General features: G+C 41.6%; 1 long non-coding RNA gene across 3 annotated transcripts; it reads right to left on the reverse strand.

The window, feature by feature from the left end:
• Positions 1–32648: 32648 nt before the first annotated feature.
• On the reverse strand, positions 32649–54175 carry LOC135312306 (uncharacterized). 3 transcript variants are annotated; one of them, XR_010371876.1, is made up of 4 exons: positions 54020–54175; positions 46369–46468; positions 43489–43627; positions 32649–33222 (listed from the first exon to the last, which is right to left on the reverse strand). It is a non-coding gene; the product is annotated as an uncharacterized LOC135312306 (long non-coding RNA). The 3 variants fall into 3 exon arrangements; XR_010371875.1 differs by lacking the exon at positions 54020–54175 and adding an exon at positions 39474–39628 and having other exon boundaries at positions 46369–46707; XR_010371874.1 differs by lacking the exon at positions 54020–54175 and having other exon boundaries at positions 46369–46707.
• Between the last annotated feature and the right edge of the window lie 6773 nt (positions 54176–60948).

Below are 60948 nucleotides of genomic sequence, written 5' to 3' on the forward strand. Positions count from 1 at the left end.
TTTTAAATTGTTGATTGTCTGGAAAATGGCACTAGCGCAAGGTTCCAGGGCATTCCCTCTGCGTAGCAGTGGTGTTTCACTCCCATGTGGGTACTGTCAGACACCAGCTATCATTTAGGGCCATCAGGGGCAACTCGGGGAGCAAGATACTGGGCCAGTGTAAATGAGCACAGCACAATGTGACCTTAGGAGCATCGGGCAGATTCGCACACGGCTGAGGATCTGGCCATGTGACTGTTTCCAGCTAAAATCACATTCTTCCCCCACCACACGCTGGAAAATTAGAGACTGCGGATCTTTCTAAACATGCTTATGGATGTAGAAAACCCTTTCATAAGGCGGAGGGTGGGGAGGGGAAGGGCAGTGGGGGAGACAGGTTTCTTCTGAAAGGCAGTATAGGAGGAGATTGGAAGTGCCAGCACTTTTGCCCCCTCATTGTCACATTCCTTTCCCAGGCCCAACCGATGAGGCGGTTTGTGAGCTGCTCTCGCTGGGAAGGATTGCATTGCTGAACAGGGACAGGAAAGGGAATGTGGTTTCCTGAAAGGTTTCCAGCAAGTACATGGGAATGGAGCTCTTGAAAGAGACATGGAGCTGGAAGCACTTCCCTTCTGAGAAACACTTCCAATCCGCTCCCCGGGCCAAATGTAATAACAGCTCTGACATTATTATTACAAAGGGGGAAACAGTCATTCTTCCAGCTCGCTCCTGTGATTTCTCCATTTTGAAGCCACACCTTCTTTGAAACCTGGAAGTCATGTGGTTTAACATGCAAGCCTGCTCACAAGGGATGCTTCTTGGGCACCTCTCTAGCAGCATTTAGCACCAAGCCTTTCTGGCGGTGCCAGGAATGCTTCTGGCAACAAAAAAAAAATAAAGATGTGTTTTTCTACTTGGGTCCCTCATTATATATTGCCACAAATTGTCTGCAATATGACAAGCTTTTTCCTACTGTCAGTCATGAGCCAATATCTAGATATGAGGGAAAATTGTGTGTGAAAACCAGCTATTTTCCCATTTGATGTGGCAAATTTTAAGTTTGGTAGGATCCTTCTACAGCTGTAACTTCTCTCCCCCTCCCCACTTAATACACTACACTGCACAACAAATTAAGAGAATATATTTGAAACCTCTGTCTAAACAAGCCTATCAGAGGATATGCTAACTGCTCCTTGTGAGTGAATACTAACAGAGTCGTGCTAAATATTCAGACTATCAGTAGGAGGGTTAGGAAATAACGTATGAAGGAAGAAATGAAGAAGCAAAAGCAGCAAGGGACCCAATTTCTGGTTTACCGTCCAGGAATATGCTGGAATATGCACAGAAGAGTTACAAAACAAGTGCTGTTGACAGTACAAAGGAGAAAATAAAGCCATTAGAAACACTATAAATTGTACTGGCATGAATAATGTTTCTCCCCAGACTTTGTTCTAGAAAAAAAAAGGGGCGGCATTAATTCAGCAACCTCCGTTTCTAAATAGGTTCATTTAAATTGGTACAATTTTTGTTTAGATAAGGCCTCAGACTCACTGACTCTCTGGATCCCCCTCTTAGTCTTACCTCTAACCGCTTTTTCCAGCCCATGGCAGGGAAAAATGTACCACAGGAGGCAGAGCCAGACACCAGTAGTATCATAAGAGCCTCAACCAAGAGTGTCTCAGCAAACACAGGGCCAGAATCCACCCTTGCTCACAGTGAGCAATTCATTTGATTGAGGCTACTTAAAGAGGCAACTTTTAAGCTGCCAGTTTACCGACACCTGACAGCCATCAGCCTCCAGTGCCTAAGCTGCTATAAAACATGAGTCAGTCAGTGAATTACATGATTTTTGGAAAATAAGAGTAATTTAGAACATTCTATTCACATTTCTGTGTACAGATCATTTAAACTCGTGGGTGGTTTTTTTCTTTAATTATTATTTTAACTAAGCATATAAAAGGAATAAGAACACAAACGTTCTTACCAGTATCAGGAAAAAGTAAAAGACCATTTTTTACAGGGTTATGTCCATATTCTAAGTAAGGGCAGGAAGTTCTTTGGACCTTTGGGAAAATGTAGCCTTAACTATACAACCCAAAACTGACAGCATGCTTTTCTTAAAATTCAAAATACAGGATTTTAAACAGCTGATGGTTAATTTTAGCTGATATTAGAAGTTCAGGTAACAATTGAGAGAGTATATCTGGGTCTGTAGCTAACTCAAACATCCACACACTTCACAGCCTCATTTCTATGGAAAAGTTTTTTAGGCAATAAATACACCACACTTCAGACGAGTGTTTATTCTTTCAGTTTGATTCTTCCAGTCAAATAGAAACAGCCAAGAAATCAAAGATTTCTAATGGGATATAGAAAATACCACTAAAAATATCAAGTAGCCACAAAACTCTCAGAGGCCAAAGAACTACTAAACTGCAGTCAGTTTATGCAGAAGGCTGTACAAACATGCCTGAGGACTCAGGTTCCTGCAGTCAGAGGTAGGTGGATATGAAGCATCTAAATCCAAAACGGTGACAAAAGCCCCTTCCTAAACTTGAGGATGCCTAAAGTCACTGGAACCCTTCTTACTTGACATGAAGTACACCAGGTTGCAGGAGACCACTTCTACAAAAGTGCAAGATTGCCAGTATCTGGGTTGATAAACACCATTACTCCTGAATACAGCCAGGATTTAGAAACAAGGTGTTTCTCAGTTTACATCTTTCAAGGAAACAAATTCAACAGGTGCCTTTAGAACAAGCTCGGCACACAATGATAAACTAAGGTCTCCACAAAAAGCCAGTTGTGGACACCATGTTTAAATGGAGCAGGAAGAGGAATTTGTGTCATTGACATCTTTGTGCTCCTCATTCAACACCAGGTTAATAATATACAGACATGGGCCTGGAAGCCGGATTCCTTCATCCCAACAGAGCGCCCGAAGCACTAAGCAACAGTCACACTGCTCATTCCTCACTCTGGTTCAAACAGTCTCACGGTCCTCATAAGCAGCTGACAGTGGCACAAACAAGAAACTACTCCAGGTCATCCTGTCTCGCACCTGGTTAGAAAGACCCATTTTTAGGGGGAGACCCTAAGAAAAGGATTTGATTCCTCTGTCCCTCTCCATACAGACTAAATAGAAGACAGACCCCACATCTTCCCCATCCAGACAAGCACCCTGACCTGCAAGCCTTCCCTCTAGTCACACTGTGGAAGAGCAGTTGACTGCTTGCTTTTGCACACTTCAAAGAGGATGCTGGGCTCTGGATCATGGCTAGATAGAGGAATTTTCCCACAAGCCCTGCTGAGGCTTGGCAATGGCTATAACTTCAGGCACATCCTAGCTAAACTTCAGTGCTTCCTCCTGGCTCACTCTAGACAGCTGGCTATTCAGTGTGAGGGTTTTCCAACTCATCCTTATGAATCACCACTTTTTGATGTACAGTCTAGTGCACTCAGACTGATGGTTTCCCATCTGGTGAGAAGATTGCTGAGCTCATCGGACACAGCATTAATTAACAATGAGACAGTTACAGGCAAACTGTTCTGGAGCAGTAAGCACCCCTTCACATTTGCCTTGCTTTCTGACTTACTCTTTTCCTGATGAAAAGGCACTAGGACAGCACATTATTAGCATTCTCTATTTTATTAGTATGACGGTCCTCATGTACGTCACAAGAGACTTACATGGCAGGCCAGCATGACACTGACGTTCTAAATCTCCAGCAACCCCATCTGGTTTCTGCAGGGTCTCATAAAACCAGCATGTGTGCTCATAAACTCAGAAATGCCATCAGCGCCATGGAGGAAGTTGTCACTCAGGCAGAGTTACCTTCATGTGATCGTCAGGGTTGGAGAGCTGAATGTAATTTTCATCAGACCAGGCTCAAAAATTCTGACCATGCAACCTGTGAACAAACCAGAGGAAGGGAACCTAGAGGAGGAGCCATCAATAATCATAAAATGCAAGATTAAGTGACCAAGCAGCAACTAATTTAACCAAGTTTAGGAAATTAAAGTCACCCACTTTGATCTTGCATTCAAATATCTCCTAACATTCTCTATAGTTCTGTTTAAGCTCCCATGATGCTTTTCAGCAAATAGTCCACAGGTGCCTCACTGTTCTCCATCCCTGAGCTTGACACTGTGCTCCATGGTGAATTAAGGTGGCATCCCTGCTGGGCATGCTAGGCCTTCGACTCCAATTAGGAAACAAGGAGATGAGATAATGGAGCCATCAAACCTAGCAGAAATCTGGCTGAAATGATTCTGAAATGCTCCTACCATCTACACTGCTCCCTGCCAAGTCTCCCCACCCTCCGCTGTTATTTTCTCCTCTCTTTTATAAGAGGAAATGGATGCTAAATAAGCAAGTTGGGTTAGCTCCTTAACATAACAATTACTAACAATACACCTTTTCCCCTGTGTTATAAATGACTTTAGGGTGTAATTCGGCCAAATGAGAAGACAGGCACCACTTACACGCACTGTCTCCATCCCTTTGTGCAAGCCCAGAACTAGCTTCATTCACCAGCTTAGAGAGCTGCAAAAGAACAACTTTTTTCCTTCTACTCTGGCAGCATGCTTAGCTCTCCTTCTGCTACTACCTCTCTTTATCCCCAGAAAACCAGGACCGCAGGAAATGAACTGTTGCAGGCAGAGGAAGGATGAGACTTCAGTCATTCAAGATACTGAAGACTAGATCTTAAGCTCCAGTTATTCCACAGACTTTTTTTTTCTCTGAGGTTGGCCAAAAAAACACATTTAGCACTATTTCCTACTTATACCCCAAACTGAAATAGAGTTAATACCTTTGTAGACAGTCCTTAGTTTCTTCAGCCATATAAAACATGCCCTGTGAGGTCACTCCAACAATGGTAGAGTGTGCCATTGCACATCACCTACAGCACCTTTAGGCATAATATCAGTCCCACAAAACCCAGTGACATCCCCAATAAGCCCTTTCTAGTGCTTTGCACTATACCCATACCCATCCCATCTGCACCTTCACAACCATAACACATGGCACTACCTGACTCACATCACTATTTGCTAGCCCTGTAGCACAGGGGGACCCAGGGACCATGAAGGGAAAATGTGAGCCAAGGGAAAGTGTGGGGCAGTTACCTCCCAGACTCCCACCCAGCCTAATGATATTCCCACCAGGCAGCTCACATAGGAGAGAGGAGGCAATACCTGCCTCCATAGGCTTCATGTGCCTTAATGTCTGCATGGAAAAGGGCTGTCCTTTCACAAAGACCCTATACTGGGTTCCACAAGCAGGACCTGTAGGTATTTACCTTGTTTCCTTAATGTATTCTCAAAGGCCCAGATACCCTCTCTCTGTAGTGAGCCTACAAAGCTAAGTGGGAACAGGAGGACTTACCAACACCCATGCACGTGGCAAAGCCCAGATGGGGAGGGAGAGCAATGGAGAACTTCCTCAAAGTATTATATGTGCATACACACAGGGGATTGGGAGTGAAGACCTTGTCTCTGGAAGTCACACAAAGCACTGGACAAGGAGACAGCCTTCCAGCCCACCCTGACCTGCTTTGCAGCCAGGCAGCTCACAGGGAGTCTAGCGTACACTACCAAAGTCCTGACATGTCGATTTTTCATAAAATATGAAACATTAAGAGAAGACTCTTTAGCCATGGCTCTGCACAGATGTCTTGTCAAATGTCTGTGCCAACAGCATTTGGCTCTAAGTCTTGCACAATCCACTCAAGAAGGACACGTGCTCCCCGTTCTTCCTGGGCAACCTCGAAAAGCAAGGAGTGACTGTCCAAGCTTTTGGGCAGACGACCCGGAGGGATCTTCAGCTCCTGCCAGTCCTCACAGCTGTTTCACTCCAAATCTGATTGCTTCAAACTTGTCAGCAGGCTCAAGAGGAGAATTTCACACAGCCTAGGGATACCAAGTGATGTGGATGTGCCAGTGTGCACATAGTTTGGGACCTAACTGACACCATGATAATTACCTATAAGATCTGAATAACTATCCATACAAATTAGGAACATTTGGGGAATAATTTCCCACTTGGAACAGATCATGAGAGCATGCTTTTCTGAGGACCCAACTCTCAAGTGAATACAGATGCTGTGGACACTGGTGTGTCCCTCAGTTGTTCAGATTTCAGGTCCTATGCTTCCAATTAATTTCAGAATTTGGTCAAATGAAAAGGCCACGGTTATTTCCAGTTCATTTGGGAGCACAAGTCTGAGGTTCACAGCTGACCACATTTTCTTTACACACATACTGTGTAATTTTAACTCCCTCTTGACTTCCTCTGTCGTAGATTCTATTACAAAAAATGAATGTTCATTAAGTGATTAATTACAATCTTAAACATTAAAGGCCAATTCCCAAATTGATGTGATCAGTGTAGCTGCGCTGAAGTCCTTGAATGATCGCTAATTTACACCAGTGAGTAGCCTTGTACTTATAGTACCAAGATTTTTATTTATGCTGGCTGAACAGATGCAGGGAGAGAGCAGTGTCATTGCTCTTCGGCACGACTCTCTCAGCTTTGTATCTGTTCTCATGAAGCTTCCAGTCAAGTTTTTGCAAACTCAGACATTTACACACCTCAGCCTGTAGATGCTCAGCTGAAGAAACCACCAATTCCAGTCCTCTGGTAGCTCACCTATCATCATTAATGTAAACCAACCAGTCTTTCCTCCACCATCAGCCTAAATTCCCTGAAGTGCTGCTTGCAGATGGAGAAACTGCCTTCACAGACACCTGTTACATCTCATAATATCAGATAGCACAACGTCTGTACTTCTGCCTCAGACTCTTTCTACAACTTTGTGAGTCATCCTACATGTTTCATGTACCTAGTGAACTAAAGCAAACAAACAGGAACTATTTGTATTCTTATTTATGCCAGGGCTTATAATAAACCCCTTTGGAGACACTTCCGAACAGGTAGCAGCCGGCACATAAGCTTTGCCAAGGATTTAAACTAGTCTTTACCTGCTGCAGCTGTTGGGAAATTTTTAGCTGTTGCTAGAAGTGCACTTGTACCTGCATGCTGGGATTGGGAGTGTGAGCAGGTGTTTGCAAACCACAGTTATACTGCTAACCATGCTTACTGTCTCAGACTCAATACTAATCACACTAGCAACATCTGGTACCTGCAATATCTTGCTGCAAAGATTCTCATTCAATTTGTCTTACAATAGTGATCAGAACCGCTCTAAGCTATAAAAGCCTCTCCAGCTAATTTCTGTGTGCAGCGTGATGCTCCTTACCCTGAAGGCCCTTTAAGATTTGACCCCTTTCACTGTTTTTCCTGCTGTCAGCCAGGACAGCAAAAGAAGAGGTGGCATGTGAGCTGAAAAGCCTAGCAGTCCTCAATCAGCCCTTTGTCTTTCATGACCAGCTTTTTATCCAGGGGCAACAGTCTTTTTCCATTACCAGTAAAAATGAACCCCCCAGTAGGGGTGATGAAGAAACAATAAAACTAATCATTAAGCAGGCCTGCTGAGAAGTGAATTCCAGTCCCAGGTCAGATCTAATTGCATTCTGACACTGAAGCAATGGCCTGGTCATTTATATTAGCAATGTCATGTTTCTTTTTATTTATTTGTCTCCATTCTGCCCTCCATCCCCATAAAGAAAGAAATATAAACGTGAAAAGACATATGCAGAGATCAAAATACACATACTGTCCTGTGGTGTACTTTGAAAGTTTTTAAAATACTCTTTTTTTAGCCAAGATCAATTGTGGAAAAACTAGAAACAAATATAGCATTTTGGAAAATGATGAGCAACTGTAAAAGGGAGATTTATTAAAAATTATGGTAGTGTTATGGCTTATTACCAAGGAAAACCACGTACACAGGGGAGGAAAGACAAATTTCATCATGCGTATAAGCACACAAGATATATATGTGTAGCTGTGATTTTTGAAACTAAGGAGACCTACATATCCAGCTTTGAGTAACTACAACAGAAATACGCTACTTTTGAGTTCAAGTACAGCACAGGCATGCACATGGCATACACACACACCCATTAATATACTCCTGAAACTATAACTATCTTTAGGTCCTTTTCCCCCCTTGCCACCTTCCTTTTACTGCTTTCACCATTAATGATGTTTTGCCCCGGTCTGCATCCTCAGCCTCCTCCCCCACTGTTTCTTGCCCAGACTCCCAGTCAGCCTCCCAGCCTGAGACTCTTCCTTCAAGAGTCTAAACAAGATGCCTTTGCATCTGACTGAACACAATGGGCCTCTCTTCAAAGCCAAGCAACATTTTTCCTATCATTGTTTGCAGGGGAAGAGTCACTCTGCACTCTGCTCAGATATTACGGTCCCACAAGCCTTATTAGCTTATGGGTAGATTTGCTGTCATAAGAGGGTTTGTAAAGCTAACAAGATTGCTTAATCCCTTCCTAGGTCCCTCAGCATTTGTAACAAGTTTTGTAATTGTTTTTTAAATAAAATGCCTTGACTTTGGAAACTCACTTTCAAGCCAGCTCAATCCTCTGGCTTTTTTCCCTTCATATAGCTTTTATGACCTCTCCTATCTGGATATCAAGCCCTTTCTCAGAAATATCTTAGTCCAATTGTCTTGATTCTATCCAGAGCTAAAAGCCCTCAGCATGTGCTTTGGATCGGATCCCTACCTGGCTGCTGCGCTCAGAGGGGCGTTGATCAAATCTGGTAACAACAAATCAGGGCCCAGGAAATGTATTTGTAGAACCTGGAGTTGTTCCATCTAATTGCAAGCAGGCTTTCACAACTCATTTACTGAAAAAAAACTTCCTTATCAGGTGAGGATGTGACTTCATGTTGTGGTTCTTATCAAAAACACTTGAAAAGTTTTTTACTTAATCCATGGAATCAGCTTTCAAAACTTGCTTTATTGAAAGCCACATGGCACCATGACAATTTTGGCTAGTATTTGCCATGCGCTTCATGTTCTAGGGTTAGCTGAGCTATGCCCGCCCTGGTGGCACAGGAGAGAAGCAGGCTAGCATAGGTATGCCACAGTTAGCTTTTTGTATTAAGCTCCACACCACAATGAATACAGTGCTACCAGTATCCAAGGTAGCTAGTTTAACTACTCATTTATTCCAAATAGTTTCCAACCTTATGAACATTAATCATTGTCAGGGCAGGCACACATTCCCTGTTACATTTGTGTGCCCATGCTGGCTTTTTTTAGTTACCTGTGGTGAATCTTTTAAAAGTCACCCATGGATGCCAGGCCCAAAACCTCTGTGATGCTCTGGGACACTCCAGCCCTCTCTGTGCAGACACGCCATAAGAGCCAGGCTGTAACGCCTGGGTTCTGCTTCCACCTCTGCCACTGAACTGCTTGACAAATCTGTTCAAATCAAATAACTTGTGCCTACATTTCACCCTTTCATCTAATGTATATAGGGGAGTTCTCTACTTCTCTAGGGTAATAAACACTTAGAGGGTGGGCTGGATCAATGTGTAACAAGGTGGAAAGGACTGGGACTTGCATCTAGATCTATTAACCTTCTGAGGATCTAAATCACATTAAAAGCTACAGGGATTTCATTCCCAAGGTGAGCGTCTAAAACATACCCAAAACATTATATACATTACTGAAATGTAATTAGATAGTAAATATTATTATAGTAATAACTTAGCACTTTCTTTTCCAAGACTGAAAAAAACATTTTGGGAAACTCTAATTAAGACTCAACTCATGAAACATAACCTCTTTGCAGTGGATAGCAATATATGTGTAATGGTGCACAGCAACATGACCCAACAGATTAGAGCAGGAAAGCAAGGAAAATACCACATCCAACCTGCAAGTTCAGAGGGAATTAAGTAAACAGAAGGATCCCAGGTGGAACTGGGATTAGGGCAACTTGAAATAAATTAACTCTACTGCCAGAGAAACGATTACAGAACACTTAAGACCAGTAATTGTGAAGCTTTTTAATAACCTTTCCAAAAAATACTACGTGCATCAGCAGTGTTCCCTATGTCCTACTGAGGCACAAGTACTGACTCGGGTAAGGATGTGCCATCTACAGAGGAGCTACTGCTGACTGCAGCGCTTGAGGGCTGCAAGAACTACTGCAGCCCTGCCGAGACATCAGAATGGTGCTAGGCAGAGAGAGCCTCTTGCACAAGACACTTCACAGGGTCCTCTCTCTTCTCAATATCAAGCTGCCCAGGACATTTTTCTCCCATAGTCCCACATATCCCAAAACATGAGCAGAGGAATATAACTGCAAACAGGCTCCATTCCTCTTACATCAATAACTATAAAGCTGCTATTATATTTTATACGTTGCATAAGTAAACTACATTCATTTTCACCAATTCTTTTCCCTCTATCTCTATGCCCTTACCTAATTTTGATAAAAATATTTGAAACTTTAAATCCATTAGGTTTCCCAGTAAAATTGCAAACTATATCTTAAAATGCTTTTCCTTTATACTTTTTGGTTTTATTTTTCTAAATTATAGTTGTGCATCAGAAATTACTTGTTTTTATACAAAACACACCAGTTAAAACTACAACATATTATTTATCAGAAATAAATTAAAAATTGCCATTTCATTATTTTTATCAAGCATATAACACATCACAAGAATATATCTTCACAGATGTGCCCTTGTACTAAAATATCAAACACCCCCAACTCAAGACTACTTAGATACTCCAAGCTAAGTCTGTCAGGTCTTGATTCAAAGCTCTTTGAACCCAGAGAGAGTAAATTCATTGACTTTTATTGCTTTTGTTCCATGCTCTTAAAGGTAGCATCAGAGTATTTGGAGATAGAGCTGAATTTTTACAAACAGCTAACCTCCAAAGTCTGGGATAAGCCTGAACTTGGGACTGAGAACCCAAAAATTATCGACAGAAATGGTCCAATGTAGCCAGAAAAAGTTGGCAACTTCTTACACTCTCTTTCTCCAGGTCATCTTACCCCAAAGAAAGAAAAGACTATTGGGAAGAGTTTCCATGTGCCATATAAAATCTGTTTCATTTTGTGGACATCTCACCAGCATCTCCTTTATAGAAATGCAGGACAGGGTCACAGTGCTAAGTTTCAGGTGGACACCAAGCAGTGCAACAAGCCTGGTACAATGTCAAAGCACTCACCGCATTTCACTTGCAGGCTACTCAGTGGTAGCTCAGTGGAGTCATCTGAACTTCAAGATACATCACGTAATGGATTATCATCGCTCACACAAGTCACTGAAAACCTCTCCTATGACACCTGTGCTTTTAAATAAAATCACTGGACAAATGGAGGTTGGTAGACCATATCTATGCCTCTTTAGTCATACCCTCTTCTCTGCTGCTGAAGTTAGAAATGTCACCACTAAGATTAATCTCATCACACAGTAGTATTACACGTTGTCTCCTAAGCTCCCCTGAAGCCCTTGAAAATTCGTATGAACATTACTGAGGGAAAAAAAACAAAAAAACAACTAACATGTGAGAGCATTGTCCAACACCTATCAGCCCTGAATTTAGGAAAAATGCCATTAAATGTACCAGCAGACGATCAGGAACTTTCTAAGAGCTCTGAGAACAAACCTTTACTTACAAAAGCTTGATTACAACCTTCACAATACTCAAAAAATCTGTTTTGTAGGACAGCAACTCTGATGTTTTCCTGCCATTTATGATTTTTATTAACATCCATATCAGTTTCATCTCCCTGTCATGGACTGAATTTCCAGAAGCTCCACTTCATAAGGCTTGTTGAAGCCTATTGTACACAAGAAATGACTTGGATAAAAATTCTGGAGTCAAAACAGAAGGAAAAAAACTCCTTTCCTCTTCCATCCTCCAGAAGATTTACAGAGACTCAGTATAAGACCATACTTTACCAGTAATTTTCTTACTCAGGAGGAAAACTAATTTAGTGATCCTATTGAACAAATGAGAAGTCTGATTGTCTCTGGGAAAGAAGTGAGGGAACAAAGAAACCTTGTCACACCATGTTTTTTAGGATGATGTTATTCAAGCCCCACAACCTTACCAGCAATTCCTCATGACTCATTCTCCTCTGAAAATGCTGTTATCGATCTTATATTGAGACAATGACATTTTACTTATTTGGTGTCTGTTTCTGTTCAGTTGGCCTTTCACAGAAGCCAGAAAACAGTATCTAGATGCATTCATAAAAACTGGAATGTAGTAAGAAGATTCGGGGAGGACCTATTATGGATAAGTATAATGAATAAACAGAGGACAAAATTTACTGAGGAACTGAGGTTTCTTCCAATTCTATCTCTTCTGAGGAATTCTACCTCTTCAGAGAAAATGCCGGTTTCAGTCTCAGTTATCTGTTAGGATCCACAAGCCCAAGTTCACTATACCAAATACTCTGTCCCCAGCAGCTATGTATTATGCCACTGGAGATATCAACACGGAAAAGACAAAGCCTTTTTCACTCTCCTTACACCAGCTAAGTACTCCTGACCACTTGAATCTGCTATTGCAGGTTTACAGTAATACCAGAATGGGCAATTTTAGAACATGATCGTGCTTGTACTGAAGGCAACAGTAACCAGATTTTGGTGTGAAGACCCTTTGGGGACCGCATTTGCTCAAAGAAAAGCCAGAAGGTAAATGTAACTGGAAGCATACTCCAAAATTGACTTCAACGGGGGTGATGAATAGTGAAAAGATGAGGTCTTCAAGCCTAGGTGCTCTACCAAAATTTACTGGGAAGCAGACAATCTGCCGAGCATTCTTGTACTCTTTGCCCAGCTCCAAGTCTTCAGCCCCACTCCAAAAAAGCCAGGTTCCCTCAAGTCCTTTCCGCTGCCAGAGAGAGCTCTTGAAACCTCATTGGAGCTTGCTCCCTCTTCTGCAGCACCAGCTTATTAAAGGGCCTGTATTCCTCTGCCTGCTGCCACAAACATAAATCCTCATTTTACATTGCCTTTCCTTTAACACTAAACATAAAAGAATGGACTTTTTATTGGAGTTTTATCTTTGCCTGGGCTTCTAACAACCCATACCGAACACTCTGTTATTAAGGCCCCTTCTGGATTTAGAGGCATATAAACTGTTTGTGCTTGGCTACATACATTGGTATTTTTATGTTCTTACGTATCTTTATCTGTACAGTATCTCTGAATACACTTATAACTGTTTCAAAAAACCACCCTAAGACTTCATTCAAATAAAACTGTAGAAAAGTGACCTGCTACATGCATATTTCCTCATCACTTCAATTTTCATGTTCAGCAAGGGCCAGAATGTTTAATTTTGACTGTTTTAATTTGGCCACTACAGTTAAAAGGCCATGCCCCAGATTTGGCCCTGTGAAGAGGTAGTTTTCTCCAGTTTAAATGGGTATGAGGCACAGCATTTTCACATCCTAGAAACAGTTCTCTCGTCTTCTTTTTTTTTCCTAATGTAAATTTTGCAATGCTAATTCCTTTCATAAGAGACGTAGGGATAACTGGTGGTTTACAGTTCAACCTTCCCCTGGTACCCATAAATATTTATTGTTTCTTGCCCCATTTCAAGGCGCAGATGAAATTCATCTTCGGGGGGGGGGGGGGGGGGAGTTGAGAAGGAAGGGATGTGGAGGGGCGACCGTCATCTTTAAAATATAAACGTGAAGAAAACTAAAACAGATGCGTGGAGAGGAAAAGAGAAGCTGGTGGGAACACGGTGGGGCTGGAGCACATTTTCCCTGGGAGACGGCTGCGCTTCGAGCTTCCCCGGGACACCCCGCGGGCGGACGGCTCCCTGTGGAGAGCTTCCCGGGAGGAGGTGGGAGGCTGCTGTGGGCCAGAGAGGCAAGAGGTGGGCTGGGAACGGCCCCGCTCCCCAGCCAGGCCCCCAGTGCCGTGTGTACACTGTCCCCTTTTTAGTTAAACCTCAGTCCCTTCCAACCAGGGAGGAAAATGTCTCCCGGTCAGAAAGCAGGATAGCCTAGCGCTGCTCCCTCACCCAGGGCCTTGGTGGGGCTCTGAGGCGGGGCGATGGCAGCCCACGCCAGCAGGCACCGCTGCGCAAGGACAGGGCTTTGCAGGCCGAGCGGCGGGCGGCAGTGGGGAGGAAGGGAGGGAGGAGGTGCCGGGAGGGAGACCGGGAAACTGTAACTCATTGTGGATGGGATGGAGTGGCCGGGGTGGCGAACGCTCGCAGCCCAGCACATCCATCAACCTGCCGAGCGGCCCGACAGGCTGGAGCCGTGGCTGCTCCCTCTCTCCCCGTGTCAGGCATGATCCAGCCCAACTGCGCCGAGGCGGCGCAGCCCGGCCAGGCAAGCTCCGGTCAGCACAAGCCATCGCAGCCTGCCAGCCGCCTGGCAAGCTCTGCCGCAGCCGGCTGTGCACCCTGGGCTGCCTGCAGGGCTCAGCCCCCAGCATCCCAGCTCTCACATGGCCTACGCCATCCAGAGCCTAATCCCCTTTCAATCCCTGCAGTTGCACCCGAGGTTAATTTAACCTAGTCATGTCCACTCACATTAAAAGCCCTGTTTGGTCTCACATCACGTTTAAATTGGCCTAACATCACCATCTCCAACAGCCCCTGAGTGTGTGAGGGAAGAGCCAGGCCCTCGGTCTTCCTCCAGTACTTCAAACGGGGCAAATCAAGTGCTCTGTTTTCTTCCATTTTATGAGGTAATTTGGGTTAAGCCCTGGTATTTATTTTTTCAACCCTGCTGTAACGATGTTGCTCTCTAGCACAGGGCTATTAAATGCTCTCAGTTCTCTATCAATGACTTGCTTGGCAGGAGTGCCGCAGCCCGCCCCAGGAGCCACCGCCGTGGTATGGTGCAGGGGGGCTTCTGCTGCAGTGCTCCCACGGCCGCTGCCTGCTCCTCCACTCTGGGGCACTGCCCTGTCAGCTCACTGGCGAGGCTGTGAGCTGCATAAAAGCTGCAGAAAGCCAGAACGCCCAGGCAGGAGGCAAATCATCATTTGCAGCTTGCCCTCCCAACCTCTACCCAGCTAATGAAATGCTGGCGCAGGACATGAAGGCACTGGCCTTGCTGCGGTGCCTGATATGGATCAGCTGCAACACCTCACCATGTCACAGGGCCTTAGCTCACAGCTTGTGCTCTAAACTTCCTGCACTTTGTCTGCTTAAAGCAGAGCCAGAACACTGCTTTATTGATAGGGGTGGCAAGAACGATTTGTCCAATTTTGAGGCTTTTGCTTGAAGGATTTCAGGACTTTTTAAAATTATTTTTTTTCTTTTGTAGCAGCTGATTTAAATAAACATTTTGAAAATATATATAATAGCACTTCCTAAATGTATGCAGTTTTCCCAGCATGGTAGGCCAGCTATATATGATAGAAACCAATCTCTGATATATTTTCCACTTAATTTTCAAATTTTCATTCATCTTTTTGTTTTGTTGGAGCTCATATGTTCTAACATGCCCAAATAAATTAATGGATTTCTATATTATTATTACTCATTATTCCATAGTGTGGCTTTTATCTTAAAGGAGAAGACACAATGAAACATGAACAACATGTCTTTCATCTCTAAGAATCCCACTGCAATTTATAAGCTTAGGTCCTGCACTAGGAACACATCAATACTCAGGAGAACAGTTAACATATTTTAGCCTCAGATATGTGCCCACATCCTCCTGAAGTCAAAGGTACTTAAGCACATGATCAAAACAGGGGAGGGGAGCTTTTATAAGAATAAACCTCAAAATACCCAAAGTGCTTTCCTGCAAGTATCTCTTAAAGGTCATTTCCGTCTTAGAATTATTCCACCATCACCAAAATGCAAAGAAGGAACAAAGGAGGTAGTGTATTGGGAAGAAAGTGAAATGGGATCCTTTTTTCAAATGAAATCATAGAATCACAGAATCATAGAATTGTTAAGGCTGGAAAAGACCCTTAAGACCATTGAGTCCAACTGCTAACCTATCACTGCTAAGTCTACCACTAAACCATATCCTCAAGCACCATGTCTACCCTTCTTTTAAATATCTCCAGGGATGAAGACTCAACCACCTCCCTGGGCAGCCTGTTCCAATGCCTGACAACCCTTTCAGTGAAGAAGTTTTTTCTAATATCCAACCTAAACTTCCCCTGGTGCAGCTTGAGGCCATTTCCTCTAGTCCTATTGCTTATTACAAGAGAGAAGGGACCACCCCCACCTCACTACAACCTCCATTCAGGTAGTTGTAGAGAGCGATAAGGTCTCCCCCTCAGCCTCCTCCTCTCCACACTAAACAACCCCAGTTCCCTCAGCCACTCCTCATAAGACTTGTTCTGTAGACCCTTCACCAACTTCGTTGCCCTTCCCTGGACACACTTCAGCCACTCAATGTCCTTCTTGTACTGAGGGGCCCAAAACTGCACACAGTACTCGAGGTACGGCCTCACCAGTGCCGAGTACAGGGGCACTATCACCTCCCTGCTCCTGCTGGCCACAAATGACAGGGGGAATTTTAGACAGGCAAATAGAATCATTCAAGGAGCAGTTCTGCCAGGAAAAAAGAAGATTAATACTCCTATACTTAAAAAAATACACAGTCAAGAGCTCAGTAAAATATTCATCCAGAATCCAGAAGCTATATGGCACCACTATAAGCTCTTTCATCCATACAATATCAGCTCAAGAGGGCTGGTACAGGCATAAAAATTATTTTATCATGATGTCTATATTTTGATATAACATGACAGTAATATATATTACCAGGATAGGAGAAAAGGAGGAAGTAAAGGAAATCTAATAAATTTACCTATCAAAACTGAGAGATTTGTACTTATTTGCAAAATTTTAAGTGTTTTCCAGAACCCTCAGCCTCTGATACCAAGCCATTCCTGCCCCGTTCAGTGTGCTAGATCTGAGAGGACAACACAACAGACTGACTCCCATTGCCTCCAATATGAAATACTATATGCACGATGCGAAAGGTGGCTCTCATGTTTATGAATTGAGCACACCTCTACAGAGTCAGGCTCACCTCCAGCAGTCTGACCTTTCTGTATTTAGCACTATCAGTCTAAATCTTCCTAAATCATCCCTCTGCATTCTGAGGACTGCATTTGCTATTCTCAGTATTCATACAAGTGGAGAAGCTACAGCTATTAGTAGCCAATTTTAAAAGTATCTTCATTGCAGTCAGCAAGGGCAACTGTTTCTGCAGCACGGCAGGTGGGACACCAATGGAAAAATTAGATTTAGAGTGGTAGCATTCCATTTTGTAGTGTAGCTGCTGCATTCTTAAGAAATAACATCAGGCTTTCACTGGTGTCTGGAAAATATCATCTGCTATGCAGGTACTCTCTCTGTCAGCTGTTGCAGGACAAAGGACAACAGTGAAAGATTACATATGATGTGTCATGCTGAAAGACTACTGTTCCATCAAACCTTTCCACTTCCAGCAAATAATGTCAGAAAAGGGGGGTGGGGGGTGGGGGCAACAACAAAAAACCCAGATAACACCTAAAAAATCCTTAAAAATGTGAAAGCATAAAGTCATACTCTCACCAGTTTGGCAATCTCACCAATGCAGCAAATCTGCTAAAATTTGTGGAGATACTGAATACATAAACATCAGAGAAATTATTCCTGCATTACCTCTCAGAGGTGACCATATATGTGACAACTTTGTTAAATCATACATTGTTGATTAAAAATAAATACAAAAACTGTTAAAAGAGAAACATGTTTTCCTCAGAGAACCTCTTTGAAAACTTTGGTGAAATTGCTGGCTTAAAGTGAACCTATTAAAGGATGGGTATAGGCAAGTCTTGAAAAACATTTAGGGATTAAAAACTCATTACCAAAATGCCAGCAGTCACACAGCACTATTTATGCTATGTGGCTGCCCTGTATTAAGTGATACAGATTTAAAGGCTAGTCAGATAACATCCAAATTATAATTGAATCCACGCCAAAATCCTAGATCCAGATACCCACGCTTAGATATTTATGAAAACCAAATCCAAATGTAACATGATTTCATAGCTAACAAAAGAATAACAAGTAGCTGTTGCTAGTTACTGGACCTGTCATACATTATTAATTGTGAAGGAGCCTTGCCAACTCTCATGGTTGTCCTGTGCTCGGGTCTTGCAATAATCAGTATTTTTCTTGAAGTACTAGTTGCTAGAGTCATATGAATAGATACAAATCTCACCTTTCTCTATATATTCTTTTAGCATGTCTTAATGTATTCTGACACTAAAGTGATATGTCTTTTCTATACAGAAAGGGAAATTTAGGGCCTTGCCTTACTTCCTTTAAAGTCTACAGAGGAACTCCACGTTTATTTTCATTAACCTTTTGGCACAATACCTGGGCCTGCAACTCAGTGTGTCTTATGTAAGGACATACAACACAAACTGACTGAGATACTGTATCTTAATAAGCTATTTATCGAGTAAGTAGTAGTAGCTGGCTGGGGGAGTGCTCCTACCATGTCCAAACTGTCAGGTACTTTCGAATTAAAATGTTTATTCTGCAGCTGACATCGAAAGAGCCCCTGACCCAGGAGCTAGAGGAGATCACAAGCAGGAGCAGAATTAACAGCAGAATCAGAATCCACTCTGAACCTACAATTTTTTTCTTTAATTTAGTAGATAAATGCTCCTCCACCTAAATGAAGTACATAATGAAGTACACCTGGCTTCTGGCCACACAGGAAAAAAAGTTGCAAATATTGGTCTACTGCTTCCACATCCATTTAGTAACGCAGAAATAAGCCCATTGTAACAGGAGATTGCCATAGGATCTGTACCTCCAGCTTTGCAAATGAACATGCCTTGATGTTTAATTTTCCGTGAGTTCCTCTGCATTTAGGTACCAGCAGGAGACCATTATACTGTGACAGCACTCAGTTCTGATGACATTATCTTAAACTTTTCTCAGTTGTCCATCCTCACCCCTGTTGTGCTGCCGCCATCTATTAACATTCCACTGACAACAATGAAAGATGTTAGAGCAGAGCACATTAACACGGTAGCCAAGATGGGGTGCTTTCACCTGGATGTACACAAATGTTTGGCAGTAACTATATAGTTAATTAGCTGGATCACATCATGCCTATTCCTCACAAGGCTTGTCTGAGGTGCTTTGCATTTATAATTCATGGATTCATAGATTTTTATGGCCAGAAGAAATCATTAGATCATCTGGCCTCCCCTTCTCTATTATAAAGGCCATACAATTGCATTCACTTACTCCTGTTGTTAACCCAATTACTTGTGTTTCACTGTCTTCCAAAAAAGACATCCAAAGACTTCAAAAGATGGCAATCCCACTTCTCCCTTGGAAGTTTATCCCAACAGCTAATCACGCTAAGTATTACACAACTAGTGTAGACTTGGGACTAATAAAGCTTAGTCTCCTATGGATTTGTGTTTCATGGCTGATTGACTTCGATGCCTAACAAGCTGTGAGCTCTGATTAAAGTTTCTTCCCATATACAGAACATTTTTAAGGTCTTTTCCTCAACTCCTTGTAGATCCTCTGCATCTTACTAATGTGACAACTCAAGTTATAGCCCTGACGGTACCTCAGATCATTATAGGTCTCTGTCAGAATTCTTCTAAGTGAGATTTCATCTATTCTTGACCACATACTTTCATGAAACCTGTAGAAACATAATTGCTTTTCAGACCTTCCCCCCTCTTCCAAGAGTGGCTGCAGAGAAACAAGGTCAAAAGTTATTGGAGGCACCTGTGCATGTACATGCACGCACACATACACTCAGCATGGTTACTTGCAACTTTTTTTTCCAAACAATTGTGCCTTATTTCTTATTTATTTGCACTTGTTGCTCTCTTCCTCACTATGTCTCTTTTATTCCTCAGTATGACTTTCATCAGTGCCCACTAGCACCCAGAATTTGCTCTGTACTGAAGACATTAATGCACTCAGTATTCTTTTTAATATGAACACCTTGAGTTACTTCTCCTCCTTAACCCTGTTGAATTTTTTTTCCCAGGTTGGAATAATTCTTATTTCTCTTTTCTGTACTATTATCAAATTTTTCTAATGCAGATGTCATGATGTGAAGAAAAGCCCATATGCCCAATATTTTTCCATATTTTTCCAAATATGTTGGCTGGTCCAATTAAAAAAAAAAAATGCATCCCTTTCTACAGATCTTACTTGTATCCTTAGACCACCATAGTTACAACAACATTGCTAAGAGACAGGAACAGTATGCACTATTTTCAGTGTTAACCTCCCCAGTGTCAGATAGAGGTAAAAACACCTCCTTATGCTACTCACAACTCCCCTTCTTATATATCAAAGGACCACATCAGTCTTTTCCCAGAACATCTCACTGGGAACTCATGTTGAGTGACTTGTCTTCTTTGACCTCTAAATCCTTTCCAGAGCTTTCTAAGACACAGTCTTCCTATTGTTCAGAGAGAAACTGCTAACGTTCCCAAATATACTATACCTATTACACTAGAAGAAAAGTTTTTGCAATTATTTTGGATGGAAAAAGAGTCCATAACCAAGTTTCCCAAAATCAGTGTAAGAAATATCCACCAGAAAAAAATTTAAAAATTAGGGAGGCTGAACATACTATACTAATCTTAATACATTAACATTTTGCTTTGATATTGTTGGAGAGATGGAAAGAGTAGAAATGGGACTTCACATGCCAATTTTAATGATTTATTTTTTGGAGTGCAGGACAGCAAAAATATATGTTGCAAAGTTCTGTAATTTCCCCTCTTCTTTCCCATATTTTAGGCAGGCTTCATTCAGTAGTACTGATAAGCAAGTCTTATATGTCTGAAGACAGTGAACTGAAATTATGTGAACCAAAATAAAAAGCCAGATTGAAAATAGGAGGCTTGGCTTCCCTTTCAGTAATCGTGGTAGTAAAAATGAATTCATATCTCTTAGAGAAGCTGAAAGACACTCAGATTAACAACTTTGATGGTCTCAGAGAAAATCAGATCTGTAACCACTGAAAACATGTTTTAATATTTTTTCATTGCATTGCATATTGCTCTTAACTAAATTATCTCTTCCAGAGTTCTTTTTATTAATCAATTCCAACTCACCTAACCACTGTCAGTTTTGCTAATTAAAAATTCAGCTGTGTGACACTACACTCTTTTGCATCTATAATGAAATCTAATAAAGACTGAGGAGAAAACTAGTAATTTTCTTGTGGGAAAACTATGGCTAACTTTCACTGGGTCATTTGACAAAAAATTAAAACTAAGTGATGCTCATTTTGGCGATCACATACCAGGTCCTGGGACAACTATTCTGCCTGCAGAGGAGCTCCTTGAAGAGCTGTCTGTCTCCAGGAAAGGACTTAGAACGCTCAGCTCCCATCAGATGAGAAGGAACTTGCTATGCCAAATCCTAACTTTGAGGAAAATTTTCAGGGAAAAACCTCTGAGCAGCAAATACAGAGGCTTTTAGAGACAGTCCTGTTTGTCTCTTGCACCGCATCATTTATCAGACATAGCTAGGTTTAAAAACAAACAAACAAACAAACAAACAAACAAACAAAGAATAAGATGACGGTGAAGAAAAGTTGCTGTAGAAAGGGAATGCTGATCAAATTGCTGTTGAGTGAAGCATGCAGACAGAATAAATTTTAAATTTAATCTTTGTTACGGTAGTAGTAATAAGCAGTAGTACGATGCATTAAAGATTTGATTTTCCTTTATAGCTTGTCTAAGAATATGCAAATTACCCTCAAGGAAAATGAGAATCAAGCCATTTAATAGAGAGAAACTAATGGGTATTCTCTGTCCTGATGGTTCTAGCTGAGTTTAAGGGTTGCAGAGATCTGACTCTGCAAACGCTAACACATAGAAATTAATTACCTGGATCAAGTTATTTTCATGATCAGAACCCAATAATGGCTCATTTGTACAGCTGTTAATATTAAACAACAAACCCAATAAAAAAATGAAGTTAGAAAAAGTCTAAGCTGAACCTGAGGCAGTACATAAATCTGCTGAGACTGCAAAACCAGCACTTATGGAGGAAGAAAGCCAAGGGAGGCAAGCTAGGCTTCTAACTATGGAAGTTAATTAGCTCTATTTTTAGCTAGAAGGGGATTTCTGTTTAATATTCAGCCAGGTTTTAGGTTACAATGATTTAAGATTACAGGCAAAAAAAATGTACCTGGTAAATTTAGTTTAAGGCCTTAAACAAAACAAAACAAAAAAGTCTAGATAAAATACTAAGGCAGCCTTGAGGATGTAAGCATGCACCCATATGCTCCTTCCAGCCATACTTGAAAAAATATTTCTCATGAGATTACAGACAAAGAGGGATTTATTAGTAAGAGATAATTCTCATGCATTGCACAATGCATTCATCTTCCTCAGCTCAGCACTTTTTACTGAATGATAATGTCAATAGCGTAGGTTCTTACTGGTGAAAATTACATATGCATGATGCCTCTCAATTTTAAGACTATAATCTTAAAGGGTTTGACTCTGTATCAAGTCATAGTACAGTACTGTATTGCATCAGTAATGCAACACAGTTTCTAACGTGGGTTCATTCCTGCTCTGAACGGTTTTTAGTTCAAACTATTGATAATGAATATGAGAGGGATTTGCTTTTGATTTTTACAGTTTTGGGAACAAGCCCATTGGAAAAGTCATCAGTTAAAGCTGCAGGTGCACATCACCTCTGAAGATGATAACCTAGAAGAAAAGCTATGGTCCCTCTGAAGTCAATATGATCTCAGAATTACAGGAGGAATGTTCAGGTACAATCTTTGAATATGAAAAGCAAAACTTTTATCATAACTTTTAGATGGAGCTAGATTGGTTCATGAAAATGCTCTGTGGTGTGGTTGCCTGTGACAGCAGAGGACTCTTGCCCTACAGGTCTCGTCCAGTCTTATATTCCTGCATTCACTGGAAAACACCCATTGATGTCCCTGTACCTGGGAGCTCTCCATGGGTCCTGAATTTGACTGGGAATCTAGCTCTTCAGAATTGAGGTCACATTCGATAATACAGCTTTTAAATCTTCTGCTTCTTTAGTCATGAAATAGGTACACCAATTATGTACTACACTAGGCAATAGATTTATACATACATTTGCAAAAAAAATCAGTGATAGGGACAGAAAAAATGCCATATCACTTCACTGTGTCGAGACACAGTGACATTTGAACACAAAACAAAACATATAGCAAAGGAGGGTTGAGAAAGAGGAGCCAGTCCTAGTAGTCATTGACTGAACAGAAATCTCTGGCAATCTTTAGCTGGGATTGTCAGACAGCTCTAAGGAAATCAAGGATAGGTATCTTTATCATTGAGCAATTAAGCTCGAAGGCAGAAGAATATACTTGTGAATGCCATCTCTTTAACCATGCGTGATAAATTGTCTTCACCCTTTTTCCCACTCCTGTTCTCCACCCATCCCATCTTTTTTTTAAGTGACTACACCCTTTCACCTGCTTCACCCTCACCCCTTGCCAGCTTCAGTGCTTAGAGCAATTCAGAGAGCCCTGCCAGCGAACCTCCAGCTCCGCTCACTGCTGTGCTGCTCCACCTCCTATCTGCTGCTCCGCGACCTGTCTGAAGAGCCAGGGTTTGGCAAGGGGGCAGGTGAAACAAGCTGAGAAGGCAGATGGAGGGAAGCAGCAGGTTCCCAGCTTGTAGCACACAGAATAGGACTTAACTTTTCTCCCACGAGACCTGAGTAACCCATAGGTAGCTGGAGTTGCCCTCCAGTCACTATTCATTTTCCAGAGAACATCAAAGGTCTAGCATACTACATTATGCACTGCTTCTTCAAAAAAAGTGAGATGCTATTGAAGAATCTGGTAAATGCACAGCATTTTCGTGATAAAAAAATTATAATTGCCAATGAAGTAGCATTTAATAATAATAATAATAAAAAGCTCTGAGGCATTCTAAGAAAAGAAATATAGGACTAAGAATCCTTTTGTAATATAATGCACACCCCTCACTCAATAATATGTTAATGAAATTTATTTAATTAATTAATGGATGTTAAAGAACATTTAAACATACTGTGCCTTTGGCTATCACAGGGAAATATTCTGGTCAATGAATGCAATCAAATTACTTGAGGTACTGCAAAGAATTTTTTTTAAAGCAAGCATTAAAAGTTATCTATTAAAAAAATAATGCTTCAAATATGAAGAATAAGTACCTTGTATGTGGAATGTTTGTGTCTGAGGTCACTCTTATTTAGAAGCTCACTAGTTAATTGCAATTACAGATGAAAAGCTTTTCATTAACACTCATCTTTGGGGACATAAATAATTGCATTTTAAAGCCACAGAAAGTGCTGGCTCCAAACCAAACCAGGGTACAGGCAAGTGGTCCCTCAGATCACAGCAACTAAGCACAATACTGTATGCTATATATATATGATGATAGCAACAACCGTACAAAGCGTTTCACAGAAAGTCACATTCGCCTAAATTTGCTAGTGCACTAAGACACAGCAAGAATTTTCCCCATGATCTTGAATGAGAAATGTACAGATCTTTTTCCAAATTTTATTTTCCAGTTGAATTCTTAGAAAACAACAATAAAAAGTTACAATATCAGAAGGAAAACATACTGTCTATGGGTCTCATAGGAAAAGTATCAATAGCATCAGTTTTGCTGGAAATTTCAGATAGGACAAACCTCCTGGTCTTTTGCTTGCAGCAAATAATCATCTCTTCCAAAATCATAAAACTTTCTGGAATGCCAAGTTACATGAAGAAAAATTAGATAGGAATCATGTTTATTTAACTTTTATTTAAAGATAGCAATAACTCCTTTGCACTCCTTGGCAGCCTACGGCTGCTTACAAGTTACACCTGTAACTTCCATTAGGTTAATAAGATTATACGTGCTCATTAACCCTCACCGTATTAATGGCTAATTATGTGCTGTCTTATTTAAAAGTGGATGCCCCCATGCAGGTTGGAGGGGGTGGTATAGGAGGGGAGAGAGGATGAGCTAATTAGAGAAAAAAAGTTTATGTGTCTGAAATGAAAAGGTTAAGCTGTATCTACAAAGGGTTCTTAGAGGTTAAATATTTCAGGTTAGGAGGATATTCATCATAGTATATTTAGAATAAATGAATGTGCAGGTGGAATAAGGACAAAGCACTTATACTGCAACTTGCAGCAGCCATTCACTTTAAAGATGCTCCTGATATCACAGTGAATTTCTTTAGTGCCAGTTTAATCTTCTCTCTAGAGCACTCATATATGCCCTGTAGCATGTAAAAGCACAAAATGTACAACAAATCTATTCCCAGCTTGCACTCTGACTCAGTATTAAATTCAGGTCATTCTAACTGGAGTTAGACAAAATTTGCAGCTACAGTCCCTTTTCAGAATAGAGGTGTTGAAATATGTTGTGTAATGTGCAGCCATTTTACACAGTTATTTTGTGTAGAGGGAAAGTAAGTATATTTTAAAGCATCTTAAGTATCAATATTATTTAACCATTTAAGCACTTTAATAATCTTTCAGTGTGAAGCATTTTGGTCCCTGGATTAAAGAAAACTTTTTTTCAAAACTCTCCTGAAGTTATTTCTCAAACAGTAAAAAAAATGCCTCAAAATCTTGTCCAATGCCTTTTTATTTGGTTTTTTTTTAAACTGCTAGTGAGCCAAATAACCCATCCTTCACAAAGTCCTTTCTCTTAAGTAGAGAACTACTCAGACAGGACTTAGCCCACTGAACCCCATTTAATCACCACCAGCAAAGCACAGTTATGGTGTCATGCAAAAGATAATGTCACTGAGTCTCTAGGCATGAGAAAGATGATTTGTTTGACTTGATTTTTTTTCCTCATAGCACTGAGAAATCCCTTTAGGCAAGAACTTTTTTTTTTTTTTTTTTTGCTTTGTTTTAATTTTTCCTTAAGCAAAAAGGAGTGGGACTCATTTGTTAGGTGTGTGAGACTTTGCAGGTCTGGTTTTACAATACACCATTTAGTCTTTGGTGAGGCTTGTTAAACCCTGAAAGAAAAAAGTCATGCATTGACTGAGTGACGCCACCCTGAGGTTGATTCCCAAGGGAAAATAAAGACTTGGTCCTGCCTTAGAATCGTTAGGGTGACCGAGAACACCTTCTAGCAAGTGATAGCGTACCAAACCTTGGCAAGCTGCATAATAACAGTAAACCCAGTGATCTAATTATTCACCTCTAATAAAAAGGGCAGGGTTCCATGGGAAATCAGGAGAAGGCCTGAGAATTACACCCAGCAAATACATTTCACAATACAAACGGAGGCAGTTTTCAAGACTCTAACCTGGGAAAATTAACTTATGAAGCTGTCCTATGCATCCACTGTGCCCAGTTCAGAACAATTTCACATTTATGCAGGGAGGCTCTTCAAAGCACCAAATTATCAGCCTTGAACGCCGGGTTTAAAATATCACTTTAACCCATTGTGGCTCAGAGATCTTTAATTTTTTATTAAACATGGAAATACATAATATAAATATATGGATAGATATAGCATAGGAATTTAAACTAACCCCTACTGACCTGTGAACATAACAGAAAGTCACAGGTAGAAAAGTAGTATCTTTTATGTATGCCAGTGAGACAGTCAGCAGCACTCATGATGGCATATAAAGCCTTTCCCCAATATTATACTTCTTTTTCATGACCACTTATTCATTTTTTATTCTGTATAATCTAGTGTGATGCCATGTACCAAGTTTTTGCTGTGTAAAGGTATGAATTTCCAAATATATCCCTAAATACACACTGAAAATATTTGCATGTTCATTCATTTGTACACCTAAAACCTTGGATTTGTTTGCAAAGCAATAGCTACACATGCCAAAGAAGTGACTGTTCTATACCCGCTGTACACAGAAAAATAGAATTTTCTGCAAGTATATTTCAAACTGTGGAATATTTGAACTGCAGCCCAAGTAATTACCTGAGCAGTCTACTGGGAATGTACATACTAGAACAAGTTGTAAAATAATCTCTTCCAAATAGCTATTAAAAACAAAATTACAGATCCTGGGCCAGATCCTCAGCTGTTACAAATTGGTAGCTGTTACAAGTCTCTTTGACTACATGTGTGCAAAGTTTGAACTCCAAGAGAAATTTTACAGTAAAACTACAAATTACTGAAAAATGAGGTTCAGAGTAGAAACACAGGTGGTATTCTCACCACCTCCTTCAAACTCCTTTAGGCATTTAGCTTGGCTTCTCTGAATCATGCCTGCCTCCTCTACATCAGCAGTATGAGGAATCTGGGTTCCTCCAAACTGCACCTTAACAGATGAGTAAAGTAGCCTCAGCCAGACAACGTAAATGCCCTGAATACCACAAAAAAAAGGTCATGTCTTCTGTCAGTATAACTGAATTGCTAGAGAGACCCTGCTTTCAATTAAAAAAAAAAGTATCGAGCCATTTCATTATAGAAGTTGTGGTTATTTGCAAAAGCAAATCAGTTGTTGCACCAATTTCTGCATCACTTTCTAATTTCTCTGGGATTCTCTTAATTAAAAAGTGTTCTGAATGATGTCTTGCTGTCTATAATAAGAAAGATTTTTATTTTCTTCTAATGATGGTCTAAAGCCTGTATAGTAACCAACTGACTAACACAGGGAAATCCCAATCTTTCAGCTCCATTGTATAATTTATACAATATGTTCAACACTTTCCCACATAATAAACGTGGGAATCCCTTACAACCAGTCCAAGGTCTGAGGTTTTTTGTATGAATCATGTTTGCTGCATCCTGGCTTTACCACACCCCCAACTACTACTGCTGGGAGCCAAAGAGTTACTGCAATCACCACTGGTAGGAGATACCGTGTGCAAAGGCGTTATTTACAGGAGGATGCAGTGAAGATGAGAGCCAGAGCCTGATAACTTTATCTCAGGGGTTACCTGGGAAAGAGTCCTCTAGGTCTATTTAGGAGAGAAACATTAAATAATGAATAAATTAAGAGATATTATCATTCAATTATTACTTCTTGCTATTACAAATCTTTCATGTAACCCTTAGCCAGGTTCTGTTTATTTAAGGTGATGCTCATTTGAATAGTTTGGGAAAGAAGTGCTTTCACTGTACCTGTTATTCAATTTGACAGTTCTTTGCAACACAGGAAAGAATCATGTTTGAACTTGCGCAGATAAATGTCATTGTCTTGTCTTTAGAAAAGATATTCAAGATACCTCTGATAATGTTCGCAAACATTTAGCTTCCCTGACTGGCAAATTTACTGTCTGGCAGCAACTTTAATGTAAGGGGCCGGGGGGCGGGCAATCAACAACAGGTTGCTCATTATTAATGCAAAACTGACAATTTTTATCAGCCCTCAGAAACTAATGTATTCTTTCTGAACTGTGCTCAGTGCAGGGAATTGAACCAGAAGGTTGCCTGTAGCATAGACATCTCCACTATACATTTATTCCTACTGCTTAGAGCCCTCATAGATGTACAAGCATATCATAGGGATAATCAGCTCTTGGTCTTTTCTCTGTCATATGTATTTCACTCCTTTTATACTGTATTGTCAGATGAATCCCAGCTCCACCTATTGCAATCAGGGAACAAGAGCTTGTCAAGGCTTTAGGCACTCAGCCAGATCAAATCTGAGCACCTGACCTGCTCTGAATCATCCTCTGGAAGAACCTCTTAGATACACACCTGTCTGTTGACTCCAGACAGAATAAAATCTAAAGACTTGTCAGCTAACCTAGCCACCTAAGTCAGAATCCGGATTCTGAATGTTAAATAAAGCCACTCACTCTTACGGGGAAAAAAAAATAAGGCAGAAAAGGTCTGTGCTACATTCATAAGAGCAAGTTTTTACAGCATTTCCCCCTCATTAAAGCTATTTTTTGAAAGGGTAGGACAAATTCATAAAAGGAATTGCTTTTGCACTATTATGCAAAGGTGCACTAGCCACAGTCCAAACACTTGTTCTGTTAAGTACTGGGAGTTTGCCTTGTCTGCATTTACTGTACAAAACAAGGGGGTCAGAAATAGGAATCCTGAGTTTGGTTCTTATCTGCATCACTGATTCAGTTTGTAATATTAAGCAAGTCAAGTAAGTGGTGCCAGCTAGGCATCACAGATTTTCCCACATCACAGAAATGCTGTTTGGCTGAATTAATTTATGCTTATGAAGCACTCAAACTTTTTATGAGAAGACAATGTAGTAGTATGAAAAGGAGTTTCTCATGGGTTCCAGACTAGCTGGGATCCATAACACTGTGGCAATCAATCAGCAGTATTACAGAGTGAGAGCACTGTGCCTCCCTGAAAGACAAGCGTACACAAAAGTTAAGAAATTGTTTATTCCAGCCGTAATAGGAAACTTTTGTATATAATTTCCCTGCTTACTCAGAGGCACTGTAACATCTGTCAGGCCAGTCCTAGCACTTAGCATGCAGATCTGAGCAGAGGAACACATGCCCCATTTCCTGATAGCAGCTCACCCGCCAGTGCTGCCAGCTCAGTGACCACGCATGAGACACCAACCTCAGTTCCACCAGTGTACAGTTAGACTTCATGGACCAAATCCAAATTTGCACAGGTGTAAATGAGAGCCACCCAATCTGTTCAATGCCTTTAATGAAATTTCAGCACTGACTGCGTGGCACTCCCTCTCTTTAACCATTCAAGAAGTGATAAGGACTGAAGCCAAAATCTCATTACCTTCCATGCACTGCTTGAGACACACAGTGGTTTGATCAGCATCCTTCCCTAATGTATAAGCAGCTCTGAACTTCATTCCCCCTGCCTCCCTGCCCATTCAGACAGTGTCAGTCAGCTCAAATGGCAGTCACCGCAACATTTAGAGTTGTTTAGGGGAATGATGTTTAAGGGGATGAACACTTTTCTTTCAGATTCCTGATTTCAGTCAAAATCTATTCAAGCTCTGCAATAGAAAAACGGCAGCTCCAACTGCAACACCACCAAACCACTCTTCTTTCTTGTATTTGTTCCTAAATCCTGTTCATTGAGTTGTTCTCTTCTCCTGGGTTTATACAACTGTGCTCCTCTCCACTTTTGCCCATAAATTTGTAAGCTTTGGGCATCTGGTAATGTCCAGTGCTGCCAAGTTTTCGTATGAGACCAAGCGAGCTCAGAGTGCCACAGTGACAGAAATCACTGTAACAGACATTTAAAATATTATACCTCCCTCTTACACAATAGGGACACTTCTCCCAGCATAATTAAAAAAAAAAAAAAAAACCAAACTGAAAAAGCTTAGAACTATCTAAAATTATGTATTTTAAGCCAGTTAGGAAAGCTATGCAGTGGTTTTAACTTTTATTCTTTACACACCTACCTGTGTTCACATATCTATACTTCAGAGTGTTTTATCACCTCAGTCATAATTTAGAATTTTTAAAAGGCATGCAGTGCAAGATACTGCAAGTGATTGCAGTCTCTTTCTATCATCCAAAGACTTTGGAAACATAAGCAATGATGTATTCCTTATCTGCTGTGTTTCCTTCTCTTTCTATATTATAATACATTTTGCACCCTGACAGAGGATTAATCACCTGATGGGAATACCACAGGCTGCAGAGATCTGCTGGGAAATATATTTCTGAATGACTTCACACTAGTCAGAAGTTCATGATGTCTATGATTTATTGTCTCTGGTGAATTTCTCATTGCTGTTGAGAATTTAAACTAGTTCAGATGCTCCTAGTGATGAGGCACAGAAGGCAAATAACAAGGCCACAGTAATGTCTGTGAAGCTCAAATTTGGAAAACAGCTTTTCCAAAACATGCAGAGAAATTATTAATTTAGACCTAAGGAGGAGAAGAGCAGCTTTCTTTTCAGGTGTTTCCACATTCCTATTTGGCTGTGCCATAAAGCCTTATACGTAGCAAAAAGAGAGAACTGTAGCCAAAACCTGAAATTCGCCCTCAGTTTTCATCACATTTTTACACAACAAACTACCTCTCAGCATACTTCCATGTAATAAGATACACACATGGAAGAGAAGGAAAAAACCAAGCCCAAGATGTCAGGACTGCTCTTTGGCATGTTCAGGTACCAACTGGTGTCAGAAAAAGAGAGCAGCTTGGGTAACCGACACTGTTGGACAGATGGGGTTTATACACCCAGGAGGGTAGAAAGGCTCAGTTGGATCAGTCAAAAGCAAAGGCAGATGGCAACATGATACAGATTTTACCTTGAATAAGGATTTCAGGTACAGACCCCTGATTAAAAGGAGTGAATATAGCTTGGCTGACGTCGCTCAATGTTTCAACTCATTTTTAAAGCAATTTGTATTTCTTAATATCCTCCTCATTGCTCAGTTTTGATATTCAGTGCAATGCCTTCTCTTCAGCCTTGCATATGGTTGGGATCGTGATTCATTAGAAGAAGAGTTTACTCACACAAAATAAGCACTTAACATTTTGCAACCTCTAAACATACTTCAGTGAAATACACAAAATCTTTTTTGGCCCAAAAAGACTTTAAAGGTTGTCTTCACTCAGCAATGGTATAAAAGGACTAAAAATATTCAAGATACTTGCAGTGTTTTAGGTGTTATAAAGTAAACCACATTTGATCATTTGCAAACGAGCAAGGGTCTGACTCCTGATTTGCCCCTGTGTAAAGGGGCATAAACCCCTACTGTTCTGATGTGAACAACTGCAAATAACAATGCTAAGCAAAAGTACTGGAAAACTATGGTTATCAAGCAATCAACCAAGCTAATGAGTCAAGCAGCTATTTCTCCGTAGTCATATTTATATAAACGTGAGAGAGATTTGCGGGCACGACAAAAGCAGAGAATCGACCTAAGGCCTGACCTAGGAGAAAAGAAACAGGAAAGGGAAGCACACTGGAGATGACTAGGTTAGGCTTTCTTCCCTCTGTCATTCCCCTATATTCTGGATGTGCCTGTCCTCCATTTTGAGAATTTATGTGTTCCCCTGCAATGAAGAGAGGTTTCATCTCCTTTCAGCAATCACATTCACCTCTTTCAGAAGGTTTGCTTTGCCCGAATTCTTTGACAAGGAGTAAGTGAAATCACAATCCCACTGAAGTCAGTGGGAAATTTGCCATTCACTGTAACAGAGCCAGGATTTCACACAAAGTTTATATCCATAGAAGACCAGACTGAATCTAGTCCAGTGTTTGTGAAGTGCTTTGAACTAGAGAGTGTTGCAGCACTGAAAGTATGGCTATTATTACTATTGCTATTGAGTGCATGACAGAGAAGAAAGGTAGAAACCTCAGAGTGAACTGGAAGGAAATACTGATTCTGCAGATCTTTCTCAGAGGTCAGTACATGACATTTTTCTAAACAGTTTCCTTTAAAAGTGTCTAGTAAAATTCTCTTTCAACCTAAGTACTTTCTTGGCATGTTAATCAGAAGCAGATCTTCCTACCAAGTACAACCATCCCAACTGAAAACATCCTATCTTTTCCTTCGCCTGCTTTTCCTAGAGCTTTATTGTTGCTCTCTAAGGATTAACTGAAATACTCTACAGAGAGCTTAAAATGTTTTCAGAAACACTGCAAAAGCCCAAGCGGGAAGGGAGAAACAATGGTTTCCTTTCAGCCTGTCTATTCTTCCTCTGAACTACAGTGTGGCCTTTGCACTTCACTGGCCCATGGAAACAAGAGCCTGGGACTCAGTAAACATTGGCAATGATAAGCTATTTCACTACTTGTGGCTGTAGTGTATGTATTACCACCAGACAAGACAACGGTTGATCATCAAGGAAATAAAGCACTCTCCCATGATCTCATTAACTAGTTTATTCTGCCACAGATTCATTCAAAATTCTTTTCAAGTTACATGGACAACACGGCAGTCAGGAAATGTGTTAACTGCTACCAAAGGAACTAGCATTTGGGTCTTGGCTGTCATTTTCCATGAGGCTGCGGCAGAGATCTCACCCCAGTATCCTCAGATCACAGTCCCTGCTGTTCCCCTGAACAACTTGCTCATTAGAAAAGAACGCTCCCTGTAGGGTTCAGACACCCAGGGACAGATCTTCAACTGGTCCAAACTGTCAGTGCTCTGTTAACCTCAGGCAACCCAAGGTTTTAGGCTGTAGAGGATTTATCAGCAGCTCGTCAGCTGTGAGAAGAGCACAGCGTTAGGTCAGAGAGTGAACAGGCCAGCAACTGTGATTCAGCCATTGGCACACTCAGCTCAGCTGAGAATTCCCAACCACAGCCTACAAAAGGGAGTTGTTACATCTTGATTAATTTCAAATTACACTGTCTTCTTTCAGTCTCTACCTTTTTTGGTTATCTCAGTGTACAGCAGTGGTCCCAGTGGTTGAGATCTGGACAGTCGAGTTCTTGACTCTGATCTTAATCATGTGGCCTGTGATGGAAACAGTGACAAATTACTATCAGTCAACTACAAAGAAAGGACAAGCTTATATCTTCTCCTAAGTTTTATCCTTGACACTATAATCCAAATGAAGGCAGTGATAGAAAATATGTTATTAAATACTTCACTAAATGTTTAGTAGGTATAATTGCAGCTAGAAAGAAACTTTAAATATCATAAGCTAAAAATTTCTGGAAACAGTTTCTACATCTTCTGTTCTTGACCCAGGTGCCACTCAGCAACAAGCTATTGCTGCTGAGCCACAGCACGTTAGGCACCAGCTGTGCTTGCGTGACTTGCTTGCATTTTACTTCTCTGGGCACCACACTTAATTCAGGACTGAGATTCCTATTTTCAAATGTGCGAGACAAAGCTGATTCTCCAGTGCAGATATCTCAATGTAGGTAGGCCTCGATGTTATATGAAGACAATTCTATAAAGACGTATCTGTGTAGGCAAAAATCGTGTCTTAATAGCTTCAACTCAGCACTGCATCCATGCACCTATACAGTTTCTGGAATGGAGCTGGTTTCTATATGGACAACTTCTGCAGCAGAGGAGATCACATCTATCTGCATTCAAGCATGTCAACACCTCACTTGAGGCTCATACAATTATTTTTCAAGAAGTCTCTTAGTCTCTCAGTACTTTGGAAAAAGAGACCACTTCTTTGTAATTTGAAAATGGATGTAAATTATCAACTTTAGAAAAATAGATTTTAAAACATTGGCAACAGTGACTAAGCATACTAACGAGAGCAAAAGCTAAAATAACCACCTATTTAAGTATTTGCTATAAATATATATATATTCCCTATTTAAGTTTACCGGTATAAAATGCTAGGTTCAGATGTAGCATTTCAACCAATAAACACATTCTTAAGGGAAGATACGACATGCTTTTCTACCATTCATCACAATCAAACGTAACAGCTGCATGTGTTCAGGACAGTTCATATCACACTTAGTTCTTAGCGCTACTTTTCATGGCCAGTGACATAAAAAAGAAGGTAACTGGGCCCACTGTCCTTAGCAAGAGACACAACACTGTACAAATCAGTACTTCCTTCACACAGCACTGCTCTTAAGCATCTGTGTGTGACTTCAAGAACACAAATAGGTTTTTCCCTCCAACAGAACAAGGAAGGGGAGAACTTAGAAAAGCAGAAAGGCAGGCAGAGAGTTATCCATCCCTCTCTGTGCCCTCACAAACCAGGAAAGCTGCTTGAGCTAGAGAGACTTAGCAAAAAGAATGGGTAGTTTGCAGTCAATAATCTAGTACTTTGTCATTCTCTGAAATCAACTGTATCAGCCTTATGGATTTTAGTGGGGTCAGGATTTCACTTGCTCTGTTTTTACCTGACGGAGAAAGCCTAATCTTTTGCTAAATTAACTTCTTAATGAGGCCACTTCTCCCTTTTCTCACATATGGGGCAGTGAAAAACCTAGTACTGCTAACAGCCTTTTGATGTGCCAGCCCTCTACAGCTTCCAGGTCCGTCCTGCCTTTGGGGGTCACACCTGTTTGCAGGCCCATGACTGAACATTACCTTGCAACACATCTTCCCTGCCTTCCCTACTGCTGGGAACATGCAGGCATCCACTAGAAATGCATCTCGCCGCCTCAGCAGCTCTGAAGGCCTGTGGTAGGTCGGCTCCACTGATCAGCTGGAGATTTTATTTAGAAGGCTTCTTTATGCTGTTTATGTTGCTGTCAAGTCTAGCTCACCACAGACCTAACACTGCCACCTCTTTGTTTACATACCTCCACTCCAGGACATTATAACCCTCCTCTACTAACACTGCCCAGTGTGTGAGGGAGCAGCTTCATTTTTATTTTTATAAGGTTTGTTAGCCACACTGCTATAAGATATTCATTCAAATTCCACCCAAATAGACCTCTTGCTGTCAGCATTTAATTATGCTTGCATTCCTATGTAAATAGAGCGTTAGCCAAAATAGAGCCTATTATAGAAGATAAGGTCAGGCACATCTTTACAAGAAAAGGAAGCCTTGGAAGCTTCTGTACTTTTGACAAGAATAACTTTCTGCATGCAAGAAAAATGGAGAGGACCGAGCATGTTCTGCTGGGGATAAATCATGCTATTGAAAGTAGTACTCTGTCTTTATGCATCTTTCTTAGGAAGTTTAAGAAGACATATTTAATATGCATATATAAAGTATGTCCTTGTAAGACTACAAGGTCTTTTCAGACTTACTCTGAAAAATAATACACACTTAAGATCACTCCTTTTAAAGATTCACAGCTCAGGAAAGATTTCAACCAAGGTTTTCTCCCAAGCTGGGTATCAAATTATTTGACAGTTTGGCTCATGTATGTAAACACCTGGAGAAACATTATGTTCTAAGTTCAACCACAGATTTCATATCACAAGATAAGCATACACTTTAAATCCTCATTTAAATCTTAAAATACTGAAATCTCATCCATTCAAACAGGCTCCTGATCTTTCAAGAATAAATGTCCATTTCCCTTTCAAATAGGACTAGAAAAATTACATAGTCCTTCAAACAAGAATATCAGACCCCACTGTATTTAGACTGACAGGAATTGCAGAAAGCCTAATATGATTATTCCTCACCAACATGAGTCTTAACTCAGCTGTCAGGTTTTCTGTCACCTCCAATATAGATTACTGTAAAAGGTCATACAGATCTAATGCAGTGGCTCAACTTTCATTGTACTGGGACACTGTAGTTAACTTCAGATTCCCAGCTAGCATTCTCAGCAGCCACACTGATAGGTGTAACTGAAATCACACTGAACAGCTACACAGCTATTTCCATGATAGCAGCTTTTGAGGTTAAGCTTCTGCAGGTTTCGGAATGATGAGGAACTGCATCAGCTATTTCAGCACTTGTTTTGGTTAAATTGCATTCACCTTGAACAGGAATTAAATACCAGTTAACATGCTGCTGCTCCAGAAATCTATATAGAACACAATTGAGCGTAATCAAAATGAGATTTGACCCTAAGATCCTGTTTACACGTTATTTTCTTGTGGCACATTTGCCTTGACAATACAATCTCAATTTATCCAAAGGTTCCTATGTTTCTAGCAGTGTCAGAAGTAAGTATCAGAATAATTTTTGCTATTCATATGGATCAACCAAGTTCTTTTTTCTGACACACCAGTAGAAAATCAATGCAGAATTTGGCTCACTGTATTTTCACTTGTAGATCTCTAGACACCCTAAAAATGCTTCACAATGAAGATAATAATGAAGCGTTTGCAATTAGCTTATTTTGTTGCTGAGTACTACCCCAGTACTGTGTAATTCACCCGTGCTGTTTGACCTAAAGGTAACTTTAACAGCTGAAGCTGAGGTGTATTCTCACAGATCTGCCCTATTACCTAATGTTGCCTACTGCTGCATTAGAGAAGTGTAAAAATTATTTACCTATAATTATAAAATCAATTTTATACAAAGCACTCTGAACAAATACCTTCTACTACATGCTTTTAAAAAACCACATTTTACTTGGCTGGAAATACTCTGATAAACAGCAGGTCTCATTGACTGTAACAGTGAAATGCTCTAATGAATTTTTAATGTCTTTAGTTGTTTAACTGGATCTTATTACAAAGAAGCTGAAGACACAGAAGCATGATGTTTCCTCCACTGGCACATTTAAGAAATCAGCAGAGGCATGTCAAGAAAATATTCTGCTTTCAAAACAAGGCTCCAAAACTGAACTCAGGGGAAAAAATAAAAAGCATTTTGCGTGGTTTCTAGAATTAAACTATGGCTGTTGATTTGAAATCTATATATACCATTTCCTCAAAGTGCCTACACTTTTTTCTGTCCTTTATCTCACTGCTGGTACAATATTGCATCTGTGACTGGCTAGCAGGTAGTAGAAACTGATCACATTTGACAACAAATTAAAGGTCAGAGATCTCTGATTGCACCGACAGTAGAAGGGAAATTCTCCTATTATAATATATGTGCCATTTCCCTGTGAAGTTAAAACATGGTTTTCGAGATTATGCTTTGCTCCACTGATATCTATTATTGCACAGGCCTACCAACTGCAGAGATCCTTCCGCTCTTGTTCAGTAAACCCGCACTGATTAACAAGATTGAACTGAGAAAGTTCACCTCAAAAATTTTCCTCAGGTCCTCCATTCAGTGCTATTGCATTATCAACGTCCCCATGTCTGCTGCAGGTTTCAAATCTCACATGCAGTCCTGAGCAATAGAAACCCATGTGCATTAAGAAAATAAATCGTTATAGACTCCTCAAGTATTCTGCTCTTTGTCTGGCAACCAACCCGTTGTGCTTTGAGAAGCCTCCCAGCTTGCCTGGAGGCTTTCTTTGCTGGAAAAAACCTATGTATTATCATCACCAGCAAAACAATGGAGTTGGCTGCAGGCACAGTGGTAACACAGTGCACTAGCAGAGAGAATAGCCCCATGCAGAGCCTGCAGAGCAGTGATCGTGAGGAGTGTAATACAATGAGGCCCGCAGAGCGCTAATGCACATCGGGGTTGCTGTGCCAGTGCTCCACTCAACAGGCTGCATTTCCTGGCAAAGTGACAGGATACTATTAGTGCTGGTCAGAAAGCCAAGCTACTTGCTCAGCTTCCTCATGTAAGGAGGAGAGGAGTCATACAGCAGGGATAGAAAGAGCTTCAAAGTATGCAAGGGCACGAGAACTGCTTCCATACTAAAATTAAAAAAAAAAAGAGGTGCTCCTTCCTGCAATGCCTTTTCTGAGCACAGTGAAGAAGGTCCTAAAGTTCACCGGCCCATAGATTTCCTTGAATGAGAAATAACACATATTAAGTGGGTGTCTTCTTCCCAGAATACACTCCAGAGTGTTTGAGTATATACCTCACCCTCCCCCACATTTGTTTGTTTTATCCATCTGTTATTGCCCCATATTTGATTATGAATTGAAAGCATTCTCCTGGAGCTGCACTCTGAGCTTTTTAAACTGAAGTGTTTGAATAAGGCTTGTCACTACAGGAAGGATGTGGAGGGCATCACATTCCCCAGCTGCCTCCCATCACCCTTTCCCCCTCCCTGCACCTCAGAGCCTCGAGCAGCTCCGATGCAAACAGGGAGAGCTCTAAGCAGCTGCTACCTCTTCCCTGTTCCTCCTGCTGAGCAGCTTCCATGCAGGAGACAAAGAGAAGAGTGGCTCTGTTGCTGGCTTTCAAGTGAGCTGAAGGAGCCTGAGGGCAAACAGAATGGTTCACTGGGCTCTGTCTAAGCTGACAGTGGCACATTAGTAGAGGATGGATTCCCCCATCCTACACAGCCATGAAAGAGAGGCAGACAAATATGTGAAAAAGTGGTCGTGTGGCATCCTGATTCTCCCTGCCCCAGTCACAATGCCTGGTTAAAGAAATTATCCTAATTTTTCCCAGATGAATATCCCAAGGAACTGTGCACAGTCCTACAATGTATTTCTTCTGGAAGGGTTTGCAGAAGTAGGATGTTTTGGCAGTACCCTCAAGTTGGGAAGTCCCCTTTTTCAGAGGACTTTCCAGGAAGGAGCATTTGGGAGGTGATTTCCACTCCCTCTGCATTGGCTGAACTGATATATGAAATAACCTGTTGAAGTCTTGGGCTAAGAAGGAGCTACTCTGCTCCAACCAAGTGCCCTGCAGAGCAAGCTAAAACTCTTCTGCTTGGCCTAGAGCTTCTCTCTCCACCACTGCCAGAGCCTGACAAAAGCCATCAGGCTGCATGGCAACCAGCAGAGCTGGGAACATCCATATTTCTTGCACACTGTTCTCGAGGGAGCAGAATATAAATCTTTTAAATATATAGCCTGTTTCTTAACAAGCTGTTTGACTTTTTTTCCTGAATTACTCCAATAAGCCATTTGCATTTGATAATTTAACTGATATGGGGACTGTTTCAGGTAGCAAATTTGCTGCTTTGTTCTTCACAACATGAGGAAATTTAATTTTAAAAACAGGTTTTCAACTTCAAAGCCTTATAACCTGACACAAAACATAGCACGCAGAAACCACCCGTGCTTCACATTTGGCCATTTGCAGGGACCAAAAGTGGTGTGGAGCCAGCTGACAGTAAGGGGGACTGAAAAACAGATTCTGTGTGGGCTTCTGCTGCAGTCAGATTAGATGAGGGAATTAGAGACAGGGTGTGGTTCCCACCTAGAATGCCTCTCCTGCAGTTCACAGACCTTCACACTGTCTTATTAACATGCAGTTCCCTCTCTCCTTCCAAATATGCAAACTGTACCCTCTCTCAGGTCCCTCCTTAGCTTAAGGGTGCTGGCATGTTGTCTGCTGACTTTCTGGAACCCAGGGATTTCCAATTATTTCCACATCCTCCTCCTGTTTCTCTTCTGGCTGTGATGCCTCTGGGCTGCCTGCTCAACTTCCCACTCCACAGGTCTGCAAGGCAAGGGCAGAAAGGCCAAAAATTAAAAGCACAGAGTGATATTTGCACAAGGCAGAAGGGAAGAGGAACAAATAGAAATTGCCTGGGGCCAGATCTGCTTATTCTCTCTATCTTGCCCTGTCTCTAAAAAGGCAGCCTTCTTGTCTCCTCAGGTTCTTGCTAAGTTTCCCAGCTATCTTTTATTCAGCATCCAGCTCGCTCTCTCTCAGTTCTTAGGAAGAGAGGAGGAGTATCTTCTTTACCTTTAGGCACAAAAGGCTTCATCAAGGTGAGGTACAGGCAGCATGTTTTATTAGAGCATGTGGTATAACACAGTGCAACACATCTGAGAAGTCATGAACATAATATTGCAATGTTTGAAATTATTGCGTTAGGTGACATCCCCCAGATCAAAAGTTGATCCCAATCTAGATAAGCGATTACTGCAGAGCCTACACCTCAGGCCTGTCCATCACCCTAGTCTAGCAATTCCCTCACCCAGTTATCAGCTTGGCCGAACTACACAGCCCTAACTCGCTCCCTGGGCTTTCCAATGCCTGTTTAACTACTCTTCCATTTTGCAGTATCTCAGAGATAGTCCTCACTCCATATCTTCCAGACTAGAAAGCTGGTGACTATAGGCAGCCTCCGCCAAGCCCTTCCCTGGCCAAGGCTACAAAAGACCTCCACCCTCTTGCATGCTGTGGGTACTACTACAAACAACCCCCTTCACCCTGTTCCCAGGCCAAGTACTGCAGGGAGGGAAAGGGAAGGAAGGAAAAGGAGATAGCAAACTGACTTATTGTTCGTAAGAAGGGTGGGGGAAGGACAGAGAAAAGCTGACCTGAGCTGCAAAGCCCTTTTAGTTTCCTCTTTCTCCTGTAAGGATGATTTCTGCTGTTCCCACTCTTCCCCACCCCACTCCTCCTGCTGTAATTCAACTCCTGCCCCTAAAGGTAGGGGAAGAACTGTGCCTGACTTTTGCAGAGATCCTGGTTTGATGCTTTTCTGTAGGAAGTCAGTCAATCAAAGGAGCACTTCCCACTGGCAAAGCTGGGAATCTTGTGAAGGCCTAGGGTCAAGATATTGATAGCAGTGTAAGTCTTTATATGCCTGTCTGTTATATTGCCAGAATAAGAAAGGAGCCAAGCACTTATCTGGTTAATCGCTCCTTTCATTTTCTACATTACTCCCATTTCAAAATCTGTATGTATACATTTGCGGGTCCTAACAATAGCATGTTTGTGTGATTCCAGCTGACCAAACAACAGAAGTTATTTATAACTACAGATGACCGGACTCTGCTGTATTTTCATTTATGTAATTTTCCTTAGATCATTCATTGGAAAGTGGTCGTACTTTCATGTTTCTCACACGCAGAGGCCTGTAGGTTAACACTCAGGAGATTAACCTTGGCAGTCTCCACTGCCGGACTGCCTGAAGAGGAATTCTCGCTGCAGCTGTCTGAACCAACAACCCACAGGGGCTGGGGGATAGCTGTTCTCAGTGCCACACCAGGCAGCAGGTGGCTGCAATGGCAGCACTGGTGATTTTCAGATATAAAGCTTTGTATAAGTCATATTCGTTTGCAGTTTTTTTCTTTTGCCAAGGCACTGCAGTGGAATGGTCAATGCCAGAGGAATGCCAAAGTGAGTGAGTGGGATATTGAGAAGTGGCATTAGTTAAACAAGGGTGAATTACTGTAAGGTGAAGCATCTTCTTCTTAGACAGTAAACAGAGCCACAGCATGCCTATCCATGCTAACAGAGCAGCACTTCCCGTCCACATAAATGCACACTAAATTTAAAAACATTTTTAACATTTTCAGATGCTTCTCTCTGTACAAGCTTAAATGGGGACAGGCATGAAATTTACATGATGACAGCTGGGACATCAAAGGCTACCTCTTTGAAACCATTCTACCTACAACCTTTTCACATTGTATGGAAGGCTTACAGTAGGTAGAGCACTTTCTATAGACCCTTCACTAGCCAATAATGCTATCCAAGGCAAATTCATTCAAACAAGCATACTATAACCAAAACAGACAATTTGCAAAATCCCTTATTTCTAACTTACAAGTTCTAACTTACAAGCAAGGCAGTTCTCCCCAAGGCTCCTACGAAAGGACTGAAGTTCGGAAGAAACAAAGGGACAAAGGGAACTGCAGTGTCCAAGGACTCCTCTTACAGTTGCACATCAAGATTTGGAGCAGCCAGATAGAGACAGCAGCATATTTTACAGTATGCGCTGTATGAAATCAGCCTCACAACTAATCCAAGCAGACACACAACCAGCCAGAGCAGGTCTACTAAATAAAGCCACAAGATCTTTTCCTTAAAATAGAGACTATTAAGGAATTTGGTGATTTAAAATACTCAATAAAACTCATAGCTGGCAGTAAACAGGACAGAAACGAAGTCACGGAGGTTGCATTCCTTTATCTTAAAGCAGCATAGGCCTTCTTATTTAGTCCAGCCATGATACCAGAGAAAAATGTAATCAAACACTCAAAGGAAAAGCAGGGATCATCTCTGGGGCCTTTAAATATTAACCTGCACTGACTAGGCTGTGTCTATGCAGCTGAATAGCGGTGCTGTTCTCTAGAACAAAAACTTTTCCTACTTCCCATCTTTTGCTTTTTATTGTCTTTTTTGTTTATGGGAAATTTAGGCATCTTCTGAAGAGTTCAGAAAAGGAAAGCTGGCTGGCATTGGGAATTCTGATATCACAGCCGTGGAATGCCACACACTTATTAGCCAAGTGTTTCCATCCCTCAGTATACGTGACTCTTCCCTCAAGCTAATCATTTTCATAACCTTTTGCCCTTTCCATGGCATCACAGCTATTTAGTAATATTTACTTTTTTCCCATCTTGTAAAATGTGTGACCCTATTGCCTTGCCAGTTTGTGGCTGATCCCCACGTAGATCAACTCAAACTGAAAGAGTAGTTCCCAGAGTCTGTGTTCTCTGACATACTTTCTTCCAAGTATGTTAGTCAATACCCACTAATGCTCCCTAAGGAAAAAGACATCCAAATGACTGGGGAGGAAGAGGAGGTACCACAGCTTTTTAAAGCTGTTGTCTGGGGCCTTTAGTCTCAGGCACCAGTCTCACAACTGAATTTTCTGGAAAAGCTTTTCTCTTTTGAAAACCAGTGCCTTCTGGGCTAATACTGAGAACATGTACTTGGCACCGTATCCAACATAGGGTTGTAATTAGCAGCCAGTATAGCACTTCTGTTGACCAAACAACCAGCTGAGTTTATTGCTGAGGACCTATTCACAATATTACTGTCTACTAAAACTAGACGTTATTTTAACTGCTATATCGTCTAGGCCTGATAAAGTTCTATACTGTTCCTCATGTCCACTCACAAGAACCATGAACACTAGCTACAGTGCCAATATTCATCAACAAGTTAAAGACTTTCTTTAGAGAAGAGCAGAAAAGATCCAGCTGCAGTATTTACATCAGAATGACTGAAGGTACTTTTATCCTAATCCCAAATGTAGAATGGCAAGTGATTTTTTTTTTTTTTTACCATATATATTAAAATGGATGACCGTCCAGAAAAGTTGAATCAATCAACTAACATGGCTACACTTTCAGTAAAAGAAAACGCTGTTGCCTACTGACTGTTGAGAAATGATCTTGTAGAGAATAATGACGATTTAAGATTATAGTTTGTATTACTTTGCATCCTGGAAAGTCTGTACTGAAAGAAAAACTGATTTCAGATATGCACACCTAATTTTTACTGAGTCCAGAACTGTTTCTGTAATAGTACGTGCTATAAAACATTTATTTTGCCAGGAAACTCCAGGAGTATACACCTTCCATATTTCAGATCAGAACAGAAGTGTCACAAACCTGCCAAAGCTCCATGTGGTGCCATGTGGGAAGCTTTGTGCTTTGCATCCTTTCTTCTGTGTGGGGTCATCTGCAATCTCTGCCTCTGAGGAAGGTCCTTTGTGGCTCCTACTGCCTCTAGCAGATTCATGTAAGGGATCTGAAATACAGAACTGTAGCATGTGAATAGAATAAACCACAGTAAAACTCCTATTATCTTTCTAGTGCGCTCATTTTCAAAAGTGTGAAAACTTTCTTAGAAATCTTACAGACTAAAAAAAGTATAGAATGAAGTGTAATACTGACCCTTAGTCCTTCTTTTAACCTTGAACAGAAAAAGTAAAGAAACGGTCAGCTTGGGAAAGCTTACAGAAGGAATCACACAGAATCACAGAATCCATGGTTGGAAGGGACCTCAGGGATCATCTAGTCCAACCTTTCTAAGAAAAGCACAGCCTAGACAAGATGGCCCGGTGCCCTGTCCAGACGACTCTTGAAGGTGTCCAACGTGGCCGAGTCAAATGCATTTCTAAAATGTTTCCAAACAGTCTGGACTTTACAGAATTTCTGCACTCCTTGGTAACCTTCTCTTGGTGATGAGAGTCTCTTCTTTATTGATTAGAGATCAGTCCTGCCATGGCAACGAGATCATTGGATAGTCACTGAGTATGCAGTGAAACCAATGCAAATGAAGTAATTTTCAGGTGAACAAAAGAATAAGAACATAATAAATTAAGAAATGCTACATCTGGAAGTCATGTAAACATGGAAACACTGCAGAGAATATCAGCAGTAGCGAGACACCAGGAGGAGCACAAACTAATTACGCAGAATTTAACACACATACTTCCCTGATTGTATGGGAACTCAGGTGCTAAAAATGTAATTTTCATTCAGGGTGCTGGTGCTTCTGTTGGGATTTGAGGTTAGCAGTTCAGCTTTTAAAATTCAGCCCAGCGTTCACAGACTTCTGTCCTGGGAAGTTTTTCTAAGAGAGCTCTGGGGAGGAAGCTGTGGAGAACAGGACTTGCATTCTCCGGGATGCTCGCACTATATGACACACCGTCTGCAGCTTTCCTGCTAGAGACATTCCTGAGAAGCCTGAAAGAACGCAACAAGTGTCTGGCAAAATATGCAGGGATCTCTGCAAGATTCAGGCCAAGAACTTGCTTGTTTGCCAAGAACTTCCCTGTTCCTGCAACATTGCTGCCCTTTTGTTAGTTTGCTTGACAAACACTGTAGTCATTCTTCTCTGGAGGGTTACAGCAACATAAATGCTGTTTAGGCTGCACATCAGTTATGGGAAGTGGTGGGTAGATCTGCCATACAGGTTTGTGTAGCACCTCTCCCCCAGCTCCAAAAGTTGGAGAGGAAACCATACAAGACAGTGTTACAAACCTCTTTAGTATGCTTGGTCTTGTCTACCCCTCATCCACCACCAACACTAACACCGCAGATCTGTCCAATTTGGAAATACAAGTTCAAAAGCCTTACCACTCTTTCTGCTGACTTCTATGCAGCTGCTAAGCTTGCGCTTGATATGTTTATGTTAAGGGTTTGGTGTAAACGGCGCTTATTTTGCATAGCTGTCTGAAAATGTCTCCCCCCACCCACTTTTCAAAAATGGGCAAAAGACCAAGTATTTCTGTAAAGCTTTTAAAATCCTACAGTCTACAGAAGACCTTAAATCTTCTAAACCAAAACTGAACATTTTCAGGGAAAGCAGACATTTTTCTGGGAAAATGTTACGTTGTTAAAAATGCTGAGTTTAAAAGCATTCAGATAATCCTTATCACTAAACTCGACTCAAAACTGAAGAGGGCAATTCTGCATGAATTCTGCAGCTTCCAAATGCTTAGAAGTTCCTTTAAAGATTTGCCTAACACAGGAAGTATAGACTAAATTCTAGTAGAGATGAGGATTAGTAACAGCGTTGCACACATTGATGAGTTTGTAATGTACCTCAAATTTATTTTGGTCTCAGATCCAGCATGAGAAGAGAAAGAGCTTGTAATTTCTTGATGAAGTAATTTAGTGAATGGGGGGCAAAGAATTTAATGACTAGCCCAAAGAATTTATGTGCCAGCCATGCAGTTCTTTTATCCTCTGTTGCACAATGTGTTCATTTTTTAATGTCTGATGCTTTAACACAGTGTGTCACAAACCCAAGATGTGCAGAAGACCCAGGGTCTCTGTGACAGAGAATCAGGCTGCAAATGAATGAATTCCTCCTTTGCTCTTTGGGATTGGGACTGGTAGGCACAGCTTTTGCCAAGTTTTTTTCACCCTGAACCAAAGAAATGTACTTAGGCATTTTTCAGCAGCCAATACAGTATCGCAGCAACACTTGCGCTAGACAGTACTGAAGGACTCCAGAGACAAGGTGGGGAATGGTTTGAGCTGGGCTCAGCACAACACTGACATGCTTTTCTCTAGGCACTCAAAAAATCTGATGATGAGGGCCACATGCAGAGCTCCATCGGACCACCTACAAGGGTGCTAGATCACCTTAAGAAAATGCCACAGGATAATCCAAGACTACAGGTGGCTGGAATCTCAGTTTGAATCTACCCACTGACATCATTAGGAATATTCATCTCCAGCATTGGTTAATCTGGCTTTCTTTAGCTCCAAGACCTGCAGAACCCTCTGCAGAAGCGTTTAATTGCCTTTTTGAGACTTCTGGCCCATGGTTACAGTACTGATTCTGAAAGAAAACTGATCTTTTCTTCATACAGATTACATTTAGAAGCACTTGTTTTTCAGGTATTGAAAATCACAGAAGCTGAAAATCATGGGCAAGAAGTAATCCAGTGTTATTACCGCTCTTCAACCACTGTATTTACCTCTTAGGCAGGAAAATAATGAAGCATGAGACATCAGTGAACCAAGCCCCTTTACCTCTCAGAGAAGATTACATGGGAATTCAAGTGTCCTGGTATAGTTCACAGATTCCTGAGTTCACATGAACAGCAGCAAAAGAGGAAAATTGCTCCATATCCTGTAGAGAGGAAATGAAAGGTATCAGGAAGAGAAGAATGTGCTGTGTGGTGCGAAAATGCTGTTTTGATTCCTGATGCTAAACATCTGCCATATTTTTGTGTGGAATCACTTGACTTAGTGAGAGAATAGCATCTTCAGGATTGTGCAAAGCCTATTCCAGACTCGAGCTGTCTGAATTGGCAGCTGTGGGAACACCCACAGGAAGCATGGGATCCTGGAAGAAAAAGTGTAGGAGTACATCCTGTGGGGATAGATAAAAGTCAGAGCCGGGCTATGGGAACCTCTTCAGAACAAACATGCAAATACAGTTTCGCAAGTCAAAGTCCCAACTGTTTTGTTATTTGTTGCTTTTATTTGGCTTTCACAGAACAGAAACAGAAAAAGGATCTCAGAAAAAAAAAAAAGATGAATGAAATCAAAACCTTACATGTTTTCTTTATTGTTTGGTGTGAGTTCATGTGCTTCATGCGCAGCACCACAGCTTGCTTCTTTTGCTTTGCAATAGAAGAATGCCATAACATACCTATTTCTGGCCCACCAAGTTTCATAGTCCATCTCCACACACAACTGATAAGAGCAGTGCTAGAGCAGAGCTGTCCACAACTTCTTCACTGTCACTGCTTCATGGACAAACGCCTCCTCTCATCCATATAAAATCTGTAATTACCTGCTACAAAACCGTTGGTGAAGAAGAGTAACAATGGGAAAGAATTTCAACCATTTATTAACTATTAAGCGCTCCCAGTCACTGAAATTAAGTAGAAATTGGTGTCATGCAAACAGATGGCTTCCCATGAATACCGACAGGTAACAAAGAAACCCTCTACCATCAGAACAGGATCCCTTCTACTCCCATCATCACAGTAATGTGTTCATCTTTCTTCTTACCTTTATATGCCCTGCTGAATAAAGCTAGATGGATTTATTTTTATCTTACCTGGGTGACATTTTCTCTTAATATTTGTGCCCAATATTTTCGTCAGTCTTTAAGCCAACTTTCTGTCATTTGTACAAATTATATCCTGCAAAATCGATACCCACAGATTGATTACACATTATGTCAATTATTATTTCCTTTTGTGCCTGAACGTTCCTAATTCCTATATCACTGGGAAGGCTGGAAAGGAGTTTTTAAGTTGGCTTCCTGCCTATTATCTGTTATTTCTTGTGTAATACACGCTATATGTTCTGTTGTTCTTTTTACTTTCCTGAGCTAATAATCCTAATCTTTTCAATTTCTTCCTACAAGAAATATGTTCTCTGTAGTTCTCTGATCTTTTCACTACCTGTCTGGTGTTTGTTTTTAGTTCTGTGCCTGTCTTTTTTCAGATGAGTTTACTAAAACAAAATGCAATAACCAAATTGAGGACATGGCATCTTAGATGAAACATGTAAGACTCTCCATGTGATTGTCTATCCACTTCTAATGTGCAGCCTAATAAATCACTCCCAGAACAGACATTCACTGTATTGCCCATGAAGACTTCTAGGTCTTCTTGTTTCCCAGGAGGTTACTACTACATTCAGAACCCATTAATATGAAAGAATAATTTAAAGTGTATTTCCATGTCATTCTGTCGTTAGTTTCTTTAACAGTTTCTGAAAGCAAGAAAGCAAGAAAGCAGGCAAGAAAGCAAGCAAGCAAGAAAGCAAGAAAGAAAGAAAGAAAGAAAGAAAGAAAGAGAAGGAAACCACCAGCTCAGTAGAAGTTTAAAGAAGTAAACATTTTACAAGTTATCATGCAGTGTGGAGAATTGGTGACCATCTCTCAAAGCGCCTTTTGATTCCCCAAATGCTGATGGGAAATATTCTGGAGGCACAAATAGACTGCAGATGTTGGAGAATACATCTTAGAATTCTGCTGAACATATTACCCTACTGGGAGGCTGTTTTGAGTCTCCAGGGACATTCCTTTGAGAGCCCAGCTGATTGTCTCATATTGAAACAACATGTCCAAGATACATTCCAAGTAAAAGAAAATAGAACAGGGGTACTCTGACCAAATATAAATCATGGGGCTAAAGGGCAGTTTATCTTCCTTCTTTCTACCATTCCTTTTCTCCTCCAGTGAATACTCCCCCCAGGGAAACAGACCACTGGGTAAATGACTGCCAAACATGATGACTCAGACATTAGGCACTGTCCCCAAGTGCTTCACAGATGGTGTCTGGATGGGAAACCCAGAGCTTTCGGCACCATAAGCCTTGCTACTTATTTTTTTTTTCCTCTTTTTTTTTAAAAATTCACTGCAGCATTACTTCTGATCTCATGTCAAGCCCTTACAGCACTGTTGCCCCCCACAATGTATTCTGATCCTGACCTTATAACAACCAATGTCATTGGCACATAAAAAAGATAGGAAAGAAATCCTAGCAGACCTAGGGGAGTGGGAAAAACAAAGCTAAAATAAACACATTACTTAGAAGACTATCTTGTGTCTAATTGAAAAAAAAAATACTAGCATACATTTAAAAGGAAAAGAGTCTGCTGTAAAAGACAGGCATACTGTGCAGTACAGTACACTAGCACAATTGCATAACAGTAGGTACTATGAAAGAAAATGCTCTCTGTACAGTTTTTACTGGTCTGCTGCTTTTTGTGGAATCCTGTTTGTTTCAGTCAAATCCTGTTCCTTTCAGTTTGCTTTATGTTCCCCAAAGCTAGCACATCTTGGGATGCACATCTGGACATGGGCAAGCCTGAAAGCAATGGCATATTTCTGTGCTTCTCCAGTACTGTATGTTCACACTAGACACTGGAAAAGTCCTCTGTGAAAAAAAAAACAGCTATTTTTCCTCTCATGAAGAGAAGCTCAAGTAAAGCCCTGTAAAGGCTTGCAGATTATGCACAATGAATCAAGCTATCACAACCCTAAACAAAACATATCATGGGAAACGTGAAATAGCCCTTCCTCTCTCTCTCTCACACACATGCACACACACACACACACAAACCCAGCTGCAAAGGATAAAAAAGGAGGAATTGCACATTGAGAAGAACCAGGTCCAGCACATATTTTTTTCTTCCTCTTCTTCCTCTCCTTTTGTTTTTAAGGTTTACCACCAGTATCATCCATAAGAAACAAAAGGAGAATTGTTTACTCCAAGTGGAGAGGAGAAATAACTAGGGTTTTTTGTGGGGTTTATTATGTTTCGAAGGTTATGCAGCAATTCATTGAACTCCAGTTTACACAAATGCAGCTGAGCAGTAATTCTATTTAAATCAATGGAGTTACTTGAGCATGTGTATAAAAGAGAGAAAATTCAGACATTTTGCTTCCAGATTCAAAGTAAAAGGACCCAGAATTAAAAGCAGCAACTCTTAGGTCAGCCAATTTCTCTGTTATTTAAGAAGGAGCCTCTGATAAAAGTTGATAGCACTACACAGAGCCAATCTCTCCAAGTCCTGGGTTTTACGAGCTCCATGAACCCTTGCGGCACTCTGTCTGGTGGACCAAGCCAGGGTCACAGACACTGACCACCACTGCGTTCCTTACTTGGGGACAGTCACTCCAGAGCCATTACACTTGGAAATATACACTTAACAGCCAGTTGGTGAACTGCTAAGGAACCAACGGTATAAATCAGCAGAAAACTAGCCAGGTTGCTAAAATGTGCCTGGCAGGCAGTTTTCAATCCCTGCCTGGTTTTGGAAGCAACTTTGTCAAAATTGGACCCACTCCACAAAGTGCTTTGATGTTGATGAATCGGTAAATTCCAACGAAAACTTGTTTAGTCAGAATTTTTCTGACCATCTCTACTTCCTCCTTCTGCCAAGCCTATTTACTAATTCTCAGACTTTCTGTGTGGCTCCAGGCAAAGGTTTTCTGCCAGGACCATCATGGCCGCAGAGCCCTGTGCTCAGGGGTCTGGAGGCACAGCTGAACACAGGCACTCACCCGCCGGGATCCTCCCCTTTCATGTCCCCATGCGAGAGCAGCGCCATGCAGCAGCACAGCTCTCAGCCTCCCTCTCCATCCATAGCACAGCTCCATCCAGACATCTGTAGCTCAGGAGGCTTTGTCATGGTGGCTAAAATACCATTACCCCCATTTTACAGCCAGAGACACTGAAGCATAGAGAAATAATCAGTTAGGGAGTGTCACAGCAGCATTAAAAGTAGACTCCCGTGCCCGGTGCCTGTGTCTTTATTGAGTCCAACAGTCAGTAACATTTATTTACACATTTAGATTCACAGCTACGTCTGTGAACTTCAGTCCAACGTGGATGTGGGTGAGCCTGTGCAGTAAATAGGGAGGGAGAGAATAGGCCAAGATTATATTAAACTGTTTCCATTCCAGGCTTGCAAAAACAATGCATTGCACTGAGACAAGGTGTTATTGTCTGCTTTTAAGTGTACCCTCCCTTTCAAGTTTTTCTTTCTTAATAAAGTATCTGAGGTCATGCTATTGTCATTAGAGCTTGGCGAGTGCTCAGCAGCTGTCACCGTGGCAGCAGGAGTGTGCCTGGTGCCAGTCCCCTTTGTCACGACAGCCACAGCAATGTAAGGAGAAGGGCCTTGCAGGATGCAGGACAATACTGGGAAGGAAAAGGAGGGAATCCTCGACCTTGGGCCAGGGCCTGGTGGCAGACTATTGAACCCTGCGCATCTCGACAAACCACAAGGAGTAAAAATTCTTGGAAGCTGCAAAGGTTGCAAGTGAAAACAAAAGATTCTATCGTGTAGGAAATAGAACAAAACGGAGAGAAATTTGTTTTGTTTTCAGAGATAAAATAAGCAAATAGCACTCTGTGAGGGTCAGGAGCGCTGCACCCTGCATGCGGCACACACGGCAGGGAGGAGGGCAGAAAAGACGGAGCGAATCTGGAAGCAGGTAGGAAAGTGCTCCATAGCTTTCCAAATCTTGCACTGTAGGAAAGGGACTCCCTCGTGAAAAAAAGGACTATGACGGTCTCTAATAGGGTGTAAAACATAAAATCATCTACCCAAACAAAACCCTGATGATGCAATGCAATCAAATAATTGCCTTTTGAGCCCATAGCTGAGGCAACAGATAGAAGCAAATGAATCACCGCTACTGAGCTTTGCCAGTTGGGCGATCAGAAAAGCCCAGTGTAGGATAACTAGCACCGATTTCCTTACACTTCAGCTAAAGCAAGAGTAAAGCCTGCACCCATAAATGGCTGCAGGAACAGACACTGAGGATGGTGTTATTGGTCCACGTAGACTTGTTAATTTAATAAATGTTTCACAGCTGACATGCTGAAGTGTTTTGTCCCCCTTTTTTGTTTGTATTTATATCAGCAACACCCAGAAAAGTGGCCTTGACTAGGAGCTGCTTAGCTATTGTTTTCCAGCTCACTTCTGATCTGAAGATCCACTCCAGAAATACCAGCAATTTCTAATCCACGCCTAGTAATCAGTGCCGTCTCTCTTACACCAGAGATCCCAGCATACTCTGTGTGCACGACTTTCACAACTTTGTGGGTGTTCCTTTAGGACAGGAAGTGAAGAAATAAATCACATCCCAGCAGAATCGCCAGTGGAGCTCTGGGCTGGTGGGATGCTACCCAGGCTGCAATTTGGCTGGGATGCCTGGGCCAGCACCCCTGTATTTTGAAAAATACTGTGGTGTTTTGAATGACCGCAAGTGGCCAGAACCTCAGCTTTATTCCTTATCCAAAAGAAAAATACCTTTTGGAGCAGAAAAGCCCCGCAGCGGGTGAGCAGGACTCACAGTGCCACCTGCTGAAGCACCAGGGCTGCTCAGGGCAGCAGCTGACATCCCTCTGAGAGGCTGGGGAAGGTCTGGCTCGACGGCTGATGTGGCCAGCCTGATGTTACCACCAGCTTGTCTTGCCCAATTTCCTACATGTAAAAATCTCCCCTTGGAAAAAGAATGCACCTCAACAGATTGGGGGGTGGGGGGTGGGGTTGGGGAGGCACAGGGTGCTGTGGCAATGTGGGAAGGCATCAAGGGATGGGGTTTTGTGACGTGAGAAGGACGTTCGCCTTTCAGCAAAGCTTTGGGTCACAGCAGTCTCTGTGCCAGCAGGCGGGCTGGTTATTACCCTGAGACAATACAACTTGTTCTTTTTCTTTCTCAGTAATTTCACAGCATCCAGTCCCTGCTGGAGTCCTTCGCTCCCCTCCTCCCCACACTCTAATCTGTGGATCCATTGAAAAAAGATGCTGGTGAAGCTCCTTCATACTTAAAAGGGGGTGGTTAATTGCAACAGGCTAAGGACACATCTTTTAACCATCTCCTTCTGCCTTTTTCCCATCCTTCCCTTGTCAGTATGGGACTGCAAGTAGCTAAGACCTGAAAAAAAAAAGAGAGCATCTGATAGACAGTTCCCCCCCCCATAGTGATGTGCAGCCAGTTACCAGCTCCTAGGAGCTCACACCCAGTAATAGCTGTAGGACAGACCCACATGTTCCCCGACAGCAGGTGCATTATTCCCCTGGGCTATTTCCATCATAACAGCTCCCATGTAGAATGTCCCTCTCTAGTATGATACCACTATCTGAAATGAAGAAGGATCCAAAGGAGGGAAAAGCATCCCTGATGCATTCAGTAACAGAGAGGAATAACGCTGGGATGTGAATAAACAGGGCTGGTTTTGTCTAGGCTCAGGTATTGTAAGCCTTTCAAGAGACAGTGATAAGACCTCAAAAATTAAGCAGGAAGGTAAACATACAGTATCTTCCCTGTGAGGGTAAGCAAATTGCACGGATGACCTACAGAATAAACTGGTGCAGGGAAAGGGGGGGTCCAGCTGGTGGGCACCAGAGACATTGTGCAGTCTGAAATGGCTTGGGGAACGTCTGTGTGGCATGTATTTTTCCAGGCGTGACTACAGCAAAGAGTTTCACATGTACTTACAAATCAGTCAACCTTTCTCTTGTACCCTGCTTAACTTTATTTATGCTTACCATCTTTTCTACCTTTTTTTACATTACTAGTAAAAAAAGAAGAGAGAAAAAAATCAGTTTCTCAGCTGTTCATAAACTCTTCTACAACCTTTCTGTAGAGAAGAAACAGAAGGGGGAAGGGACGAGCAAATGTGGCATTGGCTCTGTGACTGTGGTTTTTGTTTCCATAAACCTTAGAGCACAAGAATGCATGAGATATTTACACAAATCTTTCCACAATTCCTGTGGCCTTTGGGAGCATTGCATTTGCATGACTTCACCACTGTGGCTGGTTTGTGCTTTCTCAGCAGCATTGCCTGCAACAGGGAGCAATCCTGGCCATTCAAGTACTTCTCCCTCTCCCACCCCCAGATACGATCACACCAGTGCATGTTTAATACAAGCTATGTTAATGCAGGAGTTCCTGTCCTGCTCGTTGTCCAGTTTCCCAGGGATGGTACAGGAAGTTTCCCAATTCATCTCATAAATACAAAAAGAGAAAAATGTTATACTCAGAGAAAGTGTTGGCCACTTAGATCTTGAGGGAAATTTCAAGGGATATGAGAGGGAGGAGGATGCTTCTGAAAGGTTACTGAAGTGTGGTAGAAGTTGGTCGGTCAAACGCATAAGGAACAATGCAAAACACAGCCCAGATTTTGCATCAACAACTCACCTTATTCCTACTTGCCCTGCATCACAGCATGGTGGGAAGCTAAGTGCCGTGGAGTCAGTGTCTCCAAGTGAATAGGCTACTGAATAAGAACTTGGCTATGGGTTTCCATCCTCTGCTGCCCAAATCAGGGACTTCCAGCAATTGCTTTGGTCTGTCTATACCTCATTTTCTCAGTCTAATAAAGGGATGTTGCTCAACCTTTGCAGAATAGTTTGCATCAGTGCACAAAAAGCGCTGTGTTAGGACCAAGGCATTTTTTTCACTGAATGGGAATATATCGGGTCACTCAGCACACAAGCTGCCTGTTGCGGAAACAAAGCCACTACGTTTACAAGGCAAGGCCGTCTTGCCCATTCTCACTACTGCAGCTGTAACCATTTAGCTGCAGCAGCCCTGGCTTCTCCGGTGTTAGTAGATGTCTTTAAAAGGGAGGTTGCATCCTGGGTGTTTGTTCTGGAGGATTTGAGTGGGGAGGCTAGTGAAGGAGAGCACGTGCTGCAACGTGTAAGTCTCAGGACTGTTGTCGTGGACTTTACAGGGCAGCCAGGTTGCTTGAAACCGTGTTCAAAGCCGTGCTGCATCTCTCCTCCCCACTCTGGCTGAGCCTGCGGGAGATCCAGCCCAGAGGCAGAAGTAATAGCAGATTCATTTGCAGGAGTTTAACACTTGATATCAGAACCAGTGTGCAATGACATAAGGCAGAAGCATAAACACAGACGGCTTGTAAAAATTCAGCTTTGTCCCTCGCAAGTGAATCCATAATCAAAACTGCAACTACAGACTATTGTACTTATCCAGCAGTAGGACTCACTCCCGCTATCACCTGAGTCAGCAATTTTCTCTATTTACAGTAATCCTTTACTTTGTCTTTCATTGATTATTATTAAAACAATTTTAGATTCTTTAATGTCAGCCAAATGGTGTTTCAAATTATATTTTCCAGGAAAAAAAAAAAGACAGTTCAGTGTTCAGAGGGGAACACTTAGTTATGTTATAGTTCAGCCTGAGACACTCTGGTGACTCTTAGAAAGTGTTGAAATTACAGGTTCATGACGTACACAGTGTTGAAACACCATGTTACTGCAACACTTGGTCCAACACGAACTTGCAATTTCAACACTTCCTAGGTCTTTTGTAAAACCCCATAACCAACCAGAACAAATGTAAATTCCCAAAAAGTCTAAAGCAATGTGCTGTACAATAGCACAGAATGGAAAACCCATTTAATTTCCAGTACTGCTACCCTTACACAGGATAATCATTCTCAAAGTATGTTTAATTTGCAAAAAAAATGTCATCCAGGATTAGCTGCCCTTACAGCAAGATACTGGTCCCAAGGCACAGCTGGTCTAATCTGGTATGGTAATATCTGTATTCTTCCAACTTGTTAACCTCTTTTCTTGGTGTCACAAAAAAATCCAACAGGAAAGTACCTGCCTTAGCCTAAGCAAAGGACATTCATCAGTGACCTCCAAAATTTGCTGTCCTGGAGCTTAGCAGAGACCATAATAACAAAACGTTAAACACAGGGATAAAACCTTCTCGACCAAAGGGAAGCTGCAATTTAAAAACACAGCAAAATTTGATATTTAAAAATACACCATGGCATTATTTCAAAATACCATTTGTTATATAAGCGGGAGGCAGCGGAGCAGGCAGGATCACGGCTCGCATGGTGTTTGTTTTGAAGATGAGGAGAGTACAGGAATTGTGCTCGACCTCTTCACAGGTTACACTTAGCTCATTTGGTTTCATTTACAAAAGAAACGAGTTTTTACTCAGGGGAGCTGCTGAGAAACAGCTTTATGCCCTGGCTCCTGTAAGCAGCTCGGGTCAGGAGACTCCTACACCTGAAGCCAGCAGAGATGCAGCCACCTGGAGTGCTTGGCAGGACAGGGACATCTGGGTTCCTGCCCCTGCGAGCAGACAGGGGACCGTCCATGTGTGTCATGAAAGCCAGGTCTCACGTGGGGGTTAAGCGGGACTGGCGGGGATGCTGGCCTGCTGGAGGAATCCCACTGCTAGCATATATTGTCTTCAGCACTTGTGCAAAGCACCCTCCAATAATGGAGATGAAATGGGAGTTTTAACAATACATTTCCTTTTGTTTATCTGGCTCTGTTCTGATTATTGAATGCTAACTTTAGTACTTGAGCAGTTGGGAAGGAGTAAAACAGACTAAAACATGTTGTGTGTATTGGCCTGTAAATATATACCCCGCTACATACCCGCTTGGGTTTCTCCACATCAGTCAAAGCTGAAGTAACAGCAGAAACAGCAGTTTTGGTGTTACATACAACTACAGTTCTCATTTATTTTTAGAGAACATAATTTCTTAAGATAGCAGAGAGCTTACTTGGAAAATCATGATAAATTACAATAGTCTCTCTTCTCTGAGACTTCGTACAGAAGCTGCTTTTTTTTGGACCGTTGCAGTGTGCTACATACTAGGAAGAAGGTACTTACGATAGGATTTATTTGTAGCTGTGAGCCAAAATACATATTGCCTTAGACGAGAGTCAGTATTATCACAAAGAACCGTGCCGACTGGGATTTAATGAAATTGGACCTGGGTGTCAGATTTTAGCTTGGTATAGTTAGCAGCTGGGATGAATTGGACCAGAAATGTGCTGTGTAACAGGATTTCACTGGAATCCTTGTGAAAAAAAAAAAAAAAAAAAAAGTATGTGGAATATGTCACGCTAACAGTTGACAGTGTAGCTGCAACACCAAACATTAAATAAATAAATTCCATACGTAACACAGGCACAGAAAAACTTTTCAGGAAAGTGCCTCAGAGCTGCATAGCCTCGCGTCTATAAATCTCCATTAAATCAGTTTGAGTGGGGCGAGTGTTAGAGACAGAGCTGCCAGAAATAGCTCTTTTCCTGCAAGATGTAGAAAAGATTACAGCTGAGATTGAGACGGCGGGGTGGGGAGGGAAAGCAGGGGAGGGGTGGGGGGGAAGAGAAGCAAAGGAGTTGAACTGGAGGAGGCGGGGGAGCTGTGAAAGGCATCTCATAAAAGTCCCATTTGTTGGAAGGCTGCAGGAAGTGGAGGCAGCTTTGGCACACGTGTCCACGGTGCTAAATTAACTGTTAACACAAATAATCAAAGTGCAAGGCCCATCAAGCCGCTGGCGCCAGCAAAATGAGGGAGCGGCCAGGTCAGCGCTGCCTCTCGAGTGAGCCGGCTAGCAGGTGGAGACCAACCAGGGACTCGACAGGATGGAAGTGCTTACAGAACACACTGACCCACTGACAGAGGAAAACACCGCTGCACTCCTGCTTTCCAGCTATTGTGTGCAGAGCGTCTTGTGTGTGTATTTTTATTTTGCTTTTATTTATTATATTTTATGTAAATTTAAAAAAAAAAAAATTTTGTCAGCAATTCACTGCAGTTGAGAGCTTGGACACCCCAGGGTGAGTTTTATTACAGCTCAGCCTTTATTTGCCAGCATTGATGGAGGAACAGCTGAGCAGGACAAAGGAATAGTTATCAGGCGCAAAAGCAGCCCTACCCTCCCGAAGGAAAACCACTGCTTTTCAGAAATAGATGCTGAAAAGGAATGCGGACAGGGGTATTTCTACCTGCTGTGTTCTTTCTCCCTTTAGAGAGTCCACAGCACCATTCTGTACTGAAATATAATGCAGATGCTTTGATAGGTATCATGGCAATGCTGCCGTCCCAGCAGTGAAGGACAGAAGCCCACCACAGCCCACACTGCGCTGTGCAGAGTGGAAGCAGACAGGGTGGTGGTACATGCGCCTGCTGAGTAGGATTAGATTGTAAGCAAGCAGGACTGCTCCTACAATCAAATTTGGACATGCTGAGGTTCACTGAAAGTCTCAAATGATCTCATTGTATTGTACTGTGGAAGCAGAAATTGCTCCAGCTATCACCCTGCTCCGCTCTTGGTGAGATACCTCGGTGGGAAGGCTGCCTGGTGAGCGGCTTCCACCACACCAACATAGTAGGAGCCTTGTGCTGGATTCATGGGCTGCTTTGCTCAGCTTCCTGACACAAGACAGCTATAAACCCACTTTAACTGCCCAGTAAAGCCAGGTTTACAATTACTTTGCATGACCAAAGCACTGCAAAGCAATCACAGTGCAATTTCGCCTCCTTTCCCAGGTACAATACACAGAGCTAGATGCTATAATAAATCACATGTATATAATATACATGTGCTATGTACATACATATTTACATCACACACTTTGGTTTAGTCTGGCTTTTGTTGGATATACACATATTCTCTACAGATACACCTGCGAGCACATATATACACCAAAAAAAACATTTGCAGTTATCAGCTGTTACAATAGAGAGCATGTATCATTGCTTAGCATAAAATACGATCCAGAAAACAAAACCCAGAAATAAGCACTCATACTAAATCAAATTACTTATAATTACTTATATAATGAGTAATATGATACAAAAAATGTATGATTTTGGTGAGGATATACATCTTCAGAGCATCTAAACCTTAATTATGCCTTTAATTCATAACTGAAAGTATAAAAATCTTGTGTATCTTTAAAAAATTCTCATCACATTTATCTTAGCCAACAGATAGCAAAATACCCAATAAAAATATGGAGGGGTGAGTGTATAATCTGTTCATAGGGCAGTCGTTGCTTTTAGTGAAGAAGTTACTAAAAGCTAAAATTACAAACAAAATCATTAAGTGTGGCAGTAATATTTACACATCTTCTAGAAACAATGTTTTAGTGAGGTTTAAATATATAGAAATTATATGTGATCTTCCCTATATTCCATAGGGTCACTTTGACATCTACCAGTTACGAGGTCTGTGGTAGATCCAAAGATGTATTACAGTTCTAACAGTATTTTAGACCAGTGCCTTTAATACAGGAGATCATCCTTAGCTAACTTTGTAAACTCTAGCTGAACCACAGCCAGCTGCATGATCTGTACAAAGAACATTCAGGAACTTTAGCAGCAGACATCTGATGTGATCCAAGGAGCAGGTATAAAGATAATTTGCTCATAAGTCAGTTAGATTTGTGTAGACTTTTACAGGACAGGAAAATGTAAGATCTCTCAGGAAAAGAAATGGGGAGAGAGACATAGACAGAAAAACAGAGACAGAGAAATAAACAAAGGGAGAGAAAATAATACCGTCATAGGCCAAAATTACTTATTACTACCCTTTGCCCCCTTCTTGATAAGGGTTAAACCAACTTCACTGAAACCTTCCATGTGTAAAATTCAACCTGACACAGACAGAAGTTTTCTACAAGGGAATGGGCAAAGTTACAAAAATCTGAGATCCGTGACTTACACCAGAGGCTAGGTGGCCACTGTTGTATGTGGCGCTATCACGTTTACCTCTACGGAAACGTTATGCCCCCCCCCCTTAAAGATACCATTGTATGTGAGTGGGTGGGTGAGTGCATGCGTCAGAGACAACAACTGCTATCACAGCTACCAAATTAATGGAAAAGTTATAACTACTCTGAAAAATGGAAACCAAGCACTTCCTGAGTAGGCAGGAAAAGGATTATTGCAAATTTTAAAGACTAGATAATCTTTGTTAATTGAATAAGAAAATTAAAAGAAAAGCCCATTAAGCAAAACGTGCATGATTAAGAGTCCCTTTTCTGACCCTAAGCCAAGTTAGAGAAAGAATGTCATTGTTACAGTTTGATAAAAACTATTGAAGATACAAAGAAACCATGTCAGAAAAACAAAGTTCCAGACATATAAAGATGAGATCGTTCCAAACACATCAAGATTGAGTAATAGCTTACTTGGATCCTGTCCTACAACTAATAAATTCAGCCAAAATTTATTATTAAAGTTTTCAGAGTATATTATAGTTAACACTAGCTGTGCAATGTTTAGCATAGCCAGTTAAATGGCTATCCCTTTTCCAATACAACCATTTGTAAAAACATCGCAGCCTTGGGTCTGGTTTTTCCTGCACCCAAACCTTGGGGTAAGGCTCTCCACAGCACTTCTGCGCCTCCTGCCACTGGTGGGACCTGCTGAAGCATGCCGCTGCTTCATATTGGCCTGGGTTTCCTTCCAAAGAATACTCTGGCATGAGAAGAGCAGTCCAATAAGAATTTGGGACTTAGGTGAGCCGAATGCCTGTGAAAAAAGATGGGCATGGGGGCAAGTAGATTTCCAATTAAGTGATGCAACATATATTACTCTGACACCACTGATGATTTACACTGGTGTGATATAAGAATCATACAATCATAGAATCTCAGAATCATTAAGGTTGGAAAAGACCTCTAGGATCATCAAAGTCCAACCATCAACCCAACACTACCATCTCCCCTAAACCATGCCCTGAAGTGCCACATCTACACGTCTTTTAAATACCTCCAGGGCTGGTGACTCCACCACCTCTCTGGGCAGCCTCTTCCAACGCCTGACCGCTCTTTCAGTGAAGAAATTTTCCCTAATTTCCAATCTAAACCTCCCCTGATACAGCTTGAAGCCGTTTCCTCTCATTCTATCACTAGTAATTTGGGAGAAGAGACCAACACCCACCTCACTACAACCTCCGTTCAGGTAGTTGTAGAGAGCGATAAGGTCTCCCCCCTCAGCCTCCTCTTCTCCAGGCTAAACAACCCCAGTTCCCTCAGCCATTCCTCATAAGACCTGCTCTCCAGACCCTTCACCAGCTTCGTTGCCCTTCTCTGGACACACTCCAGCAGCTCAATGTCCTTCTTGTACTGAGGGGCCCAAAACTGAACACAATATTCAAGGTATGTCCTCACCAGTGCCAAGTACAGGGGCACGATCACTTCCCTACTCCACCCTCCTTTACATATTTCTATTTCTTAATTTTCTGTTCTTTCAACTGTCAGGAAGGAATTTATCCTCCCCACCACTCAAAGCAAAGACAACAAGACCCTCATTTCTGTGTAAGAGAAGGGGAACAA

This window comes from Phalacrocorax carbo, chromosome 2, assembly GCF_963921805.1.
Source record: "Phalacrocorax carbo chromosome 2, bPhaCar2.1, whole genome shotgun sequence".
In the NCBI taxonomy this organism is placed as follows: Eukaryota; Metazoa; Chordata; class Aves; order Suliformes; family Phalacrocoracidae; genus Phalacrocorax; species Phalacrocorax carbo.